This window comes from Aegilops tauschii, chromosome 6, assembly GCF_002575655.3.
Source record: "Aegilops tauschii subsp. strangulata cultivar AL8/78 chromosome 6, Aet v6.0, whole genome shotgun sequence".
Classification (NCBI taxonomy): domain Eukaryota; kingdom Viridiplantae; phylum Streptophyta; class Magnoliopsida; order Poales; family Poaceae; genus Aegilops; species Aegilops tauschii.
The window spans coordinates 350,346,133-350,417,378 of NC_053040.3; the positions used below are offsets into that span (position 1 = coordinate 350,346,133).

General features: G+C 47.5%; 3 protein-coding genes and 1 long non-coding RNA gene across 5 annotated transcripts; 2 read left to right on the forward strand and 2 right to left on the reverse strand.

Moving 5' to 3' along the window:
- Nucleotides 1-7,350: 7,350 nt before the first annotated feature.
- On the reverse strand, nt 7,351-11,210 carry LOC141026079 (uncharacterized). Its single transcript, XM_073502045.1, has 6 exons — nt 10,383-11,210; nt 8,791-9,101; nt 8,072-8,174; nt 7,756-7,954; nt 7,535-7,659; nt 7,351-7,389 (listed from the first exon to the last, which is right to left on the reverse strand). The coding sequence occupies exons 1-6, from the start codon at nt 11,208-11,210 to the stop codon at nt 7,351-7,353; spliced, it is 1,605 nt and encodes a 534-aa protein (XP_073358146.1).
- Nucleotides 11,211-15,402: 4,192 nt separating this feature from the next.
- LOC109772023 (uncharacterized) lies at nt 15,403-17,253 on the reverse strand. Its single transcript, XM_020330715.4, has one exon. It carries the CDS (start codon nt 17,158-17,160, stop codon nt 15,403-15,405), a length of 1,758 nt encoding a protein of 585 aa, XP_020186304.1. The 5' UTR covers nt 17,161-17,253.
- Nucleotides 17,254-17,604: 351 nt separating this feature from the next.
- Nucleotides 17,605-23,782, forward strand: LOC109772015 (uncharacterized). 2 transcript variants are annotated; one of them, XM_020330709.4, is made up of 8 exons: nt 17,605-18,120; nt 20,446-20,738; nt 20,814-20,883; nt 20,996-21,051; nt 22,432-22,507; nt 22,600-22,636; nt 22,901-23,015; nt 23,251-23,782. In XM_020330709.4, exons 2-8 carry the CDS (start codon nt 20,455-20,457, stop codon nt 23,447-23,449), a joined length of 837 nt encoding a protein of 278 aa, XP_020186298.1. In that variant the 5' UTR covers nt 17,605-18,120; nt 20,446-20,454; the 3' UTR covers nt 23,450-23,782. The 2 variants fall into 2 exon arrangements, with proteins under 2 accessions (XP_020186298.1, XP_020186297.1); XM_020330708.4 differs by having other exon boundaries at nt 17,633-18,120; nt 20,455-20,738.
- A 42,111-nt stretch (nt 23,783-65,893) lies between these two features.
- LOC120966512 (uncharacterized) lies at nt 65,894-67,862 on the forward strand. Its single transcript, XR_005760320.3, has 2 exons — nt 65,894-66,779; nt 66,845-67,862. It is a non-coding gene; the product is annotated as an uncharacterized lncRNA (long non-coding RNA).
- The last annotated feature ends 3,384 nt before the right edge of the window (nt 67,863-71,246 follow it).

The window sequence follows — 71,246 nt, forward strand, 5'->3', positions numbered from 1 at the left end:
CGGATTCGATGAAAAGGGTCCTTATGAAGGGTAAATAGAAATTGGCAAATCACGTTGTGGTCATACGTAGGTAAGAAAACGTTCTTGCTAGAAACCTACAAACCACGTAAAAACTTGCAACAACAATTAGAGGACGTCTAACTTGTTTTTGCAGCAAGTGCTATTTGATGTGATATGGCCAGAAGATGTGATGAATGATATATGTGATGTATGAGATTGATCATATTCTTGTAATAGGAATCACGACTTGCATGTCGATGAGTATGACAACCGGCAGGAGCCATAGGAGTTGTCTTTATTATTTTGCATGACCTGCGTGTCATTGAATAACGCCATGTAATTTACTTTACTTTGTTGCTAAACGCGTTAGCCATACAAGTAGAAGTAATCGTTGGCGTGACGACTTCATGAAGACACAATGATGGAGATCATGATGATGGAGATCATGGTGTCATGCCGGTGACGAAGATGATCATGGTGCCCCGAAGATGGAGATCAAAGGAGCATGATGATATTGGCCATATCATGTCACTATTTGATTGCATGTGATGTTTATCATGTTTTTGCATCTTATTTGCTTAGAACGACGGTAGTGAGTAAGATGATCCCTTATAATAATTTCAAGAAAGTGTTCACCCTAACTGTGCACCGTTGCGAAGGTTCGTTATTTCGAAGCACCACGTGATGATCGGGTGTGATAGATTCTAACGTTCGAATACAACGGGTGTTGACGAGCCTAGCATGTACAGACATGGCCTCGGAACACACGCAATACACTTAGGTTGACTTGACGAGCCTAGCATGTACAGACATGGCCTCGGAACACGGAGGACCGAAAGGTCGAGCATGAGTCGTATAGAAGATACGATCAACATGGAGATGTTCACCGATCTTGACTAGTCCGTCTCACGTGATGATCGGACACGGCCTAGTCGAATTCGGATCATGTTTCACTTAGATGACTAGAGGGATGTCTATCTGAGTGGGAGTTCATTAAATAATTTGATTAAATGAACTTAATTATCATGAACTTAGTCTAAAATCTTTACACTATGTATTGTAGATCAAATGGCCAACGTTGTCCTCAATTTCAACGCGTTCCTAGAGAAAACCAAGCTGAAAGATGATGGCAGCAACTATACGGACTGGGTCCGGAACCTGAGGCTCATCCTCATAGTAGCCAAGAAAGATTATGTCTTAGAAGCACCGCTAGGTGAAGCACCAATCCCAGAGAACCAAGACGTTATGAACGCTTGGCAGCAGCGTGCTGATGATTACTCCCTCGTTCAGTGCGGCATGCTTTAGAGCTTAGAACCGGGTCTCCAAAAGCGTTTTGAGAAACATGGAGCATACGAGATGTTCGAGGAGCTGAAACTGGTTTTTCAAGCTCATGCCCGGGTCGAGAGATATGAAGTCTCCGACAAGTTCTTCAGCTGTAAAATGGAGGAGAACAGTTCTGTTAGTGAGCACATACTCAGAATGTCTGGGTTGCACAACCGCTTGTCTCAGCTGGGAGTTAATCTCCCGGATGACGCGGTCATTGACAGAATCCTCCAGTCGCTTCCACCAAGCTACAAGAGCTTTGTGATGAACTACAATATGCAGGGGATGGAAAAGACCATTCCCGAGGTATATTCAATGCTGAAATCAGCGGAAGGGGAGATCAGAAAAGAACATCAAGTGTTGATGGTGAATAAAACCACTAAGTTCAAGAAGGGCAAGGGTAAGAAGAACTTCAAGAAGGACGGCAAGGGAGTTGCCGCGCCCGGTAAACCAGTTACTGGGAAGAAGTCAAAGAATGGACCCAAGCCCGAGACTGAGTGCTTCTATTGCAAGGGAAGTGGTCACTGGAAGCGGAACTGCCCCAAATATTTAGCGGACAAGAAGAAGGCCGGCAACACCCAAGGTATATGTGATATACAAGTAATTGATGTGTACCTTACCAGTACTCGTAGTAGCTCCTGGGTATTTGATACCGGTGCGGTTGCTCATATTTGTAACTCAAAGCAGGAACTACGGAATAAACGGAGACTGGCAAAGGACGAGGTGACGATGCGCGTCGGGAATGGTTCCAAGGTCGATGTGATCGCCGTTGGCACGCTACCTCTGCATCTACCCACGGGATTAGTTTTAAACCTCAATAATTGTTATTTAGTGCCAGCTTTGAGCATGAACATTGTATCTGGATCTCGTTTAATTCAAGATGGCTACTCATTTAAATCTGAGAATAATGGTTGTTCTATTTATTTGAGAGATATGTTTTATGGTCATGCCCCGCTGGTCAATGGTTTATTTTTGATGAATCTCGAACGTGATGTTACACATGTTCATAGTGTGAATACCAAAAGATGTAAAGTTGATAACGATAGTCCCACATACTTGTGGCACTGCCGCCTTGGTCACATTGGTGTGAAGCGCATGAAGAAGCTCCATGCAGATGGACTTTTGGAGTCTCTTGATTATGAATCATTTGACACATGCGAACCATGCCTCATGGGTAAGATGACCAAGACTCCGTTCTCCGGAACAATGGAGCGAGCAACCAACTTATTGGAAATCATACATACCGATGTGTGCGGTCCAATGAGTGTTGAGGCTCGCGGAGGATATCGCTATGTTCTCACTCTCACTGATGATTTAAGTAGATATGGGTATGTCTACCTAATGAAACACAAGTCTGAAACCTTTGAAAAGTTCAAGGAATTTCAGAGTGAAGTTGAGAATCAACGTGACAGGAAAATAAAATTCTTACGATCAGATCGTGGTGGAGAATATTTAAGTCACGAGTTTGGTGCACACTTAAGGAAATGTGGAATAGTTTCACAACTCACGCCGCCTGGAACACCTCAGAGAAATGGTGTGTCTGAACGTCGTAATCGCACTCTATTGGATATGATGCGATCTATGATGTCTCTTACCGATTTACCGCTCTCATTTTGGGGTTATGCTTTAGAGACTGCCGCATTCACTTTAAATAGGGCTCCGTCGAAATCCGTTGAGACGACACCGTATGAATTATGGTTTGGGAAGAAACCTAAGCTGTCGTTTCTAAAAGTTTAGGGATGCGATGCTTATGTCAAGAAACTTCAACCTGAAAAGCTCGAACCCAAGTCGGAAAAATGCGTCTTCATAGGATACCCTAAGGAAACTATTGGGTATACCTTCTACCTCAGATCCGAAGGCAAGATCTTCGTTGCCAAGAACGGGTCCTTTCTAGAGAAGGAGTTTCTCTCGAAAGAATTGAGTGGGAGGAAAGTGGAACTTGATGAGGTGATAGTCACCCCTTCCGAACCGGAAAGTAGCGCAGCGCGGGAAATTGTTCCTGTGGTGCCTACACCGACTGGAGAGGAAGTTAATGATGATGATCATGAAACTTCAGATCAAGTTACTGAACTTCGTAGGTCCACAAGGACACGTTCCGCACCAGAGTGGTACGGCAACCCTGTCCTGGAAATCATGTTGTTAGACAACGGTGAACCTTCGAACTATGAAGAAGCGATGGCGGGCCCGGATTCCGACAAATGGCTAGAAGCCATGAAATCCGAGATAGAATCCATGTATGAAAACAAAGTATGGACTTTGACTGACTTGCCCGATGAGCGGCGAGCCATAGAAAACAAATGGATCTTTAAGAAGAAGACGGACGCAGATGGTAATGTGACCATCTACAAAGCTCGACTTGTCGCTAAGGGTTATCGACAAGTTCAAGGGGTTGACTACGATGAGACTTTCTCACCCGTAGCGAAGCTGAAGTCCGTCCGAATCATGTTAGCAATTGCCGCATACTATGATTATGAGATATGGCAGATGGACGTCAAAACGGCATTCCTTAACGGCTTCCTTAAGGAAGAGTTGTATATGATGCAGCCGGAAGGTTTTGTCGATCCTAAGAATGCTAACAAAGTATGCAAGCTCCAGCGCTCAATCTATGGGCTGGTGCAAGCATCTCGGAGTTGGAACATTCGCTTTGATGAGATGATCAAAGCGTTTGGGTTTACACAGACTTATGGAGAAGCCTGTGTTTACAAGAAAGTGAGTGGGAGCTCTGTAGCATTTCTCATATTATATGTGGATGACATACTGTTGATGGGAAATGATAGAATTCTTGGAGAGTATAAAGGCCTATTTGAATAAGTGTTTTTCAATGAAGGACCTTGGAGAAGCTGCTTATATATTAGGCATCAAGATCTATAGAGATAGATCAAGACGCCTCATTGGTCTTTCACAGAGTACATACCTTGACAAGATATTGAAGAAGTTCAATATGGATCAGTCCAAGAAGGGGTTCTTGCCTGTATTGCAAGGTGTGCAGTTGAGCACGGCTCAATGCCCGACCACGGCAGAAGATAGAGAAAAGATGAGTGTCATCCCCTATGCCTCGGCCATAGGGTCTATTATGTATGCCATGCTGTGTACCAGACCTGATGTAAACCTTGCCGTAAGTTTGGTAGGAAGGTACCAAAGTAATCCCGGCATGGAACACTGGACAGCGGTCAAGAATATCCTGAAGTACCTGAAGAGGACTAAGGATATGTTTCTCGTTTATGGAGGTGACAAAGAGCTCGTCGTAAAGGGTTACGTCGATGCTAGCTTCGACACAGATCTGGATGACTCGAAGTCACAGACCGGATACGTGTATATATTGAATGGAGGAGCAGTAAGCTGGTGCAGTTGCAAGCAAAGCATCGTGGCGGGATCTACATGTGAAGCGGAGTACATGGCAGCCTCGGAGGCAGCACAGGAAGCAGTCTGGATGAAGGAGTTCATTACCGACCTAGGGGTGATTCCCAATGCGTCGGGCCCAATGACTCTCTTCTGTGACAACACTAGAGCTATTGCCCTTGCGAAGGAGCCCAGGTTTCACAGGAAGACCAGGCATATCAAGCGTCGCTTCAACTCCATTCGTGAAAGTGTTCAAAATGGAGACATAGATATTTGTAAAGTACATACGGACCTGAATGTAGCAGATCCGTTGACTAAACCTCTCCCTAGGGCAAAACATGATCAACACCAGGACGCAATGGGTGTTCGATTCATCACAATGTAACTAGATTATTGACTCTAGTGCAAGTGGGAGACTGTTGGAAATATGCCCTAGAGGCAATAATAAAAGGTTATTATTATATTTCTTTGTTCATGATAATCGTCTATTGTTCATGCTATAATTGTATTGTCCGGAAATCGTAATACATGTGTGAATACATAGACCACAACGTGTCCCTAGTAAGCCTCTAGTTGACTAGCTCGTTGATCAACAGATAGTCATGGTTTCTTGACTATGGACATTGGATGTCATTGATAACGGGATCACATCATTAGGAGAATGATGTGATGGACAAGACCCAATCCTAAGCATAGCATAAAAGATCGTGTAGTTTCATTTGCTAGAGCTTTTCCAATGTCAAGTATCTTTTCCTTAGACCATGAGATCGTGCAACTCCCGGATACCGTAGGAGTGCTTTGGGTGTGCCAAACGTCACAACGTAACTGGGTGACTATAAAGGTGCACTACGGGTATCTCCGAAAGTGTCTGTTGGGTTGGCACGGATCGAGACTGGGATTTGTCACTCCGTGTGACGGAGAGGTATCTCTGGGCCCACTCGGTGATGCATCATCATAATGAGCTCAATGTGACTAAGGCGTTAGTCACGGGATCATGCATTGCGGTACGAGTAAAGAGACTTGCCGGTAACGAGATTGAACAAGGTATTGGGATACCGACGATCGAATCTCGGGCAAGTAACATACCGATTGACAAAGGGAATTGCATACGGGATTGACTGAATCCTCGACACCGTGGTTCATACGATGAGATCATCGTGGAACATGTGGGAGCCAACATGGGTATCCAGATCCCGCTGTTGGTTATTGACCGGAGAGGCGTCTCGGTCATGTCTGCATGTCTCCCGAACCCGTAGGGTCTACACACTTAAGGTCCGGTGACGCTAGGGTTGTATAGATATATGTATGCGGAAACCCGAAAGTTGTTCGGAGTCCCGGATGAGATCCCGGACGTCACGAGAGGTTCCGAAATGGTCCAGAGGTGAAGAATTATATATAGGAAGTCCAGTTTCGGCCACCGGGAAAGTTTCGGGGGTTACCGGTATTGTACCGGGACCACCGGAAGGGTCCCGGGGGTCCACCGGGTGGGGCCACCTATCCCGGAGGGCCCCGTGGGCTGAAAGTGGAAGGGAACCAGCCCTTAGTGGGCTGGGGCGCCCCCCTTGGGCCTCCCCCCATGCGCCTAGGGTTGGGAACCCTAGGGGGAGTTCCCCCTTGCCTTGGGGGGCAAGGCACCCCTTCCCCCCCTTGTGGCCGCCGCCCCCCTTGAGATCCCATCTCTTGGGGCCGGCGCCCCCCCAGGGGGGCCTATATAAAGGGGGGGAGGGAGGGCAGCACACACAGCCTTGGGCGCCTCCCTCCTCCCCTGCAACACCTCTCTCTCTCTCTCTCTCTCTCTCTCTCTCTCTCTCTCTCTCTCTCTCTCTCTCTCTCTCTCTCTCGCAGAAGCTTGGCAAAGCCCTGCCGAGACCCGCTACATCCACCACCACGCCGTCGTGCTGCTGGATCTCCATCAACCTCTCCTTCCCCCTTGCTAGATCAAGAAGGAGGAGACGTCGCTGCACCGTACGTGTGTTGAACGCGGAGGTGCCGTCCGTTCGGCACTCGGTCATCGGTGATTTGGATCACGACGAGTACGACTCCGTCATCCACGTTCATTGGAACGCTTCCGCTCGCGATCTACAAGGGTATGTAGATGCACTCCCTTCCCCTCGTTGCTAGTATACTCCATAGATGCATCTTGGTGTACGTAGGAAAATTTTAAAATTATGCTACGATTACCAACAACAGGTTGTTACACGAGGATGGAGTTTGAAGTTGTTACGGGAGAGGAAAGGAGATAAACAGTTGAGATTACATCATATCTCTAATTCTAACACCCTCCCTTAATCTAAACTATCCTACATTAAGATTCTTCTTGAATTCTTTGAAATAGCTTGACTGGCAAAGCTTTGGTAAACCCGTCTGCAACTTGATCTCTGGAGGGAATGAATCGTGTGTCTAACTTCTTTTCTGCAACCCTTTCTCTTACAAAATGAAAGTCAATTTCTATGTGCTTGGTTCTGCCATGAAACACTGGGTTTGCTGAAAAATATGTGGCTCCCAAATTGTCACACCACAAACATGACACACGATGCTGTTTGATTCCCAATTCATTGAGCAATGATTCAACCCAAATGATTTCAACAGTAGCATTAGCTAGTGACTTGTATTCAGCTTCAGTACTTGACCTGGATACTGTGGCTTGTTTCCTGGCACTCCAAGAAATGAGATTAGAACCGAAAAATACTACAAATCCTCCAGTTGACTTCCTGTCATCACTGCATCCTGCCCAGTCAGCATCAGAGAATGCACTAACTAGAGTAGAGTTGGAGCGCTTAACTTGAAGACCCAAACTCACAGTATATTTTATATACCGTACAATTCTTTTGACAGCTGTCCAATGTACAGGTGCATGAAGACACTGACAAACCTTGTTAACAGCAAAAGAAATATCAGGCCTTGTCAGTGTCAAGTACTGTAGGGCTCCTACTGCACTTCTGTATTTTGTGATTTCTTCTTCCTTGAGCAGTTCACCTTCAAAAGCTGAAAGTTTTTCTGAAGAAAATAATGGTGTAGGTGAAGGCTTACAGTATTTCATCCCCATACGAGCTAGAAGTTCAGTGGCATATTTTTCCCGGTTTAATGTTATACCATCTTGAATCTTCTTAACTTCAATGCCCAAGAAGAAGTGTAGATCACCAAGATCTTTCAAAGCAAATTCTGAGCTTAAATCATGCAGAAGAGCATTAGTAGCACTTTGTGAGGAGCTTGCAACTATGATATCATCAACATATACTAGCAAGAATATAGTTATGCTTGCTTTGTTGTAGATGAACAATGAAGTGTCAGCCTTAGACGCAACAAAACCCAAACACCTTAACTGAGAGCTTAACCTTGAATACCATGCCCTTGGTGCTTGCTTCAAGCCATAAAGTGCCTTATCAAGCTTGCACACATGATGAGGTACCTGCTTATTTACATACCCAGGTGGTTGTCTTATGTAAACCTCCTCTTCCAGAACACCATGCAAAAACACGTTCTTGACATCTAGCTGTCTCAAGCTCCATCCCCTGGACACAGAAATAGCTAGCACAAGTCTAATAGTTGCAGCTTTGACAACAGGACTAAAAGTATCTTCATAGTCCATACCATAGCGTTGTTTAAAGCCTTTTGCAACCAAACTAGCTTTATACCTGTCAATGGAGCCGTCTGCCTTTCTTTTGATTCTATAAACCCACTTACAATCAATGATATTTTTACCTCTTTTCTCTGGTACAAGATGCCAAGTCTTGTTCCTCATAAGCGCTGAGTATTCTTCATCCATTGTGGTTTTCCACTTGGGATCGTCAAGTGCATCTTCTACTTTTGTTGGTTCTCCTGCAGTGCACAACATACCATATGGAACAGTACCATCAGTTCTGATTTTTGGATTTCTTATACCTTTCTACGACCTTGTCATGACACGTGAAGTTGTGACTTGTTGGGGCTGACTTTGACGTGTGTGTGACGGTCGTGCTACAGGAGATGGCACAGACGACCTCTGCACAGGGGATCCCGACGAATCATCTTTCCACAGCAGATCTCGAGCCAGACTGTCTAGCCTGATATGTGTCTGATCCACTAGAACAGGCAGCCGCAGAAGATCCGGCGCTGGCCGCTGCATGTGACGGAGATCCCGACGCAGACCCCACCGAATCTGCTGTCGCTATCGTCTGCCCGCGCGTGGGACGCGGTGCAGAGCGCGACTCGTCCGCATGCGGCGACGTGGCGCCCGCGGATTGGCGCGGCTGAGGGAATCCACCGGGCGCGCGGTTCGGCGCGTATCTGCACCCCAGATCCGAGGCGACCAGGCGAACAGGAGTTCCAGGTGACTCCAGATCCGCCTCGTGCTCCGTGCCGACTTCATTTTCTTCTGGTACATGAAATATTGGCTCGTTTTCAGCAAAATTCTGATCATTTTCTCCACCATTTTCTGCTCCGTTTTCTGCTGCATGACCCTGCACACATGGAGGCACAGTCCTACCGGTAGGATCATCAGTTGGATTAGTACAATCGTTGCCCCCATGATCAGAGTTTTGGAGATGTGGTGGAAGAAGAAGGATTTCTTGTTTGAGAAGTGCTCCGGCATTAGGATGAAGTGATTCAAAGGGAAATACTAACTCATCAAATACTACATCACGAGAGATGTAGACCCTGCCAGTAGAGACATCTAGACATTTGACTCCTTTGTGAATGGGACTATACCCGAGAAACACACACTTCTTTGAGCGAAAAGAAAGCTTGCGTGTATTATATGGGCGAAGGTTGGGCCAACAGGCAGAACCAAATACACGTAGCGACTTATAGTCAGGAGATATGCCAAAGAGGCGTGTGATGGGAGTTTCAAACTTTATGACCTTGCTAGGTAGCAAGTTGATGAGGTACGTGGCAGTTAAGAAGGCTTCATCCTAGAATTTCAGTGGCATGCATGAATTGGCTAGTAGAGCTAGTCCTACTTCAACAACATGGCGATGCTTCCTTTCAGCGGAGCCATTCTGTTGATGTGCATGAAGACATGCAACATGATGTGAAACGCCAAGTTCTTGAAAGAAGGAGTTTAATTTTCTGTATTCACCTCCCCAGTCGGTTTGCATGGCGATGATTTTAGTGTTTAATTTGCGCTCAACAAGATTTTGGAAGTTCTTGAAGACTTGAAAAACTTCAAAACGTTTCTTGAGGAGGTAGATCCATGTAAACTTGCTATAGTCGTCAATGAAACTAATATAATATGAGTGCCTACCAACGAAGACGGGAGCTGGTCCCCACACATCTGAAAACACAAGTTGCAATGGAGTAGTGGAAATACTAGTAGATATAGGATATGGCAACTGATGACTTTTAGCTTGTTGACATGGATCACAAATAGACTCAATGTTTGACTCATGAGAGTACGGAAGCTTATTCTTGCTAAGAACAAATTTAACAATAACCGACGAAGGATGACCTAGTCTACTATGCCACTTTGATGATGAAGGCTTGACTGCAACTAAAGCTTGTTTATTTGATGGTGTTAACGAAGATATGATTGGGTAGAGACCTCCCATGCACTTGCCCCTAAGAAGGATTCTCCTCGTGTCCAAGTCCTTTACCAAAAAGAAATATGGATAGAACTCAATGAGAACACGATTATCAAGAGTAAATCTATGAACAGAAAGAAGGTTCTTTGATGTTGTGGGCACATATAAAACTCTTTTAAGATGCAAGTTTTTCATGGGGTTTTTGACAATTTAACTACCAACATGAGTGATTTTCATACCAGAACCGCTTGCAGTATGGACTTGGTCATGTCCACGATACTTGTGTCTGATTGTCAGCTTGTCGAGCTCCCCTGTGATGTGATTTGTGGCACCAGTGTCTGCATACCAGTTCGTATCAACGCCGTAGGAGTCGGTGACCATGTTGGCCCCCTTTTCCTCATGTTCATCTTCATCATCATATCGATGCCAACAATCACGAGCACCTCCAGGGTGATGCTTGAAACAGATTTGGCACTCTGGGTAGTCCCGAACTTGCTGCTGGCGTTGTTGTTGTGGGCGACCGCGGCCACCTCCGCCGCCGCTGTTTCCACCAGATGGAGCTGGGGAGGAGCGCCTGCCTCGGCCGCGCCCCCTGCTGTTGCTGCGTCCGCGGCCTCTGTTGTAACCGCGTCCACGCCCCCTGTAGGCTAGGTTTGCTGACGTCTTGAAGCCTGCATCAGGGCTGTCGCCGAGTATCTCCACGCACTGATCAAAGTCTGCGATTTGAGCAAACAGATCATCTACTGAGATCTGGTTCTTCACTGCTCCGATGGCTGCCACAACGGGATCGTAGTCCCTGTCAAGGCCGGCAAGCACATAGTCAACCATCTCTGGATCCGAGACGGGACGGCCTGCCGCTGCGAGCTCATCCCCCAGGTTCTTCATCCAGGAGATATAGGCGCTGCTGGACATGGAGCCCTTCTTTGTGTTGGTGATGGCGATCCGGAGATTGGTGATGCGCGATTGGGATTGCGAGGCGAACAGAGTGGTGATGGCAGTCCAAAGCTCAAATGTCGTCTCCTTGCTCGCAACTTGGGCGAGAATCTCCATTGAAAGAGAATTCAGGAGGTGGCTTAAGACTTGCTGATCCTTCGATATCCACTGTGCGTATAGAGGATTGGGTACTGGGGCGGTAGTTTTGTCCGCCTGCTACTGCTGCACCGTCTTCGGTGGCGCTGCATCTGATCCATCCAGGAGGCCGGTGACCTGCACTCCTCGCAGGCCCGGCATGACCTGTACCTTCCACAAGATGAAGTTGGTCTTGGTGAGCTTCTCTGATGGGAGAGCACCAAGGTTGAGGGAGACGGTGGATGAGGACGACATGGCGACGATGGTCGAGGATGATGGCGATGGTGGCGAGGGTAAAACGAGGAAGGAGGCTGCTGGCTAGATCGATGAGAAGAGGATCAGCTTCTTTGCCATCTGCCATGGCGGACGGCAAAGACACGGACGGCGGACGGCAAAGAGCTTTGCCGTCAGCCGCGGACGGCAAACAGCTCGGCAAAGACAGGGTCGGCAAACACCTTATTTGTTGTCTGCTTTTTGCAGCGGACGGCAAAGAGGCCTTTGCCGTAAGTGGCGGACGACAAAGAAGGTGGACGGCAAATAGTAGGTGTTAGCCACGTTAGGTGCTAACGGAGGTAACAGAGGCTTTGCCGTCCGCCAAACTAATGTTTTGCCGTCTGCCAAACTAATGTTTTGCCGTCTGCCGATTAATAACAGACGGCAAAAAATGTCCATCTACACGTTTATTAAAATCAGAGACATCAAAGGATTTTGTTTATTAAAATATAGTGAACCAGCAGCCCAAGTGCACCACAGTATCCATATAAGCTTTGTTCCAACAATCGACGACAAATGAACAAATTTCACAATACCAAATTAGTCTATTTACACAGAATAGATTTGCATCTGCTCCATCTACACAAAATTACTCCATTTACATGAACAGCGTGGTGACCCGGAAGAACAAGTGCCTGGCGAACGTGAGCTCGCTCCTCATCCTCGCAACCGCCCCGGCCTCGACGTCCAGATCGATGGCGGTCCTTGCTCTTCCGGGGCGCCTCGACGACAAGCTAGAGGCTAGCGTGGCAGGAGTCGTCGTTGACGGCCACGAAGGCCATGGTGCCGCCGCACTGGACGCGGCCGGCCCGGACCCAGCCGCCCACGACCACACGCTCGCCGGCGAGGGCGTCCGTGGCGGCCTGGATTGCGCGGATGGGCGTGCGGGACGCGGCCTTCGGGGGCTACAGGTGGTCGGCGGCCATCGGGAGCTCAGCCGTCGGTGCTGCTGCTGCCATCGGGGGCGACGGGGCACGGATTCCGCTGGGGGTAACGGGCGACGGGGCACGGAGGCCGCCGAGGGGACGAGCGAGGGGGCCGGGCTGGGGCCGGCGGGCGAGATGGCGGTCAGCGAGGCTGGGGCCGGCGGGCGAGATGGCGGCCAGCGAGGCCGGGGCCGACTGGCGAGATGGCGGCCAGCGAGGTGGGGGGCGGCCGGTGAGGTGGTGGCGAGCGCCGGCGGGCCTACGGGGGCTACGGGGGAAGTGGTCGGGGGCGACGGAGCTGGGGGTGAAGGTGGAAGTGGCCGCGGCCGGCAGGCGATGTGGTGGCCGGCGAGGACGGGGCCGGGGCGGTGGCGGGTAGGTGAGATCGGGAGCAGGGAGGGAGATGAGAGAGAGACGTGGTGAGGTGGGTGAGATCGGGAGCAGGAAGAGAGATGAGAGAGAAGTGGTGGGTGGGTGAGACCGATGGATAAGGCAGGCAGTGGGGGCGTGGGGCGCGCGGGTGTTGCCGTGGGGGCGCGTGCATCGTGGGTGTGTGGGGTATGCGTCCGACAGAACGTGTGTCTGAGATCTTGCCAACTCATCGATCCAGGTGATTGATCCGCGAGCTGTGCTTTCTCTTTGCCGTGAGTGTTTATTTGCCGTCTGCCTTTGGAACCTTTGCCGTCCGCTTCAGCCAGCCCGTCTGGATTAACCAGCCGCAGGGTCCAGTGGGGCCCAGTTGGGCTCTTTGCCGTCTGCCTTCTGTAGCTTTGCCATCCGCTGGCCGACGGCAAAGAAATGGCAGATGGCAAACAATATATTTGCCATCAGTTAGTTTTTTGCCGTCTGCTTTTTGAAAGCAGACGGCAAAGACCCTCGGCAAAGAATAAGCTGATGGCAAATTCCCTGATTCGTCTTTGATCGGCCGATTTGTCTCTTATATCCGGCACTCGTATCGATTTGTCAGTTTCGTCAGTCAAAAATTCTGACAAATGGGCCCAATAGTTGCTGACTTTAAGACAAAGCGACTAGGTAGGACAAGATATAGCTCTAAATAAGGGCATCTCCAACGCTCCGCAAACTGGACACGCATCCGTTCGGGAATCGGAACCAGTCCGCAGACACTAATATGAGAGCCGGCCATCCAATCGTAGCCGCAAATGTCCGTAACAATCTTTTGCTAAACATGCTAAACAACAGTCAAATTAAAGAAAAAACTAAACAACACCTTCTGCCAAACAAGCAACATGCACACGCACCTTTGGCCAAATGCAACACAAAGCAATGCATTGCATGCAGCTTCTGCCAAAGACTTCAGCCAAACAATACATTCTGGAAAAAAAAAAGGAAAAGAGATTAACGTCGGTGCTTTTGAAGAAGGTGTTCCAACATTTGGCGGAAGCAATGCATTTAGTAATAATTACAGCTTTCCCCTAAGTAAATCAGCTAACTATGTGCCTTCCGTCAAATCAAGCTAGCTAGCTCGAAGTCTTCCGCCAAACATTATGCTAATCAATTACTCCTACTAATCATGTTTCCCGCCTACCGAATAGCATTAGCCTTCCATCATCCTACACGGACGAGGGCACATAGTAGCTTTTCACTGGCAAGATGGATGTCTGGATTCTGCAAAGCTCCCCATTATTTGGTTTCAATTTGCGGAAAAACGGATGTCCGAACCGCTTTGCGCACTGATCGGGTATCGCGTTGGATGGAATTATGTGTCCGCACAGTACAATTCGGACGGATGCGGACGATTTAAGGGTCGGCTTTGGAGATGCCCTAAAGTAAGTATTTATATTTCCTAATTTTCATATTTCTGGATGTGCAAAAAATCACTTGGTCTTATAGAAATTTAGTTTTAACCGTATTTGCTGGTTCATAATTGTGTTATTTCCTATAATCTTTTCGTGCCTAACATACTTCATGCAGGTATGATATTAGGATACATGGATGTCTAACTCCACATGTTTCGTGCTCATGGATACAAATATACAATCATCTGCCACGTAGCTCCTGTTTTGTGCAATTATTCTCTCGAAGTGGTCACATGTGTTGTACATTAAGATTTTTTACTATGGCATTTATCATCAAAGTTATATTTTGTATGCCCTAATTTTCTGAAAACTTCATTTTCTTTTGAGTGATTCAATTACTCTTCTCTTTATCAATTGACCGCTCTTTTAATACGAATCTTCTAAGACGCCTTTCGGATTTGTAGGTCATTGATTGAGCGAGAGATAGCTTGGGGTAATTTCAACTAGCTTTCCTTCATTTTTCTCGGTTAAATACCATGTTGTTGTCTTTGTTATTGTAGGCCACATTGTAGCCTCCTTCAAAATAGTTGTCATCATCACTGTAAGTCACAAATGTCATATTCTTTAGAAGCCCCCGAATAAGCTACATATATGTACTCTGCCGTTTCAAACTTTCAGTAGTATGGTGAGATTGGAATTGAGAATATGCATGAAATATACTGGTTTTCATTTTGAAATGTGTCACCCAGATAAATATCGCACACATGTTTTCATTTTGTTATATCTCTCTAAATTATTGTTGAGTTCCGCCGCAACACATGGGTATCTTCTAGTAATACTGGTTTAGAAACTCTTGCGGAGCAACATATTCAATTAATTAATTACAGTTACATGATAGAAAGAGAAGAAGAAAATAAATCCAAGGCTTTCTAAAAAACCGGAAGGAAACATGTTGGGAATAAGCCGACTTGCATAATTACAGTCGCCAACAGTAGTTCCCCGGAAGTTGGGATGGCGTATGCACACAGGGCATTCAGTTTCTAACTTAGCAATAATATTACATGCATATGCAGCATATATACACCGAGCATATACGCCATATGGCAATTAATATATGGTAAGTGCTTACTCTATATACGTACCCAACAAAGGTCAAAATGTAATTACTTGATCAGTAGATTAATTAATTGGTGTGACCTCGGCTGTGTGAGTACTCTTCTAGGCTCCCTCCTGAGTACTCTTCTCGTTTTTCTCCGACGAGGAAATGCCGATGCCAACCTGCAGCCACGACAGCGACTCTCCGGCCACCTTCATGTCCTTGAGGTCGCTGACCTTGGCCTTCTTCGCACTGGTGCTGTCAGCCTCGTCCTCCGTGGCCGCGCCGCCTGCGGCAGCCGCGTCGTTGCGGCTGCTCGTCCCGGTCTTGTTCACGTGGCTGGCGTTGCTGTGCCCCGTCCATGACTGCGCATACATGGACGCCGGCGCGTTGAGGCAGAGCGGGATGTCGTTGAGCTCGGCGGCCTGTCTGGTGGCGATCGCCTCAGCCGACGGATTTGTTGGCACGTTGAGGTCAAGGATTCGCTGGTCCGCCGTGTCGAACATCGGGCGGCCGAGGGTGAGGTGGTGGCACATGGCCGCCATGAGGTGATCGGGAACAACGGGCTGGAGCTTGGCGGGGTCCGTCGCGCTGGAGGTGAGCCAGTGGCACCGCTTGTGGCCCCCGAGCGCTTGCCCCGACGTGAACACGCGGTGGCAGATGGAGCATTCGTGCACCTTCCCCTTCTTCTTGAACGGAGAAAAGGCGGCTGCTACCGGTGCTGCATCAGCGATCGGCATAATGGCCATTTCCGTCGTTGCTGTGGGCACAACGACCTCGCCGGCGCCAACACTCGTCGCCTTGCCGGCATCGAGGTTGCCCGTCTTTCCTTCTGTGGTACTGGTATCTCCTACAGCCTCAGGGATGGCCCTGGTGTTGTCGTGTAGAGCAGCCGATGCCATAGCATGTTGGTGGGTAGTCTCATTGCGGCTGCTTTCAAGCTTGGCGGCGAAGCACCCTTTAACTTTCTTGTGGCTGGCACGGTGCCCACCGAGAGCCTGGTGTGAGGTGAACACCTTCTTGCACGCCTTGCATTCAAACAAGCCGCGTGGGACGGTTGGAACGTGCTGCGCCACTACCACCTGAGGCGCAGAAAACTTGAACTGCGCTGTCATGGGAGGGATGATCGAGAGCGGTTGTGGCACAAGGAGTCTATTCCTTTCTTCGTCCTTGCTCGCTGATGCGGACGACTCCTGGTCGGCATCCACATGCACGGTTGGTTGCGTGACACGAGACGAGGAGAGCATGACGAGGCAATTGGCAAGGTCCTCCTCCTCGCTCGATGGGGCCGGCTGCTGCACTTCCGATATGGCACCGCTCCCGGTGATCATCACCTTGGCGCGGCGTGAGCGTTTCCCCTTGGACCACCCAGAGGCCAACGCCAGGTCCCCTTCCTCCTCCTCGTCCTCATCCACGCCTTCGTCGGTGTTATTATGCAGTGGCGACGACGAACGAAGCGAGCCATCCAAATCATCGTCCTCGTCAAAGCTGCACCTTCCGTGATCCAGCAACGACTTCCACGACGTGAACTCCTTCCCGCAGTTCTCGCACACCCGGCAGTTCCGTAGCCGTCCAGGGTTGGCGCGGAGCCCGTACATGCGTTTGGCCGTCGTCGGCGACGGGCTCCCCGCCTCGGACGATTCGCCGACACCGCCGCCATCATCATCGAAGGCTTCCTCGGCGGCTAGCGCGTCGTCCGCGATCCCGTGCGCCCTCATGTGCCCGCCGAGCGCCCGTCCGCACATGAACCCCTTCTTGCACACCTTGCAGTGGTGCTTGTAGGCCTGGGGCGCCGGCGGCGGGGGAGGAGGCGGGCGCGGCGGCGCCGGGACCAGCTGCATCTGCGCCACCGGCTGCTGGTTCTCCATGACCATGGCCATGATCGGTCGGCGGGGGGTTCGTTCGGGCAATGGCGCGCATTAGGGGGGGAGCTAGGACCGGATATTGGTGGCGCGTGGCCCGTATATATCTGCATGCCACTACTAAAGATAGTGGTGCAGTGAACTAGAATAGACATGGGATTGCTTTAGCTTGTACGGCTGCAATGGCTCCGTACCGACTTGCCCCTGCATGCACGGGGACTTGAAAGATTCGTTCTCGTGTGTACGATTGACGCGCGCGCCAAGAAAAAGTACTACTCCGTACTCCGTAGTACTCGCTTGCATGCATCATCCACCCGCAAAAAAAGGAAAAAAAAACTATAAAAAAAGCTTGCATGCATCCGGGGCTGCGTTGGCCCATGGGCTAATCAACTAAGATTTTCTTTATTTTTTGAGTGGAGTGGGCTTGGTTGAAAACCAAGTCATTTGAGGCCCAAACCAACTAGCGATTGAGTGACTAGAGCGGATCCAGATTGTCTAAAAAAAAAAAAAAGACTAGAGCGGATCCAGATCGATCAGCCACCGGCGTACCTCGACGGACCACCGCACGCACCCCCCTCCTCTGCTCCGTTCGTGCTCCCTGCGCCGCGCACCGCCGCGGCCAGCGCACAGCCAATCTCCTCCCCTCCCCTCGACGGCTGGCGTACGCTGGGTTGAGTTACATCTCTCGTCTCCGGCGGTGGAAGCTGCGCGAACCGTACTCGCCTCCCTCTCCGCCCCAGCGCTCGCTCGCACCACGAAACGCACGGACCTGCCTCCGCGTCACTCCGTTCGCCACCCCGGCAGGCAACGCCAGCGGCCAGCGACGACGAAGGACGAATCCCTAGCGCCCGCTCTCCGTCGCGCCCCCGCCTCCACCTCACTCCGCGCGCCCTGCTGCGTCTGCACCACGCCGTCCGCGACCCTGCGTGCGCCGGTGAGCAGTCCCACCGAGAGGACGATCTCCGCAAAGGCCCCAAGGTGAGTTTTCTCTCCTATCACTTGTCTGGTTTATTTTTCCCGAGCACTTCTCCAGTTGGCAACCCTAGAACGGATGTCTCGGACTGAGGAGGGGTTTGTGGGATGTTAAAAACTTCATATTTGTGCTTCCTTTTGTGTGTAAGTAAAGACATGATTGTTACTCATTGCGCCAATCATTTCTGTCACTTCTTATTGAGTTTATTTGTGGGGAAATTCTGTCAAAATTTAGAAATCATGGCAGATTGGCCAAAATCTTGGCCAAATCTTCGAACTGCCCAGAAAACTTGAAAATTTTACATAAAAAGCGTGTTCTTCTGAGTGTATCGTGAATGAATAAAGGAAGTTTGAGGTGCTACAAGAAAAGAAAAGATCGTATTGTTCAAATTTCAGCTCACTCTATGTTAGTACAGTTGAAGAAAAACTTCAATCTGAAGTTCCTGTCCATTCAAATTTAGATTCCGATCAAAATTTCACACTGCCTAGGAAAAACTGTAAAAGTTACATACATTCAAATATATATTTATGTCAGTGTGCTGTTCAAATTTCGGCCAGTTTGGAGTTATGGTTGAAGAGAAACTATCTCAGCCGTGACAATGAATAAGAGGAGAGAGTGGAAGTGGGTCATTTCATCCATGTCAAAGTAAACAGGCCTTCTAGGCAACTGGCAAAGTAAGGTGGGTCATATTATCAAATATCCAGTACTTGTTCGCCCAGCACACTGTTTCTATTCAATAGGGAGCCTCTGCCGGGGCAGCTCTGACCTGCTACACCAAGCATTGTCTTGGGTCCTCTCCCCCTAAAATTCTAGCTTTATAGGTGGAGCTACGCTCACACTTTTAAGTCGTGATTTGTCTCCCACAACCAATGTGGAACTAAACCCAATAGCAGCCATTGCGCCAGATCTTGAATCCGCCACCTGCGAGGACAGTCTGAGTTGCCACCTCACCAAATCAGCGGCTGCTGCATCGAAGTCTTTTCTCCAGTGAGCTCCATGGTCGCCAGCAATACGGAACACCTCTGGGTATGGCTTCAGATCCAGAAACGTCCACCTACATCGTCAGTTTATAATCAGCTTGCATAGTCCATGGGATCAGCTCATCTGCTTCTCTCCTTTGTCTTTGGTCCTACCAGATGTGATTGGTTGTTTGTTCTGGGAGTCACGAGGTACTGGTTTCTTGTATTTGTTTCACAATTTGGTGAGTAGAGAGGATTGAGCGACCTCTAATCTAGGCAAAAGAAGATGAAGCATAAATTTCAAAGGTTGAAAATGTGAGTATATGACAACCCAACGTGATTTTGAATTGCGTTGTGGTTTCATTGCCTTGCAGAGATTTTGTTGGCAATCAAATGAAAGAAATTGCATCTTCTTGGTCCAACTTTTTATAGTTAATTCTGTTCCGAAGTTTGATGTTTACATTTAATTGTCATTTTCTTGTATTGCTACTTCATTGGTTGTTATTCTTTTATTGGGGTAATATATTAATATCAAGATGATACCAAATACACCCATGCACACAGCCAAATTATTAAAAAAGGAAAAAGACATAACCCCACCGAAGCAATTAACGGCTTGCAACAGCAAAAATATCAACATCAATCACGTTGTTAAAGCCACAGAAAGTTCAATCTAGGATACTTGATGGGATTGATTTTTCAAAAGGTGGGCAAACCATATCCATCATTTTCTGAAAGGTTTTTTTTGTAACAATATCCATCATTTTCTGAAATTACAATCATTCATCTAACCGATGTGCAAATGTTCACTTATGGTCTCTGCCTTCTTATGATAATTTTGTTTAGTTTGTTAGATGCGTGTTTGACTCTGATCCCCCCCCCCCCCCCCCCCCCCCCCACACACACACACACAACCTTGGGGGTTTGGTTTGGATTTTATGGAGACAGATTTGGTTTTGGATCAGGTAATGGCCCTTGTCTGAGTGCTGATGAGTTGGACCACCTAAATTGGAATTCGATAACCATCCGTCTGGAGCTCCACTGCTCCAGCCACTAGGTACTGCAGCTGGAGCAGCAGCTTTTGCTTAAACATTCTAGTTCAGATTAGGTTTGTGCTACCTGGGGCAGATACTCCTGCACTTCCCTCAGCTAAGCGTATGTTTGGACGGAAATCTCCTGTTGAGGCGGTAAAATTGATGACCAGCAGGATGTGAGCCAGCCCAGCGTAATTTCTTAGTTGGATTCACTGCTGGTTTGTCAGTTTGTTGAATTGAATGTTTCTTGTTTGATTCCGTTTTCATTACAAGTCTCGTCGTTAACCAGTTATTGATTAGTAGCAGCATGGTAAATTCGCTGAATTGATCTATTTAGATAATACAGATGGACGAGGTCACACAAGCCGTTGAAAACCTGAAAAAGGAATGGAGCCAAGCAGTTGAACAGCTTGAGGTGTGCATTGCTGCAATTGAATCCTGTGGGAAGATGGGGAAAGGGACAGAAGAAGCAATGTCTCTTCCTCGGTTGAACGGTTCTGCACAGGATGCACTGCAATTGCTCAATGCACTGCAGTGCAGGCTTGATCTTCTGGCAGAGCAGCTACCCACTTTTGAAGAAGTTCAGTCTGGACAGGCAACCTTAGGATCATGGAAGGAACAGTATCAGAGGTATTCTGTTCTTAAAGTTCTTTTTGTTTGTTTTGTTTCTCTAGGTTTTGTATACAACTGATTTTGTGTTTTCAGGCTGCGTGTGAACCTGAGGAGTGCTAACTTGCAAGCAAAAGCGAACATTGGAAAAGCTGCTCAAGAAGAGGTGTGATTTTTCTTCAGAGTATGCTCCATTAATTTGATAGTTTATTTACCCGAGCAATGCTAGCTTGCCTGTAATTCAAGGTGCTCTCACATTCTAATTTTGCTTTCTCTAGAGGGGGCTTCTTCTGGGAGGTGGAGAAGAGTCCACTGTCCGGAGGCGTAATCTCCAGTAAGTTGATTAAATGAGTTATTTGTATTGTTGGTATATTTTTGAAATATTTGAGACGTTAGTTGTAGAATGCGGTTGATGGTCTGTTCAGTTTCACGGGAATTTATTGCAAGTGTTAGAATTCGTGAAGGCCTCCAAAGGTTGTGAATTTTCAGCTCTACGGAACAAGTCCACTTTCGTCACTCGGACTATTGAGGAAGTCTATTTAACTCCTTGAAATATGGAACTGGTTATTTAACCCTCTCATATGGCCTTTAGTGGTTCGGATTAATGGTTCTGCTGACATGGAGGTGGTTTTGCCACACTCGCAGCTTATATCACATATGGCCTTTAGTGGTTCGGATTAATGGTTCTGCTGACATGGAGGTGGTTTTGCCACACTCGCAGCTTATATCACAGAATATTTTCCATGGTGACATCCAGTCAATTATCAGCAGCAAATAAAAGTGTACCTCTTCTCTTCTTGTCCTTCATCCTGTTATGTTCACTTGCCCGCGGCCCGCCCCATCACCGGCAGAATTCCCATGAATGTCATGCTCAGTTAAACTGCAGGGAGCAACTGTAACAGTATGAGAAAACGAGATTTAGGTACTCCCTCCGATCGATATTAATTGACGCTGCTTTAGTACAACTTGTACTGAAGTTGTACTAAACCAGCGTCAATTAATATGGATCGGAGGGAGTGGAATTTATGCAGTCCCAAGCACATTTCTTGCCTAGAGGTTAAAAAAAAATCTTGCCTGGAACAATGCAGATATGCTAATTCCATTTTATCGAGAATCTCTGTAACGGATGCCATGTTTTTTGAAGGTGGATACGTCAGTTACCCATGGTAAATGACAGAGAACCTGAAGTAACTAAATCCAAACAAGAATTGAAATAGGCACATGCCAAAAAAGAACATAAAATAGTAAGGAGAAGAGCTTGGCTGCTAAAGGGATCAAGCTTGTTTGCAAAGTAGGCGCTAGCAGAGAGGTGTGATGGAGTGTTGCATGGTTGAAAGTTGGAATCATTGAGACAGTCGGTGTGCATAGGGTGCGGCAGGCAGCTGGCATGTTGAGAATGTGGCGACATAGCAGCAGCAGCCACTGCCACGCATAGTTAATCAATCATGATCGCACCTCCTTTCGATGCAGACGGTGTGGTACTTACTGGGGATGCTTGCAGATTGGCAGTGGCTGAGTGATGGAGGGTTATGTCCCTATGGGTGACAGCCTGCCTTGCTTGAACTATGAAATGTGGTCAAGAAATTAAAATCGCTGTGTTGATGTAACTCTTTTGTAAGACCTTGAAATGAAATCGCATTGCACTAATTAAAGAATCGCCTGCTATATTTGTTATTTCATTGTATAATTAACACGAACCTGCTAAATGATGTAGGACAAAGGCTGGGATGACATCTGCTGCAGAAAGTATTACTGAGAGCCTCCGTAGGTCTCGGCAGTTGATGGTTCAGGTTAGCACTCCTGCATGTATAGTTGATATCTCATATGCTAATGGTTTTCTGGTCGTAAGTTCAGAAGTAATTTATTATAGATGTTTTGACAGGAAGTGGAAAGAAGTGCTAATACCTTGTCAACTTTTGGTAAGTTTTCCTGTGATTAAGCATGTGCCTATGATGCTCGCTTGTAAGGTTCTGTACATTTAAGCCTGGTCAGGCTTTCCTCACATGTACTGTTATTTGATTAGACTTCTTTTGGTTATTAGTTTGTTACTAAGAAACCATGGCACAGTCATGTGCTTCAAGTTTTCCATACGAATAAGTAATACTCTTTTTTCTGCGATTTTAACGCATTTGCAGACCTATCAAGCCTGACTTGGTAGCTAATTTTAATTTCTTTTTATGCAGATGAATCGACAAGTGTTCTGCGAAAGGCTGAAGGCGAGTATCAGGGGCACCGCTCTTTGCTGATGCGCACCCGTGGTTTGCTCTCCACGATGCAACGACAAGATGTTCTCGATAGGTATGTAGCATCAATCTTCTGTAGAACTCAGAACCAGCCTTGATACCAATCGTTTACGATGTGGTCGTGCAGTCTTCGTTCTAGCCTTAACAGTCAAACAAAAAGAAGTGGAACAAATGCGTTTAACTCCTGTTGCGATAAGCATTTGGTTTCCATCCGCAAGAGAAGTTTGTGCCTGTGTAAGAAGAACAATATTGTCTCGGTCGTGTCAGTTTCTAACTATTATCTGTTCCAGGATCATCCTGACCATTGGGTTCCTCGTGTTCTCCTTGGCGGTTCTGTATGTTGTCTCGAGACGTATTGGCCTGTTGACACTGCAAAGGAAGCTGGCTGATGCTATCAGATCAGGCTCAGTATCAGCTGGAGACATCTTGGCTAAAGTACAGGAGGGACCTGCCCCAACAGATGCTCCCCCAATCTATGATGAACTGTGATTTTACTTCCACCCATCGTTTATAGACGAGCTTACATCCAGAAGCAAGCTTACCTTTCAGAGTTCTTATTTCTTAGTACATGTTGTCTAAAGTAACGTTTGCCCAAAAAGGCTATACTGGTGCATTGACCTGCTGTTAGAGAGTTGAAATCGGAGTATGCTTTATGTTGCTTCCATCAAGCCTCAAAACTCTGTACAGTTAGAATGCATTTTCTCTTCTCACTCTACATTACCTGGGACATATACTACATTACTCCCTCCGATCCATATTACTTGTCGCTGCTTATATTATGCGAGTATTAATATTATGGGAAAAGCAATGTTCGTTCACATATATTATGAGTTTTTTTAGTACAGTACTAGAAACTATATTCAGGTCGATGAGGTGTACATTCTAAAATACATATATTATGAGTGTATATTTAGTACAGTACTAGAAACTATATTCAGGTCGATGAGGTGTACATTCTAAAATAGTAAGGGAAACGTTTAGAGCATCTCCAGCTGTTCGGTGCCCCCAGGGACTGAAATAGCGCCTCCTGGGGGCTAACCGGCGCTATTTTCGCCGGGGGCGCTCGGGATCCCAACTGTCGCCTCAAGTTGGCCCCAGATGCCGTTTCTTCAAATGCAAATTCAGCTAAATTTCGAAGAAAATGACACGAATTTGGACAAAATTCAGGTGGTTTTCATTCATATTTGTACAAATTTAAAGACATAATAAAAAAACTTAAAAAACTACGCCGCCGCCCCGAGCCTCCTACATGCCGAGGAGCTTGTAAAAGGCGGTGTAGTCGCCGTCGTCGCCGTCGTGCACAACGTCCTTGCTGCAGCCCTATCCTGGGGCGCTGCTGCCGGCGTCCTGATAACGGGGGTACCCAGACTTGTCTGCCTGCGGCTCATGGCGTGGCTCCGTCGGCGGCCTAGTACGGCCCAGTTTCGACAACAACAACCCAAGACCCTCGCCAGGGGCCAAGCCTTGCGAGGCGGACGACACCAAGACCTCCCTGGGGGCAGCCTCACTAGGCTGGCTTTCGAGGAGCGAAGATATCAATGCAGGGTGCACCTCGCGAGGTTCACATGACGCGAGCCGTGACGACCAAGGCCAGGCGGGCGCCAGCGGTCGCAGTGTACCAGTTTCCTCTTCGGTGCTAAGGAGGCAAGTGCAGGCGCGGGGTCCCGAGGAATCAAGCAAAGGTTTCCATATCGGTGCAACAAGACCAAGACCGCTAGGATGGCAGGATGGAGGTCATCGCGGAGCCCACTGCAGCATCACCACCAGAGGCTTTTGCAGGCGAAGACCACTTTTGTCAGGATAGCTTGTACTAGTTGTCTCCCTTTGAAATTGGTCGTTGTGGGATCCCTTCCTGCCTACATTTGGGAAGAGGACCAAGGCCGCTATAAATAGGACTTAGCCACCACCATAGAGGGGAACGGATCATCTTCTCATCCACCAGCTCATCGAGCCCAAGAACACTTCACCTCCCGAGGTTGTTCAACCACTGTACTAGTTCATCCTCAGCCCCTCGAGGCAATCCACCACAAAGCTGGAGTAGGGTATTACACCGCAAGGTGGCCCGAACCAGGATAAACTGTTGTGTCTCTTGTTCGTTGGGTTCGACTAGCTAGGCCGTGGATTCGGGGAGCGGGTAGCCTGGGGAGGACGAGTTCTTCGCACGCACCCCAGAGTTCGAACCTCTCAAGGGTCTGCGGAGCCCTGAATCCGACATTTGGCGCGCCAGGTAGGGGTGCGTCGTAGCTTCGCCGACCAGCTCCCATGGCGAGCACCGCTCCTCTGGCCGGACCGACGAGTGCGCACGGAGGCGTTGCGGGCCTCCAGGCTTTCACCCCCGCCTTGTGGCGGGTACAGTGGCCGCCCAAGTTCAGGCCAGAGATGCCGCTTCGCTACGACGGCGCGGCAGATCCGGCAGGTTTCCTCCGGGCCTACGAGGAGGCTGTTTGGGCGGCCGGCGGTGATGACAAGGTCATGGCCAACTGGTTTCCCATGGCCCTCACTGGCGTACCACGCGCCTGGCTACTCAACCTGCCAAGATCTTATGTGGCCTCCTGGGGGGAGCTGCGCGGCCTCTTCGTCGCGCGCTTCGCGGCACCGGCGCCCCACGCCGTCGCAACCCTCCTCGGCGATTCGCAGGCGCCGCCCTCGGACCGCCACGTTAAGCAGTTCTTCCGCCTAGTGGGTGCCGCCCGCGTGCAGCAGGGGGCTCCTCCGGGGTGGGCGGCGCCCAGAGCCGACCTCACCTTCGACTCGAGGGACCACCTCGCGACCACCGCGGGCGCAGGCGCGCTCCCGATGCTTTGCACCCCCACCATCTGCAACGTGGCGGTAACCAAGACCCTCATCGACGGCGGGGCCAGCCTCAACGTGCTCTTCGTGGAAGCTTTCGGCCTGCTTCATGTGCCACATGGCCGGGTCCGCCCCACCAAGCCATTTTCCGGGGTTGTCGGCGGCTCCACCAGCCCCCTGGGGCAGATCCGCCTCCCCGTCACCTTCGGCACCAGCGACAACTATCGCACCGAGCTCATCGACTTCGACATTGCCCGCATCGGCCTTCCGTACAACGCCATCCTCGGGTACCCGGCCCTGGCCAAGTTCATGGCAGCAACTCACCCCGCCTACAACCTCATGAAGATGCCCGGGAGCAGCGGCGTCCTCACCGGGGCTGGAGACACCAAGGAGGCCCTAACGGCCCTCAAGCTCGCCTTCAGAGCTGCGACGGCAGCACGCCCAGCAGATGAAGGGGCCTCCGAGGTCCCGAGGGCTGCGCCGGCAAAAAAGAAGCAACTGTTCTCTCAAGACCGGGCCGAGACGAAGTAGGTGCCGGTTGACGAAGATGGGGCATCGGGAGCCACCTTCACCATAGGTGCCAACCTCGCCCCGGACCAAGAAAAGGCACTGGTCGATTTCTTGCGCGCGACAAGGAGGTGTTCGCATGGGAGCCCAAGGACTTGGTTGGAGTCCCAAGGGAGGGTGATCGAGCATCACTTGAGGGTGTGCCCCAATGTGCGCCCAGTGAAGCAGAGGGCGCGGCGGCAGTCCACAGAGAAGCAGTCGTTCATCGTCCAAGAAACTCGCAAGCTGCAGGATGCTGGTGTCATTCGGGATGTGCGGTACCCAGAATGGTTGGCGAACCCCGTCATCGTCCCCAAGAAAGGCGGGAAGGAACACATGTGCGTCAATTTCACCAACCTCGACAAGGCTTGCCCTCAATACCCCTTTCCGTTGCCGCGCATCGACTAGATCGTCGACTCCACCGCCGAGTGCGACCTGCTGTGCTTCCTGGATGCATTCTCAGGGTATCACCAAATCAAGATGGCGGTGCACACTAGTAGAAAAAGGGCCATTTGTCCCGGTTCATAAGGCCCATTTGTCCCGGTTCGGGAACCGGGACTAAAGGGTCGGTACTAAATCCCTATACCTTTAGTCCCGGTTCTTATACCAACCGGGACAGATGGGGCTCCACGTGGCCGCTGCGGCTTGCCCTGGCAGGGGGGCCTTTTGTCCCGGTTGGTAGCACCAACCGGGACTAACAAGCATCCACGCGTCAGCAGTTCAGGGGCTGGGTTCTTTTTGAAAGGGGGGTGGGGGTTTGGGGGTTTTGGGGGGTTTTGTAGGGTTAATGTAGGGGTTTCATATATTGTGTTAGCTAGCTAATAGAGAGAAGTGTCCTCTCTTATCTCTGTGCTTAGTCGACGCTACGTGCTATACGTATAGAGAGGACTCGACATGCTAGCTAGTAAGCAAATGAAGGAAACCATTAAGTACAGAAGATCGTCATGAACATATACAGAGAGAAGTGATTGACCTCTCCTTCTCCGAGAGATTGGTCGAACAACAAGTTTTAGTATATCTATCCGACGCTACTGGCTACATATATATACAATATAAGATCTCTTACAATATAATCCCCTAACATATGAACTCAAGTTCCACATGGTATTATCCGTCTTTATTGATGACGTGGTCAAGAAAGAATCCCGCCAATTCCTCTTGAATTGCTCGTATGCGATCTTGTGCTAGGAGTTCATCCCGCATCTGAAACATCTAATTTGAAGAAGGGGGTCAATACATATATATGAATAAAACTTAACACAAATGATGGTAATAAAATAAAATTGTGAATATTATTGCTTACGCACTTCATATTGTTTTTTAGAGTAGCCCCGCTCACAGGTTGTGTGGCGGATGGACTCACAAACGTAGTATCCACAGTAATTATTCCCGGGTTCCTGCCACAACCACTTTACAAGAAATAGAGGTCAATCAAACTGATAAGCAAGCATGCTAAATGGTATTGATGAAACTAGCGCTAGAATCACTGGGAGATGCGCGGAACTAGCTAGTAGTACTTACTTTCGGCTGTGTAAATCACAGCTCCCCCGGCAGTCCCGGAGCTTGTGCGGTGAACTTTTCCAAACCCTGCCAGACAAAGAAAACAATTACTTGATATCAGGAAATGAACAAAGTTGCCAATATGGTGCGATAATGATCGATTGAACTTACTTCTGGAGCATTTTAGTCATGTCCGCATATTCCTCGGGATCTTTTTGTCTCGAGTCTAAGACGGTTACTAGTCCCTGCTCAAGCTTAATCTCTAGGAGAATATAGTGGAAGCTGCGCACGCATGCATAACTCATCAATTACATTACTATAACCTCGAGTAATAAGGAAAACCGAATATGCACAAGACAGTAACACTCACTTGAAGTTGTAAGGAAAGAGTATTATATCTTTGTTTTGATTTATTACCAACGATCGTAGCAAGTTGGCCTCGGTTTCTTTGGCATGAAATTTAACCGTAAATTCATCTATGAGATTTGTGTTGATGAACCCAATATCACCGATTTGTCTTTTCTTGCATTCGGCGATCTTCAATCAGCATATATAGTGAGGATAATTATATATACATGCAATGAAAGAGCTGAGCTATATATAGAGACTTAATGACAGAAGTATAGTACTTACAGACAGTAGCAAGTGACCGTTAATTTATCGAGGGCCTTTTGATTGAAAAACTGGAAGAACTCCTCAAATGGAACAGACAACAGATCAATTCCAACGAGGTCGTGCTCCTCTTTAACTTTCAGCGTCAAAGTATCCTTCCCAGACTCTCTGCAGGTTTTCATGTACCAATCATGGAATCGTCGCATCATCGTTGTTAGAGGAGGATGACCAGGTTTGACGAGAGGCTTCCCGTACTGGTATCTGAATTCGTCCACCTCCATTATATCAAAATGTGCATAGTCGTCGTGCATGTAATCTGCAGGATTGGTACCGGGCAAGATCCCCGGATGATTAGCGACGATATTGTTAGACACCTTGAGCGGGGGGGCACGATTGGTTCGCTTGTTCGCCGAGCTGGGGATTTTTTTCCCCACTTCTTCGTTCTTCTAACCTTCGATCACTGCAAGTACTTCCCGACCGGGACGCTTCCTTATATGTCCTTTCAATAATGTGCTCATAGTTGGTTTGCGGCGGAGACAGTGGTGGTCGCTTCAGGGCATCAAAAGTGCGCTTCGCTTTCACCGGATCTATCTTCTCCTCCGGAGGTGGATGTTTCTTAGCTCTTTGCGTTTCAAAGAAGTCCTTCACTTGGGCTTGACAGATCTCTGCGTTTTCCTGTTCGGTCATCTCATATGGTAACTTCTCTAGAGACTTGAGAGATGGACCGAATCTGTATTGCCTCCTACCTCTGGCTGAATTGCTAAACGCCGGAGCAGGCCGAGCGGCTGCGGCTGTCTTCTTTCGTTGCTTACAAGGCGGAGAAGGAGGCAGGGTGCTACGACGCACCGGAGCAGCCGGAGCAGCGGCGGCTCTCTTCTGCCCTTGCTGACGAGGCGGAGGAGGAGGCGGGCTGCTCGGACGCGCCGGCGCAGGCGGAGAAGGAGGCGGAGTGCCGCCACGCGCCTGAGAAGCCGAAGAAGGAGGCGAAGTGCCCTGATCACTCGCCGGAGGAGGAGACGGAGTGCCCTGACTCGCCAGAGGAGGAGGAGGAGGAGGAGGAGGCGGAGGCATCCAGTTAGGAAGGTTGATGAACTCCTTCCGCCATAGGCATGGAGTATTCAGAGCAGAACCCAGCCGAGTCTCCCCTTGACCGGTAGGGTGGTCAAGCTCGAGCTCCTGAAATCCCTCCGTTATTTCATCCACCATCACCCTAGCATATCCTTCTGGAATCGGCCGACAGTGAAAAGTTGCGCCGGGTTCAGGAGGTGCAACAGAGCCGACAACCGCCTTGACTTTGAATTGCTGCCATTGCGTCATAAGGTGGCAATGTTGAGACTCCGTGATAGCATCCACGGGGTAGCTAGCAGGAGCCGTGAAGACAGACTCCTGAAGCAGCTCGGTGGAAGCCACGCTGCTTCTCCGCTGAGATGGCGGGGTAGCTTCGGGGGTAGCTTCGGCAGGTCACTAGCTGTGAACTGCGTCTCGTTCCTCTAGCGCTTGTACCCTTTCGTGCAGCTTCTGCAGTTGGGTCAGCTCCACTTTCCTCTTCCTCTCCCGGCCTTTGTAACCGCCTGCGTCGGGAAACCCAGCCTTCCATGAAACGGAGCCTGGCGTGCCTCATGTCCGTCCCGGATGCTCAGGATTCTCGAGGGCCTGTGTGAGCTCGTCGTTCTCTCTGTCGGGAACGAACGTCCCTTCCTGCGCTGCGGCGATATACTCCTGAAGCCTCGTGACGGGTATTCTCGGTTGCTCATTCATCCAAACGCACTTCCCTATTTCAGGGTCCAACGATCCCCCAACCCCGAAGAACCAAGTCCTTGAACGGTTTGGCCAGTGCAATGTCTCTGGTTCGACCCCTTTATCAAGCAGGTCATTCTCAGCCTTGTCCCACAATGGCCGGGCTCCGAGGTAGCCACCTGACCCCGTGCGATGGTGATGCTCCTTCTTTGCAGCATTTTTCTTGTTTGTCGCTGACATCTTCTTACTCTTCTCCGATGTCTTGTGGGCGACAAATGCGTCCCGGTGATCTCTGATCTTCTCAAATCGGCCGGTGAATTCTGGAGTCTTGTCATTGTCGACAAACATTGATTTCAGCTCATTCTTCCACCTCCTGAATAGATCAGCCATCTTCTTAAGAGCATGAGCCTTGATCAATGGCTCTTTAACTAGCTTCTCCGGATCCTCCTCTGGCGGTAGGGTGAAATTTGCCTTCAGCGCGGCCCAAAGATCATCTTTCTGCCTATCGTTGACATAAGACACCTCAGGGTCTTCCTTCTTAGGCTTATACCATTGGTGGATGCTGATCGGGATCATGTCCCTAACAAGAACCCCGCACTGAGCAGAAAATGCTTCCTTGGTCCGGATGGGTGCAATCGGTTGGCCATCGCGCGCGATTTCTGTGATCGTGAACCTTTCATCCGAGCGCAACTGTTTCTTCGGGCCTCGTCTCGTTACCGAAGTTTGGCTTGATCCGGAGGGCTAGAAAGAAGAAAGAAGAGAGTTAATATGTGTACATACCAAAACAATTAATGCATCAATTATCTATAATCAGCACAGGCTTAATTAATATATATACCTAGCCGGACTCCGTTCGGTCACCGGAGCCGTCATCACGGTGTCCTTCTTCCACCGGCATTCAGTCACCGGAGCCATCATAATCATGTCCTTCCTCCTCCATTGTTCGATCACCGTAGCCTGCTTCTTCACCCTGTCCTTCTAGACCATCGGTGTCGTTGAGATACGACAAGATATCAGCTCCGGCTGTGATTATGCCCCCCAACACCTGTTCTGCTTCCTCGTCTCGGTCGTGCTCCGTAGTTTCTACAAATATTACAACATGGCAATTATTATACAAAACATGACAGATGGATATATTAGTGGCAAACGTTGACCTAGCTAGCTAATCACAACAAGGAATCATATTAGTGGCCTCGACGTTTCTCTAGGGTTTGGGGCGGCCTCGGCAACACTTCTAGGGTTAGGGGTGGCCTCGACGACAACGCTCTTTTAACTTTGTAAATTTGGGTGGCCTCGGCAGTGCTTCTAGGGTTTGGGCCGGACCGCCTCTCTCATGATTGTCCAACGTCCGGACCAACAAGGGATTTAACAAAATGGCACCATTCTGGATGTGCAGAAAATGGTCCATATTTTTCCTGATCTCATCTACCCTTCTATATGCCATGTTGTCTAGTGTCAAAGAATTCAAGAAAACCATGACTTCATCATTAGCCGGAAATGACAGGCGCATAATGGTACGAAGCTTTTCAAAGTTGTTTTGGAACGGAGTTCCCGGTACAATAATTTGCTTTTTGGTACAAAGTTCAGCAAGAGCCTTCCGAATATCGCTATTTGGAAGGCCTTTGCTGAAATTCATACCAAAAGGCGAATTATTCTATCAGGAACTCCGTTCCAAAACAACTTTGAAGAGCTTCCTAGCATCATACCCCTGTTACTTCCATCTAATGATGAAGCCGTGGATTTCTTCAATACTTTTACAGACAACGTGACATATAGAAGAATATATATATATATATACATATATATATATATATGAGATCAGAAAAAATTGGATCAACTTGTGCACATCCATAATGGGGGCATTCATGATAAATCTGGACCCTCGACCCCCTCATGTCATGTTTGTCTAGTGTCAAAGGATTCAACAAAACCATGTCTTCATCATTAGGCGAAAGTAACAGGCGCATGATAGTGCGAAGCTCTCCAAAGTTATTTTGGAACGGAGTCTCAGATAGGATAATTCACTTTTTGGTACAAAGTTCAGCAAGAGCCTTCCGAATATCGCTATTTGGAAGGCCTTTGCTGAAATTCGTACCAAAAGACAAATTATCCTATCCGGGACTCCCTTCCAAAATAACTTTGGAAAACTTCATACCATCATGCCCGGTTACTTCCAGCTAATGATGAAGCCATGGATTTCTTCAATACTGTGACACTAGGCAACCTCTCGACCCCTCGGCGATCCTCGACCCTCGACCCCTCGACGACCCTCGAACCCTCAACCCTCGACCCCTCGACCCTCGAACCCTTGGCGACCCTCGACCCCTCGGTGACCCTCGACCCTCTACCCTAGCTAGTTCCCGGCCCTCGCCCCTCGAACCCTCGGCGACCCCCTCCCCCCTCCTCATGTCGAAGTTATCGGGGAGGGGGTATATCGACCCCCCTCATGTCGAAGTTATCGGGGAGGTGGTATATCGACAACGACATACCCGATAAAAAATAAGAAGAGGAAGAAGAAGAAGAAGAAAAAAAAGAGGAGAAGAAGAAAGGGATAGAGGAGAAGATCGAAGAAAAAGAAGAAGAAAAAAAGGAGAAGAAGAAAAAATAGAATATTTCCTCTATTCCTTTCTTCTTCTCCTCTTGTTTTTTTTCTTTTTTCCTCTTCTTATTTATTTCTCCTCTTCTTCTCCTTTTTCTTTTCCTTCTTCCTAAACTAAACATAAACTAAAATAATCCTAAAACTAAACGAAACTTCTCCTCCTCCCTTTTTTTTCTTCTTCTTTTTTCATCCTAAAAATTTATGAACAAAATTATAACAGAAAAAAACCATAAAAATTCTATGAACAAAATTAGAACAAAAAATCATAAAAATTCTATGAAAAAATGACGTATTCTTTGCATATGAACATACAAACATTTGCATATTCTACAATAATATCACCAAAAAAATCTATGAACAGAAAAAAATCTAACTTTTGCATATTCTTTGCATATGAACATACATACATCATCATCATCATCTACTACTACAATATGAACAGAAAAAAATCTATATATGTGAACAGGGCCGTCGGCGGCGGCGTTGGGGCGGGCGCGCGGCGGCGTTGGGGCGCGGGGGGGGGGGGAGGGGGAGAGGAGGGGGAACGACGCGGTGAGGCTCATAGTGCAGGGGAGCGGCGGCGAGGTCAGGGCAGGGCTCGGCGCGCGCGACGACGAGGTCGGGGCAGGGCGCGGCGAGGTCGGGGTAGGGCGCGTCGAGGTCGGGGAAGGGTGCGGCGAGGCCGAGGTAGGGCGAGGCCGGGGCAGGGCGACGACGGAGACGGCGGACGGGGGCAGGGCAGCCTGGCGGTGTCTATGACCTCGGCATCGTCGGGCGGCAACTGGCGATGAAATCTGAAAAAATGCTAAGTGCTGGCTTATATAGCAAAGGCTTTAGTCCCGGTTCGTGGCACCAAGCGGGACCAATGCCACCCTTTAGTCCCGGTTGGTGCCACCAACCGGGACCAAAGGTCTCTTTTCAGTAGCCGAAAGGGCGGGAAGCAGAGGCCTTTGGTCTCGGTTGGTGGCACCAACCGGGACTAAAAGGGGGCATTGGTCCCGGTTGGTGCCACGAACCGGTACCAATGCACCCCTTTAGTCCGGTTGGTGCCACCAACCGGGACCAAAGGCCTTGTGCTGCCCGCGTCGCGGCCAAAAATTTAGTCCCACCTCGCTAGTTGAGAGAGCTCGAGAGTGGTTTATAAGCGCTGCTACGCCCACCCTCTCGAGCTCCTCTCAACTGCATGCTTTCGTGCCTAATCTGTCACTATGTGCCTGTGGGCCTACTGGGCCTACTTTGGGCCTGAATCCTGGTCCATGGTTGGGTTTCTAGTCGTATTCAGGCCATGGTGGCCCAGTAGGTGGCACTTTTATTTATTTATTTATTTTTTGTTGCTTTATTTATTTTATTTTATTTCTACTTACAACAAAATACTTACTGTTGCTATTTTTATTTATTTTATTAAATTTTATTTATTTTAATTTATTAAAGTTTATTTTGTTTCTACTTATTTATTTTATTAAGTTTATTTTATTTTGTTTCTACTTATTTATTTTGTTAAATTTTAATTTATTTTATTTTGTTTCTACTTATTTATTAAAGTTTATTTTGTTTCTACTTATTTATTAAAGTTTATTTTGTTTCTACTTATTTATTAAAGTTTATTTTGTTTCTACTTATTTATTAAAGTTTATTTTGTTTCTACTTATTTATTAAAGTTTATTTTGTTTCTACTTATTTATTTTATTTTATTTTTGCTTTGTTTATTTATTTTATGAAAACTCTTTTTGCTTTTAATGTTTTGAACATAAAATAGTTTGATAATTTTAGTTGCATAAATTTTATATAATTTTAGTTTCAATAATACTAGAGGTTTATAAAAGCTTTTTAGTTGATTCCTTTAGTACCGGTTCTAAGGCTGTTACAAAGGCATTTCATTTAGTACCGGTTCTAAGGCTCCCCACGAGCACCTTTAGTACCGGTTCATGGCGTGAACCGGTAATAGAGTTTTTTAGTTGATTCTTTCTGCAACTGTTTTTTAGTCCCACCTCGCCAAGCAAGAGGCACTCGCAGTGGTTTATAAGCCCTGAGTGCAGAGACGATGAAGGAGAGGCGCAATGCTCACCTGTAGGTTGCTTAGCTTCAGGCCTTGAGGAAGTGGTGTAGACTGCACGGAGCTATCAGGGTTTCGAACAAAAACTACACATAGCTCCGTGCAGTCTACACTATTTCCTCAAGGCCTGAAGCTAAGCAACGTGCAGGTGAAGATTGCGCCTCTCTTTTATTTTTAATAACTTATTACAACTCCGGACTTCTTGTATGTTCAAAATGCACCATTCAAAGCCACATCATCAATTTTCAATCATTTTTGACTTCATTTGTTATTTTTCATGCATTTACTGATTTTTTTTTAGCTATAAGACCCTGAAATTGAAAAGCATTTCAAATGAACTCTGAAAAGGTTGAAAGTTGGCATGGTATCATTATTTCACCCACATAGCATGTGCAAAAAAGTTGAGAGGGTTACGGCAAAAACTGGATGCACTTCGTGTACAAAACGGACAATCTCTTTCGAAGTATCAAGGTTTCGGACGAAAACTCATCTGTTACAAAGGGATTTCATTTTTTTGAACTTATTTGAACTCCAGACTTCTTGTGTTCAAAATGCACCATTCAAAGCCACATCATCAATTTTCAACCCTTTCTGACTTCATTTGTAATTTTTCATGCATTTACTGATTTTTCGAGCTATAAGACCCTGAAATTGAAAAGCATTTCAAATGAAATCTGAAAAGGTTGAAACCTGGCATGGTATCATCATTTCACCCACATAACATGTGCAAAAAAGTAGAGAGCGTTACGACAAAAACTGGATGCACTTCATGTACAAAACGGACAATCTCTTTCGAAGTATCAGGGTTTCATACGGAAACTCGTCTGTTAGAACAGGCATTTCATTTCTTCACATGTAACTGGAGTGATATTCTAGATCAAAGGCATCATCATAATAGTTGTGGAGAGAAAGTCTTCACTTTTTCTTCGCTTGTGTCCTTTGCTTATTGCGCCATAACCATGGATAATCTTCATCATTTATCAGGGTGCTTGGGTCAGCCTTGACTTTGAAGGGAGGAATTTGATGGAACTTTTCATAATCTTCGGACATGTCTGTCTTGCCCTCCACTCCCATGATGTCTCTTTTTCCTGAAAGAACTATGTGGCGCTTTGGCTCATCGTATGATGTGTTCGCTTCCTTATCTTTTCTTTTTCTCGGTTTGGTAGACATGTCCTTCACATAGAAAACCTGTGCCACATCATTGGCTAGGATGAACGGTTCGTCTGTGTACCCAAGATTGTTCGGATCCACTGTTGTCATTCCGTACTGTGGGTCTACGTGTACCCCGCCTCCTGACAGATTGACCCATTTGCACTTAAACAAAGGGACCTTAAAATCATGTTCGTAGTCAAGTTCCCATATGTCCACTATGTAACCGTAATATGTGTCGTTTCCCCTCTTGGTTGCTGCATCAAAGCGGACACCGCTATTTTGGTTGGTGATCTTCTGATCTTGGGCGATCGTGTAAAATGTATTCCCATTTATCTCGTATCCTTTGTAAGTCAATGCAGCCGAAGATGGTCCCCTGGACAATGAGTACAACTCATCACAAACAGTGTTGTCACCTTTGAGACGTGTTTCCAACCAACTGCCGAAAGTCCTGATGTGTTCACATGTAATCCAGTCGTCACACTGCTCCGGGTGTTTGGAGCGCAGACTGTTCTTGTGTTCATCGACATACGGAGTCACCAAGGTAGAGTTCTGTAGAACTGTGTAGTGTGCTTGAGACCAAGAATGCCCGTCCCTGCATATTATTGAGTCCCCTCCAAGCGTGCCTTTTCCAGTCAGTCTCCCCTCATACCGTGATTTAGGGAGACCAATCTTCTTAAGGCCAGGAATGAAGTCAACACAAAACCCAATGACATCCTCTGTTTGATGGCCCATGGAGATGCTTCCTTCTGGCCTAGCGCGGTTACGGACATATTTCTTTAGGACTCCCATGAACCTCTCAAAGGGGAACATATTGTGTAGAAATACGGGGCCCAGAATGACAATCTCGTCGACTAGATGAACTAGGACGCGCGTCATGATATTGAAGAAGGATGGTGGGAACACCAGCTCGAAACTGACAAGACATTGCGCCACATCACTCCTTTGCCTTGGTATGATTTTTGGATCGATCACCTTCTGAGAGATTGCATTGAGGAATGCACATAGCTTCACAATGGCTAATCGGACGTTTTCCGGTAGAAGCCCCCTCAATGCAACCGGAAGCAGTTGCGTCATAATCACGTGGCAGTCATGAGACTTTAGGTTCTGGAACTTTTTCTCTGGCATATTTATTATTCCCTTTATATTCGACGAGAAGCCAGACGGGACCTTCATACTGAGCAGACATGCAAAGAAGATTTCCTTCTCTTCTTTGGTAAGAGCATAGCTGGCAGAACCTTCATACTGCTTTGGAGGCATGTCGTCTTTTTCGTGCAAACGTTGCAGGTCCTCCCGTGCCTCCGGTGTATCTTTTGTCTTCCCATACACGCCCAAGAAGCCTAGCAGGTTCACGCAAAGGTTCTTCGTCACGTGCATCACGTCGATTGAAGAGCGGACCTCTAGGTCTTTCCAGTAGGGTAGGTCCCAAAATATAGATTTATTCTTCCACATGGGTGCGCGTCCCTCAGCGTCATTCGGAACAGATAGTCCGCCGGGACGCTTTCCAAAGATTACGTGTAAATCATTGACCATAGCAAGTACGTGATCACCGGCACGCATGGCGGGCTTCTTCCGGTGATTTGCCTCGCCTTTGAAATGCTTGCCTTTCTTTCGACATTGATGGTTGGTCGGAAGAATCGACGATGCCCCAGGTACACATTCTTCCTGCATTTGTCCAGGTATATACTTTCGATGTCAACTAAACAGTGCATGCATGCGTGGTATCCCTTGTTTGTCTGTCCTGAAAGGTTACTGAGAGCAGGCCAATAATTGATGGTTACAAACAGCAACGCATGTAGGTTAAATTCCTCCTGTTTGTGCTCATCCCACACACATACACCGTTTCCATTCCACAGCTGTAAAAGTTCTTCAACTAATGGCCTTAGGTACACATCAATGTCGTTGCCGGGTTGCTTAGGGCCTTGGATGAGAACTGGCATCATAATGAACTTCCGCTTCATGCACATCCAAGGAGGAAGGCTATACATACATAGAGTCACGGGCCAGGTGTTGTGATTGCTGCTCTGCTCCCCGAAAGGATTAATGCCATTCGCGCTTAAACCAAACCATACATTCCTTGGGTCACCTGCAAACTCAGCCCTGTACTTTCTCTCGATTTTTCTCCACTGCGACCTGTCAGCGGGTGCTCTCAACTTCCCGTCTTTCTTACGGTTCTCTCTGTGCCATCGCATCAACTTGGCATGCTCTTCGTTTCTGAACAAACGTTTCAACCGTGGTATTATATGATCATACCACATCACCTTGGCAGGAACCCTCTTCCTGGGGGGCTCGCCGTCAACATCACCAGGGTCATCTCGTCTGATCTTATACCGCAATGCACCGCATACCGGGCATGTGTTCAAATCCTCGTACGCACTGCGGTAGAGGATGCAGTCATTAGGGCATGCATGTATCTTCTGCACCTTCAATCCTAGAGGGCACATGACCTTCTTTGTTGCGTACTTACTGTCGGGCAATTCGTTATCCTTTGGAAGCTTCTTCTTCAATATTTTCAGTAGCTTCTCAAATCCTTTGTCAGCCACAGCATTCTCTGCCTTCCACTGCAGCAATTCCAGTATGGTACCGAGCTTTGTGTTGCCATCTTCGCAATTGGGGTACAACCCTTTTTTGTGATCCTCTAACATGCGATCGAACTTCAGCTTCTCCTTTTGACTTTCGCACTGTCTCCTTGCATCAACAATGACCCGGCGGAGATCATCATCGGGCACAATATCGCCTGGTTCCTCTTGATCTTCAGCAGCTTCCCCCGTTGCAGCATCACCGTATTCCGGGGGCACATAGTTGTCATCTTCCTCTTCTTCTTCGCTGTCTTCCATCATAACCCCTATTTCTCCGTGCCTGGTCCAAACATTATAGTGTGGCATGAAACCCTTATAAAGCAGGTGGTTGTGAAGGATTTTCCGGTCAGAGTAAGACTTCGTATTCCCACATATAGGGCATGGACAACACATAAAACCATTCTGCTTGTTTGCCTCAGCCACTTCGAGAAAATTATGCACGCCCTTAACGTACTTGGAGGTGTGTCTGTCACCGTACATCCATTGCCGGTTCATCTGCGTGCAGTATATATAATTAAGTGTGTCAAAAACCATTACAGAACATCATGGATAGATAAGTGACCAAACTAATAGAAGTTCATCATCACATTAAAACCAAAGTACATACATTGAACAACATATAGCTCTCCAGAGCATCTAATTAAACCATGTGTTGAAACTATGTAAAACATTTCAATGCAACAACAAATGCGATCATAATCGCAACCAAGGTAACAATTGATCCAACGGCATAATGATACCAAGCCTCGGTATGAATGGCATATTTTCTAATCTTTATAATCTTCAAACGCATTGCTTCCATCTTGATCTTGTGATCATCGACGACATCCGCAACATGCAACTCCAATATCATCTTCTCCTCCTCATTTTTTTTATTTTTTCCTTCAAGTAATTGTTTTCTTCTTCAACTAAATTTAACCTCTCGACAATAGGGTCGGTTGGAATTTCCGGTTCACATACCTCCTAGATAAATAAAATCTATGTCACGTTGGTCGGCATAATTGTCATAAACAATAAATGAACCAAATAGTTATAAAAGATAATGTATACCACATCCGAATCATAGATAGGACGAGGGTCGACGGGGGCGGATACCAAAACCATCGCACTATATAATAACAAGCAATAATAAAAGTAAGAAATTAGACAAGTATCTATCTAAAGTAAGAATGTTTTTCTTTCAGAAATAAGATAAGAGCAAGAGGCTCACCACGGTGGTGCCGGCGACGAGATCGGCGCGGGCGATCGACGGCGGTGAAGACGGGGATGGGATGTGACGGACCGCTAAACCTAGACAAATCTCGGGGAAAATGGAGCTTGGAGGTCGAGCTTCAAGAGGAGAAAGCTTAACTAGTGTGGCTCGGGCATTTCATCGAACACCTCATGTGCATAGGAGGTGAGCTAGAGCACCACAAAGCTCTCCCCTCGCAAGCCAGAAAAAATAGAGCACTGTGAAGTGCTCTGCTGTGGCGATGGGGTATATATAGGTAACTCATTGGTCCCGGTACGTGGCTGGAACTGGGACTAAAGGCCCCTCTTCTGTCCTGGTTCTAGGCACGAACCGGGACCAATGGCTGTGGGCCAGGAGCAAGGACCATTGGTCCCGGTTCGTGCCTAGAACCGGGACAAATGGGTCCACATGAACCGGGACAAATGCCTCCCGAGGCCCGGCCGGCCCCGTGGGCGCACGAACCGGGACGTATGCCCCCATGGGTCCCGGTTCATGACAGAACCGGGACTAATGGGCTGGCCAGGCCCCAACCAAAGCCTTGTTTTCTACTAGTGGCAGGATGTCGAGAAGACGGCCTTCTTGACCCTGTGCGGGGTGTACTGCTACACCTGCATGCCCTTTGGGCTGCGTAACGCCGGAGCAACCTTCCAGCGGCTGATGCACATCGCTCTGGGCCAACAGCTCGGGAGGAACGCTGAGGCCTACGTCAACGACATAGTGGTGAAGTCCCGGGAGGCAAGGACCCTCATCGAGGACCTGGAAGAGACGTTCGCCAGCCTGCGCAAGGTGGACCTGCGGCTCAACCCGGAGAACATGTGTGTTTGGCGTCCCCTCCGGCAATCTGTTGGGCTTTCTGGTGTCACACAGGGGAATCGAGGCAAACCCGGAGAAGGTCAAGGCAATAGAAAGGATGAGTCCGCCACAGACTCTTAAGGAAATGCAAAAGTTGGCGGGCTGTGTGACCTCGCTAGGGCGCTTCATCTCCAAGCTGGGGAAGCGTGCTCTCCTGTTCTTCAAGCTGATGAAGAAAAAGGGGACGTTCGAGAGGACTCTGGAGGCTGACGCGGCGTTTCAAGACCTCAAGAGATACCTCACCAGCCCACCAGTAATGGTGGCGCCGCGTCCTCTCGAGCCCCTGGTGCTTTACCTGGCCGCCATGCCTCACTCAGCCAGCGCAGCGCTGGTAGCCGTCTGGGAGGAGCGCCAGGCCAAGGGCCTGCCGCACGACGCCGCGTGCTCCGTCGAGATAATGCAGCCCCAAGACGGCGTCCCTAAAGCCTCGACGGCGCCAACGGATAACCAGGCTCCACAAGACGGCGCTCCTGAGGTTGCAGTTGCCCCAACAGACGACCAAGCTCCTGAGACCCCCCAGCCTCAGGAGGTCTCGGACTCCGCCAACACTCCCGCCCTCGTCGAGCACTCAGTGTACTTCGTCAACACGGTACTACGTTACGTGCGGGCATGCTACCCCATGCCGCAGAAGCTCTTGCTTGCGCTCCTCGTCGCCTCACGTAAGCTGCGCCACTACTTCCAAGGCCACCCCATTAAGCTCATCTCAGCTTACCCACTGGAGAGGGTGCTCCGGAGCCCCAATGTTGCGGGGAGGGTCGCCGAGTGGAACATCGAATTGCAGGCATTCCAGCTGGAGTTCAGCACCACCAAGGTCATCAAGGGTGCCGCGCTCACCGACTTCGTGGCGGAGTGGACCGACGCTCCGGTGCCCGAAGCAGGCGAGGACCGGTCCCTCTTGCCAGGAAGTGAAGCTCCAGATGGTTGGGTCATGTACTTTGACGGCGCCTTCGCACGTCAAGGCGCGGGGGCTGGAGCCGTGCTCATCTCACCCACTCAGGACAAGCTCTACTACGCCGTGCAACTTTGTTTCCAACGTGGCGAAAAGGTCTCCAACAACATCGCGGAGTACGAAGGCATGATTGCCGGCCTCAAGGCCGCGGCTGCTTTGGGCGTGTAGCACCTCACCATCAAGGGCGACTCCCAGCTCCTCGTCAACTTCTCCAACAAGGTGTACGAGTCGAATGATGAACACATGGAGGCATACCTGGTGGAGTATGCAAAATTGAGAAACAATTCTTGGGCCTGGAGCTGCAGCACGTGCCTCGCGGCACGAACAAGGAAGCCGACGATATCGCCAAGAAAGCATCCAAGCGCCAGCCTCAGGAGCCCGACGTCTTCTAGGAGCGGCTCTTCAAGCCTTCAGCAGCCCCTCCGGCTGCGTAGGCAACACTGCCTCGGGAGGAGCTCCCCCAGCATCGACCTCGGGAGCCCCCGCCTGCGGCCCGACCTCGGGAGCACGCCTGCTCCTCGCGCTCGAGCCTCGGGGAATTCAAGGCGTACCTGCTTCAGGGAACCCTGCCGGATAAGGAGGAAGACGCAGAGCGCGTGGCTCGGCAAGCCACAACCTACTGCATTCAGGACGGTGAGCTCTACCGAAAACGACCAAACGATGTTTCCTTGCGATGCATCTCCAGGGAACAGGCGTGCGAGCTGTTAGCCAACATACACGGGGGAGACTGTGGGCATCACTCGTCTTCGCGCACCTTGGTGGGCAAGGCGTTCCGCAGCAGGTTCTACTGGCCCACGGTGCTCAACGACGCGACCGAGCTGGTGAGATCCTGTGAAGCCTGCCAGTTTCATGCCAAGAAAATCCACCAGCCTGCTCAGGGCCTCCAGACCATCCCGCTCTCGTGGCCGTTTGCGGTCTGGGGGCTAGACATCTTGGGTCCGTTCCCTCGAGCGCCCGGGGGCTACCGCTACCTCTACGTCGCCATCGACAGGTTCACCAAATGGTCGGAGGTGGAAGCTTTCCGCACCATCCCAGCCGCCTCGGCAGTCAAGTTCATCAAGGCCTCGTGAGCCGGTTCGGGGTCCCGAATCGCATCATCACTGACAACGGCTCGCAGTTCACTAGTAACCTTTTCAAAACATAATGTGCTAACCTTGGAACGCAGATATGCTATGCCTCAGTGGCACACCCCAGGAGCAACGGCCAAGGCGAGCGCGCAAACGCTGAGGTCCTGAGGGGCCTCAAGACGAGAACTTTCAAGAAGAAGCTCGAGGCCTGCGGCAGGGGCTAGCTGGACGAGCTCCAGTCCGTGTTGTGGTCCATCCGCACCACCGCGACCAAGCCAACCGGCGAAACTCCATTCTTCCTCGTCTACGGAGCCGAAGCGGCTCTCCCGCACGAGGTCAAGCATCGCTCCACGTGGGTCTTGGCGTTTGACGAGGCACGCCAGGATTCCATGCGGGGGATGGACCTCGTGCTGGGGGAGGAATGCCGCCGTCAAGCTTCGCTCCGGGCGGCGAGGTACTAGCAGGCGCTGCGGCGGTACCGCTGCCGCAGCGTCCGCTCCAGGACGCTCGAGGTGGGCGATCTCGTCCTGAGGCGGGTGCTCTCCAGGGAGGGGCTACATAAGCTCTCTCCCATGTGGGAGGGCCCGTTTAGGATTGTCCGCGCCTCCAGGCCTGGCGCCGCCCGCCTAGAGACGCAGGACGGGATCCCCATCCAGAACACCTGGAACATCCAGCACCTCCGGAAGTTCTACCCATGAAGCAAGGCCCAGTGCCTGTGAAGGTCTCCGCTCGTGACACTCTCACGTAATAATGAGTGGGGCTGTACACGCCCCGGAGTCTCCGGAGAGCCGCCCTTCGGCCTCGGGGGGTCCCTCCCACGTCCTAGTGGCAGCACTTAGCTCCGCGCTGGTGAAAAGACTAGACTAGGTGCCGGACGCGGCTGTTCATTTGCTTGCTTTCTGTAGTTGGTTTGCAATCGTTCAATGGAATTTGGAGTTCTATCTTTTCTCGATCGCGTAGTTGGGTTTTTTCTCCTCTCGCTTGCTCGCCTCTTTGTCTTGGTTAGGGAAAGCGGCAGTTGCCCGTCGCTCTTCCTCTCTCGCCTCGCGCGGGGGCTAGGCAGGTGTGCGTGTGCGTGTTGGGCTCGCCCACACTGCGAACACACCTCGCCAAAGCCTTGTCGCCCCAGAGCTTCGGCTTCCTTGATCCTTCGCGAGGCATCTCGAATAAGCTCGTGATTTATGCACCCTCTTCAAGTCCATGCCCCCCGGGTACTGCGACGCGGTGCACTGAGACACGATTAGCCCATGCCTGAGGGCTCGTGCAAGGAGGAACAAGGCACCCGACAGATCTTCTAACAAATCCTGCAGCTTTGTGATGCCTCCCGAGGCTAGCGGCTCCTGAGTCGGCAGCAAGGAGGCCTCACCAGATGCTAAAAGGCGCGCCCTCGCGAGGCTGGAAACTACCCCGAGTGTATCAAACTAAGTTATCCCTCTGCACCTACATGGAGCACGGACATCACAGCATAACACAAGAACAATAAACATAGCATAGTAGCATAAGTACCATGGTTCATTACACGCCCCAGCAGGGCCCTCTACTTTTTTTCAAAATGCAGGAGAAAGGAAAGGTTAAACAGAAGCGGCCCGCGCAACCGCAGCAGCTCCCGAGGCCTGGCTCCGGAGGCCCTTCGGGCTCAGCCTGAGCCCTCCTCCCGCTTCACCGAGGCGTGGCGACGAGAAGGTCCGCCACCTCCCTCGAAGCGAGCCCGGCGGCTGGTCGTAACCGCCGCTGCTGGAGCTCTCGCCGGAGGAAGAGCCGTCGCCGCTGAACGAGCCGCGGCCGTGGCCAAGGGCAAGCTCACCCTCAGCACCACCACGGCTGTCATCAAGGCCAAGCTCATCGTCGCCACCGTCGTCTTCGGGGCAACACCCTGCGCGGCGGCCGTCTTCCCCAAACACCCTCACGTAGAGGGTCGCGACGCCGTCGTACTTGAAGTGGAGGGTGCACCTCCCGATCAGGCCACGCGCGTGGGCAAACGTCTGCCATGCGTGGGTCAAGGCCACGTTGCCCGCGGCAGAGACCTCGGCCGTGGCCCACGAGGCCTTACTGCAGCAGCCATCAGCCTGCAACCAGAGGCCGTCAAGACCCACGACCGGCAGCTCGCCGGTGAAGAAGCGCGGAAGCTGGAGCCAGGTGCCGGCCGGCCTCTCCGACCACACGACAAACTCCGGGAGCACCTCCTCCGAGTGGAAGCGTGGCTGAGGAGGCCGGGCAACCACTGCGCGCCTCCCTTCGTCGCAGGGGCTGCCTTGCCCTAGGCAGCTCCCACCACGAGAAGAAGCACCACCACGGCCGCCCAGGGCGACGCCGGCCCCCGAAGGAGCGCTCCCACGCCCCCCAGGAGCTACAGCAGGGGTCGTGGCGTGCTTACGGGGGCGGACCCGCCCTCTCTTGGGCGGCGGCGAGCCGGGTCCCTCCTGGCGAGCCTTTCCCTTCTCGGCGGCGGAGAACCTTCTTGTCGGCGCCATGAGAATTGCAGAAAGTGAAGGAAATATGACCTAGAGGCAATAATAAAGTTATTATTTATTTCCTCATATCATGATAAATGCTTATTATTCATGCTAGAATTGTATTAACCGGAAACATAATACATGTGTGAATACATAGACAAACATAGTGTCACTAGTATGCCTCTACTTGACTAGCTCGTTGATCAAAGATGGTTGAGTTTCCTAGCCATAGACATGAGTTGTCATTTGATTAACGGGATCACATCATTAGGAGAATGAAGTGATTGACTTGACCCATTCCATTAGCTTAGCACTTAATCGTTTAGTTTACTGCTATTGCTTTCTTCATGACTTATACATGTTCCTATGACTATGAGATTATGCAACTCCCGAATACCGGAGGAACACTTTGTGTGCTACCAAACGTCACAACGTAACTGGGTGATCATAAAGGTGCTCTACAGGTGTCTCCGATGGCATTTGTTGAGTTGGCATAGATCGAGATTAGGATTTGTCACTCCGGTTGTCGGAGAGGTATCTCTGGGCCCTCTCGGTAATGCACATCACTATAAGCCTTGCAAGCAATGTGACTAATGAGTTAGTTGCGGGATGATGCATTACGGAATGAGTAAAGAGACTTACCGGTAACGAGATTGAGCTAGGTATTGAGATACCGACGATCGAATCTCGGGCAAGTAACATACCGATGACAAAGGGAATAACGTATGTTGTTATGCGGTTTGACCGATAAAGATCTTCGTAGAATATGTAGGAACCAATATGAGCATCCAGGTTCCGCTATTGGTTATTGACCGGAGACGTGTCTCGGTCATGTCTACATAGTTCTCGAACCCGTAGGGTCCGCACGCTTAAAGTTCTGTGACGATCGGTATTATGAGTTTATATGTTTTGATGTACCGAAGGTAGTTCAGAATCCCGATATGATCACGAACATGACGAGGAGTCTCGAAATGGTCGAGACGTAAAGATCGATATATTGGATGACTATGTTCGGACACCGGAAGTGTTTTGGGAGGTTTCAGGCATATACCGGAGTACTGGGGGGTTACCGGAACCCCCCGGGGAGTATATTGGGCCTAATGGGCCTTAGTGGAGAAGAGGAGGGACGGCCAGGGCAGGCCGCGCCCCCTCCCCCTCTAGTCCGAATTGGACAAGGAGGGGGGGCGGCGCCCCCCTTTCCTTCCCCTCTCTCTCCTCCTTCCCCCTTCTCCTACTCCTACTAGGAAAAGAGGAGTCCTACTCCCTGTGAGAGTAGGACTCCCCCCTTGGCGCGCCCTCCTCCTTGGCCGGACGCCTCCCCCTAGCTCCTTTATATACGGGGGCAGGGGGCACCCTAGAACACACAAGTTGATCATTGATCTCTCCCAGCCGTGTGCGGTGCCCCCCTCCACCATAATCTACCTCGGTCATATTGCAGCGGTGCTTAGGCGAAGCCCTGCGATGGTAGCTTCATCAACATCGTCACCACACCGTCGTGCTGACGAAACTCTCCCTCGAGCTCTACTGGATCGTGAGTTCGCGAGACGGCACCGAGCTGAACGTGTGCTGAACGCGGAGGTGCCGTACGTTCGGTACTGAGGATCGGTCGATCGTGAAGACGTACGACTACATCAACCGCGTTGTCATAATGCTTCCGCTTAACGGTCTAAGAGGGTACATGGACGACACTCTCCCCTCTCGTTGCTATGCATCACCATGATCTTGCGTGTGCGTAGGAATTTTTTTGAAATTACTACGTTCCCCAACAGTGGCATCCGAGCCAGGTTTATGCGTAGATGTTATATGCACGAGTAGAACACAAGTGAGTTGTGGGCGATACAAGTCATACTGCTTACCAGTATGTCATACTTTGGTTCGGCGGTATTGTTGGATGAAGCGGCCCGGACCGACATTACACGTACGCTTACGCGAGACTGGTTCTACCGACGTGCTTTGCACACAGGTGGCTGGCGGGTGTTAGTTTCTCCAACTTTAGTTGAACCGAGTGTGGCTACGCCCGGTCCTTGAGAAGGTTAAAACAACACTAACTTGACAAACTATCGTTGTCAGTTTGATGCGTAGGTAAGAGCAGTTCTTGCTCAGCCCATAGCAGCCACGTAAAACTTGCAACAACAAAGTAGAGGACGTCTAACTTGTTTTTGCAGGGCATGTTGTGATGTGATATGGTCAAGACATGATGCTATATTTTATTGTATGAGATGATCATGTTTTGTAACGGAGTTATCGGCAACTGGCAGGAGCCATATGGTTGTCGCTTTATTGTATGCAATGCAATCGCCATGTAATTGCTTTACTTTATCACTAAGCGGTAGCGATAGTCGTAGAAGCAATAGTTGGCGAGATGACAACGATGCTACGATGGAGATCAAGGTGTCGTGCCGGTGACGATGGTGATCATGATGGTGCTTTGGAGATGGAGATCAAAGGCACAAGATGATGATGGCCATATCATATAACTTATATTGATTGCATGTGATGTTTATCCTTTATGCATCTTATTCTGCTTTGTTTGACGGTAGCATTATAAGATGATCTCTCACTAAATTTCAAGGTATAAGTGTTCTCCCTGAGTATGCACCATTGCGAAAGTTCGTCGTGCCGAGACACCACGTGATGATCGGGTGTGATAAGATCTACGTTCAAATACAACGGGTGTAAGCCAGTTTTGCACACGCAGAATACTCGGGTTAAACTTGACGAGCCTAGCATATGCAGATATGGCCTCGGAACACTGAGACCGAAAGGCCGAGCGTGAATCATATAGTAGATATGATCAACATAGTGATGTTCACCATTGAAAACTACTCCATCTCACGTGATGATCGGACATGGTTTAGTTGAGATGGATCACGTGATCACTTAGATGATTCGAGGGATGTCTATCTAAGTGGGAGTTCTTAAGTAATATGATTAATTGAACTTTAATTTATCATGAACTTAGTACCTGATAGTATTTTGCTTGTCTATGTTGTTGTAGGTAGATGGCCCGTGTTGTTGTTCCATTGAATTTTAATGTGTTCCTTGAGAAAGCAAAGTTGAAAGATGATGGTAGCAATTACACGGACTGGGTCCGTAACTTGAGGATTATCCTCATTGCTGCACAGAAGAATTACGTCCTGGAAGCACCGCTGGGTGCCCGGCCTGCTGCAGATGCAACTGATGATGTTAAGAACGTCTGGCAGAGCAAAGCTGATGATTACTCGATAGTTCAGTGTGCCATGCTTTATGGCTTAGAACCGGGACTTGAACGACGTTTTGAACATCATGGAGCATATGAGATGTTCCAGGAGTTGAAGTTAATATTTCAAGCAAATGCCCGGACTAAGAGATATGAAGTCTCCAATAAGTTCTACAGCTGCAAGATGGAGGAGAATAGTTCTGTCAGTGAACATATACTCAGAATGTCTGGGTATAATAATCACTTGATTCAACTGGGAGTTAATCTTCCGGATGATAGTGTCATTGACAGAATTCTTCAATCACTGCCACCAAGCTACAAGAGCTTTGTGATGAACTATAATATGCAAGGGATGGATAAGACAATTCCCGAGCTCTTCGCAATGCCAAAGGCTGCGGAGGTAGAAATCAAGAAGGAGCATCAAGTGTTGATGGTCAACAAGACCACCAGTTTCAAGAAAAAGGGTAAAGGGAAGAAGAAGGGCAATTTCAAGAAGAACAGCAAACAAGTTGTTGCTCAGGAGAAGAAACCCAATTCTGGAGCTAAGCCTGAGACTGAGTGCTTCTACTACAAACATACTGGTCACTGGAAGCGGAACTGCCCCAAGTATTTGGCGGATAAGAAGGATGACAAGGTGAACAAAGGTATATGTGATATACATGTTATTGATGTGTACCTTACTAATGCTCGCAGTATCACCTGGGTATTTGATACTGGTTCTGTTGCTAATATTTGCAACTCGAAACAGGGACTACGGATTAAGCGAAGATTGGCTAAGGACGAGGTGACGATGCGCGTGGGAAATGGTTCCAAAGTCGATGTGATCGCGGTCGGCACGCTACCTCTACATCTACCTTGGGATTAGTTTTAGACCTGAATAATTGTTATTTGGTGCCAGCGTTGAGCATGAACATTATATCTGGATCTTATTTGATGCGAGACGATTATTCATTTAAATCAGAGAATAATGGTTGTTCTATTTATATGAGTAATATCTTTTATGGTCATGCACCCTTGAAGAGTGGTCTATTTATATTAAATCTCGATAGTAGTGATACACATATTCATAATATTGAAGCCAAAAGATGTAGAGTTGATAATGATAGTGCAACTTATTTGTGGCACTGCCGTTTAGGTCATATTGGTGTAAAGCGCATGAAGAAACTCCATACTGATGGACTTTTGGAATCACTTGATTATGAATCACTTGGTACTTGCGAACCATGCCTCATGGGCAAGATGACTAAAACGCCATTCTCCAGAACAATGGAGCGAGCAACATGTTTGTTGGAGTTCATACATACTGATGTATGTGGTCCAATGAATGTTGAGGCTCGCGGCGGGTATCGTTATTTTCTCACCTTCACAGATGATTTGAGCAGATATGGGTATATCTACTTAATGAAACATAAGTCTGAAACATTTGAAAAGTTCAAAGAATTTCAGAGTGAAGTGGAAAATCATCGTAACAAGAAAATAAAGTTTCTACAATCTGATCGTGGAGGAGAATATTTGAGTTACGATTTTGGTCTACATTTGAAACAATGTGGAATAGTTTTGCAACTCAGGCCACCCGGAACACCACAGCGTAATGGTGTGTCCGAACGTCGTAATCGTACTTTACTAGATATGGTGCGATCTATGATGTCGCTTACTGATTTACCGCTATCATTTTGGGGTTATGCTTTAGAGACGGCTGCATTCACGTTAAATAGGGCACCATCAAAATCCGTTGAGACGCCGCCTTATGAACTGTGGTTTGGCAAGAAACCAAAGTTGTCGTTTCTTAAAGTTTGGGGCTGCAATGCTTATGTGAAAAAGCTTCAACCTGATAAGCTCGAACCCAAATCGGAGAAATGTGTCTTCATAGGATACCCAAAGGAATCTGTTGGGTACACCTTCTATCACAGATCCGAAGGCAAGACATTTGTTGCTAAGAATGGATCCTTTCTAGAGAAGGAGTTTCTCTCGAAAGAAGTGAGTGGGAGGAAAGTAGAACTTGATGAGGTAACTGTACCTGCTCCCTTATTGGAAATTAGTTCATCACAGAAACCGGTCTCTATGACACCTACACCAATCAGTGAAGAAGCTAATGATATTGATCATGAAACTTCAGATCAAGTTACTACCAAACCTCGTAGGTCAACCAGAGTGAGGTCCGCACCAGAGTGGTACGGTAATCCTATTCTGGAGGTCATGTTACTTGACCAAGGCGAACCTACGAACTATGAAGAAGCGATGGTGAGCCCAGATTCTGCAAAATGGCTTGAGGCCATGAAATCTGAGATGGGATCCATGTATGAAAACAAAGTGTGGACTTTGGTTGACTTGCCCGATGATCGGCAAGCCATAGAGAATAAATGGATCTTCAAGAAGAAGCCTGACACTGACGGTAATATTACTGTCTACAAAGCTCAACTTGTTGCGAAAGGTTTTCGACAAGTTCAAGGAGTTGACTACGATGAGACTTTCTCACCCGTACAAATGCTTAAGTCTGTCCGAATCATGTTAGCAATTGCCGCATTTTATGAAATTTGGCAAATGGATGTCAAAACTGCATTCCTGAATGGATTTCTGGAAGAAGAGTTGTATATGATGCAACCTGGAGGTTTTGTCGATCCAAAGGGAGCTAACAAAGTATGCAAGCTCCAGTGATCCATTTATGGACTGGTGCAAGCCTCTCGGAGTTGGAATAAACGTTTTGATAGTGTGATCAAAGCATATGGTTTTATACAGACTTTTGGAGAAGCCTGTATTTACAATAAAGTGAGTGGGAGCTCTGTAGCATTTCTAATATTATATGTGGATGACATATTGCTAATTGGAAATGATATAGAATTTCTGGATAGCATAAAAGGATACTTGAATAAGAGTTTTTCAATGAAAGACCTCGGTGAAGCTGCTTACATATTGGGCATCAAGATCTATAGAGATAGATCAAGACACTTAATTGGACTTTCACAAAGCACATACCTTGACAAAGTTTTGAAAAAGTTCAAAATGGATCAAGCAAAGAAAGGGTTCTTGCCTGTGTTACAAGGTGCGAAGTTGAGTCAGACTCAATGCTCGACCACTACAGAAGATAGAGAGAAAATGAAAAGTGTTCCCTATGCTTCAGCCATAGGCTTTATCATGTATGCAATGTTGTGTACCAGACCTGATGTGTGCCTTGCTATTAGCTTAGCAGGGAGGTACCAAAGTAATCCAGGAATGGATCACTGGACAGTGGTCAAGAACATCCTGAAATACCTGAAAAGGACTAAGGATATGTTTCTCGTTTATGGAGGTGACAAAGAGCTCGTCGTAAATGGTTACGTCGATGAAAGCTTTGACACTGATCCAGACGATTCTAAATCGCAAACCGGATACATGTTTACATTGAACGGTGGAGTTGTCAGTTGGTGCAGTTCTAAACAAAGCATCATGGCGGGATCTACGTGTGAAGCGGAGTACATAGCTGCTTCGGAAGCAGAAAATGAAGGAGTCTGGATGAAGGAGTTCAGATCCGATCTAGGTGTCATACCTAGTGCATCAGGTCCAATGAAAAATCTTTTGTGACAATACTGGTGCAATTGCTTTGGCAAAGGAATCCAGATTTCACAAGAGAACCAAGCACATCAAGAGACGCTTCAATTCCATCCGGGAGCAAGTCCAGGTGGGAGACATAGAGATTTGCAAAATACATACGGATCTAAATGTTGCAGACCCGTTGACTAAGCCTCTTCCACGAGCAAAACATGATCAGCACCAAGACTCCATGGGTGTTAGAATCATTACTGTATAATCTAGATTATTGACTCTAGTGCAAGTGGGAGAGTGAAGCAAATATGCCCTAGAAGCAATAATAAAGTTATTATTTATTTCCTCATATCATGATAAATATTTATTATTCATGCTAGAATTGTATTAACCGGAAACATAATACATGTGTGAATACATAGACAAACATAGTGTCACTAGTATGCCTCTACTTGACTAGCTCGTTGATCAAACATGGTTGAGTTTCCTAGCCATAGACATGAGTTGTCATTTGGTTAACGGGATCACATCACTAGGAGAATGATGTGATTGACTTGACCGTTTAGTTTACTGCTATTGCTTTCTTCATGACTTATACATGTTCCTGTGACTATGAGATTATGCAACTCCTGAGTATCGGAGGAACACTTTGTGTGCTACCAAACGTCACAACGTAACTGGGTGATCATAAAGGTGCTCTACAGGTGTCTCCGATGGCATATGTTGAGTTGGCATAGATCGAGATTAGGATTTGTCACTCCGATTGTCGGAGAGGTATCTCTGGGCCCTCTCGGTAATGCACATCACTATAAGCCTTGCAAGCAATGTGACTAATGAGTTAGTTGCGGGATGATGCATTACGGAACGAGTAAAGAGACTTACCGGTAACAAGATTGAGCTAGGTATTGAGATACCGACGATCGAATCTCGGGCAAGTAACATACCGATGACAAAGGGAATAATGTATGTTGTTATGCGGTTTGACCGATAAAGATCTTCGTAGAATATGTAGGAACCAATATGAGCATCCAGGTTCCGCTATTGGTTATTGACCAGAGACGTGTCTCGGTCATGTCTACATAGTTCTCGAACCCGTAGGGTCCCCATGCTTAAAGTTCTGTGACGATCGGTATTATGAGTTTATATGTTTTGATGTACTGAAGGTAGTTCGGAGTCCCGGATATGATCACGGACATGACGAGGAGTCTCGAAATGGTCGAGACGTAAAGATCAATATATTGGATGACTATGTTCGGACACCGGAAGTGTTTCGGGAGGTTTCGGGCATATACCGGAGTGCCGGGGGTTACCGGAACCCCTCGGGGAGTATATTGGGCCTAATGGGCCTTAGTGGAGAAGAGGAGGGGCGGCCAGGGCAGGCCACGCGCCCCTCCCCCTCTAGTCCAAATTGGACAAGGAGGGGGGCGGCGCCCCCCTTTCCTTCCCCTCTCTCTCCTCCTTCACCCTTCTCCTACTCCTACTAGGAAAAGAGGAGTCCTACTCCCGGTGAGAGTAGGACTTCCCCCTTGGCGCGCCCTCCTCCTTGGCTGGCCGCCTCCCCCTAGCTCCTTTATATACGGGGGCAGGGGGCACCCTAGAACACAAAAGTTGATCATTGATCTCTCCCAGCCGTGTGCGGTGCCCCCCTCCACCATAATCCACCTCGGTCATATCGTACCGGTGCTTAGGCGAAGCCCTGCGATGGTAGTTTCATCAACATCATCACCACGCCGTCGTGCTGACGAAACTCCCCCTCAAGCTCTACTGGATCGTGAGTTCGCGGGACGTCACCGAGCTGAACGTGTGTTGAACGCGGAGGTGTCGTACGTTCGGTACTGAGGATCGGTCGATCGTGAAGACGTACGACTACATCAACCGCGTTGTCATAACGCTTCCGCTTAACAGTCTACGAGGGTACATGGACGACACTCTCCCCTCTCGTTGCTATGCATCACCATGATCTTGTGTGTGCGTAGGAATTTTTTTGAAATTACTACGTTCCCCAACAGCAAGATGATACGTCTCCAACGTATCTATAATTTATCAAGTATTCATGCCATGTTTACAATAGTTTTATATAATTTTGGTATGATTTGATTAGAACTAACCCGGACTGACGCTGTTTTCAGCAGAACTACTGTGGTGTTGTTTTTGTACAGAAATAAAAGTTCTCGGAACGCGATGAAAATCAACGGGGAATTTTTCTGAAAAATATAAAAAATACTGGAACAAAAATCTACCATAGGGGAGTCCAGTGGGCCCCAAGATGGTGGGGGGGCGCCCACGCCCCTGGGCGCGCCCCTGTGCCTCGTGGACTCCCCGAGGGCCCCCCTGACGTGAAATCAACGCCAACTCCTCCTATAAATACAGAAACCTTCGGGAAATAACCTAGATCGGAAGTTTCGCCGACGCAAGCCTCTGTAGCCACGAGAAATCAATCTAGGCCCTCTCCGGCACTCTGCCGGAGGGGGCCATCATCACCGTAGGCCATGGAGGAGGATCCCGGAGGGGCCATCATCGCCATGAAGGCCAGGACTAGAGAGAGAACCTCTCCCCATCTAGGGGGGAGGCCATGGAGGAGGAAGCACAAAGGGGGAGAACCTCTCCTCCTCTCTCTCGGTGGCGCCGGAGTGCCATCGGGAGGGGAATCATCGCCGCGGTGATCGTCTTCATCAACATCACCACCATCATCACTATCCTCATCTCTTTTACGTGGTCCACTCTCCCGCACCCCGTTGTAATCCCTACTTGAACATGGTGCTTTATGCCACATATTATGATCCAATGATGTGTTGACATCCTATGATGTTTTGAGTAGATATCCTTTGTCTTTGGGGTGATTGATGATCTAGATTGGTATGAGTTGTATGCTTTATTTTGGTGCTGTCCTATGGTGCCCTCCGTGTCGCGCAAGCGTGAGGGATTCCCGTTGTAGGGTGTTGCAATATGTCCATGGTTTGCTTATTGTCTGCGTTGCGTGAGTGACTGAAACACAAACACGGATAAGCGGGACATGGCGTATGGGAATAAAGAGGACTTGATACTTTAATGCTATGGTTGGGTTTTACCTTAATGATCTTTAGTAGTTGCGGATGCTTGCTAGAGTTCCAATCATAAGTGCATATGATCCAAGACGAGAAAGTATGTTAGCTTATGCCTCTCCCTCATATGAAATTGCAATAGTGATTACCAGTCTTGTTAACGATTGCCTAGGACAATTCCGCACACCGACCCATCATTATTCCACACTCGCTATTTATAATATTTAGTAATATATTATAACTTTATGATAACAGCACCTACTTTTATATTTTAGCTCTCCGATAACATGCAAAGTTATCCTCTTCATACCCACAACGTAGTTTCATTTCTCGTAGGAAGCAAACGTTCGGTGTACGTAGAGTCGTATCAGTGGCAGATAGGGCTTGAGAGAATATTGATCTTACCTTTAGCTCCTTGTGGGTTCGACACTCTTATCACTTCCACCTTTGGAAATTGCTACGATGATTCGCTGCACTTGGGGATTATCACAAGATGGCATGGCAAAGGGGAAGAAGAGGGAGCGGGCGATGAGAAGAAGGAGATGAGCAAGGGGGGCTTCACCCCTCTCCTCATTTATAGCCGGAAGGAGGCCAACCGCCAGCCCCCACGATCGCACGCAATTATGGTTTTCTCTGCATGCAACAGGGTCTCGTCAAGTCAAACGGTTGCCAAGGCAGTGCATGGGGAAGTGTAGACGCCCACGTCCCATCAATCTCCATGCGTCAATCGAGGCCGCAGGCGGTTGGGGCCCGCGGCGCTCCGCACTTGCCTTTTGGCTTCACCTCGAAGCCAAGTTCGAGCGTGCCTTGGGCCCGGGGGCTACTGTCGGCGTCCTGGGAACGGGGGTACCCAGACTTGCCTGCCTGCAGCCCATGGCGTGGCTCCGTCGGTGACCTAGTACAGCCCAACTTCGACAACAACAACCCAAGACCCTCGCGAGGGGCCAAGCCTCGCGAGGCGGGTGACACCAAGACCTCCCTGGGGGGCGGCCTCACTAGGCTGGCTCCAGAGGAGCAGAGATATCAATGCAGGCTGCACCTCGCGAGATTCACATGACATGAGCCGTGACGACCAAGGCCAGGCGGGCGCCAGCGGGCGCAGTGTACCAGTTTCCTCTTCGGTGCTAAGGAGGCAAGCGCATGCGCGGGGTCCCGAGGAATCAAGCAAAGGTTTCCATATCGGTGCAACAAGACCAAGACCGCCAGGACGGCAGGACAAAGGCCATCGTGGAGCCCACTGCAGCGTCACCACCAGAGGCTTTTGCAGGCGAAGACCACTTTTGTCAGGATAGCTTGTACTACCTGTCTCCCTTCGAAATTGGCCGTTGTGGGATCCCTTCCCGCCTACATTTGGGAAGAGGACCAAGGCCGCTATAAATAGGACTTAGCCACCACCATAGAGGGGGACGGATCATCTTCTCATCCACCAGCTCATCGAGCCCAAGAACACCTCACCTCCCGAGGCTGTTCAACCACTGTACTAGTTCATCCTCAGCCCCTCGAGGCAATCCACCACAAAGCTGGAGTAGGGTATTACACCGCAAGGTGGCCCGAACCAGGATAAACTGCTGTGTCTCTTGTTCGTTGGGTTCGACTAGCTAGGCCGTGGATTCAGGGAGCGGGCAGCCTGGGGAGGACGAGTTCTTCGCACGCACCCCTGAGTTCGAATCTCTCAAGGGTCTGCGGAGACCTGAATCCGACAGCCGCTGCGGACGGGGTTGGTCGGCGCCGGCGCCTCCTCTTCGCTGTCGTCGAGGACAATGACGCCCCCCTCGTCGTGGCCGCGTCACCGCGCGATGATCTCCTCCAGAGTGCGGCGCTAGCGCTCCATCTCCTCCCGCACGTAGTCGTCCCGCGCCCATTTCAGGCCGGGTTCGAGGTCGGCGCCCATATCGACATGCTCCTGCTTGATGACCACAGGCGGCGGCGCCCGCTCCTTCTTCGGCCTGACCAGGCGAAGATGGCCGCGGGGAGGTGAAGGTTGGCGGTGGCCCTCGTTTATGACGAGGTTGCCGCCGCGGCTGCGCTGGCGCTCCGGCATCTCTTGGGGCTCGGGCTTGACGGCGACGAGCGGCGTCGTGCCGGAGGAGTGGGACCCGGAGGAAGAGAAGGACGCCCCCGCCATGCGCCTCGGCAGCCACGAGCTACCGCTCCGGCGTGAGAACGACGGTGCCGGGTACTCCAACGGCGGCGAGTTGCCGCCCTCGATGTGCTCGAGGACGGCGTGGATCGTGCGCCCGGGGACGCCCTACCACTGACGACGGCCGTCGGAGTTGTGGTGCCCCTTTGGTGCCGGCGCGCCGTTGGTGGACGCATACTGGTCGGCGTGGTGGCGCTGGAAGTACGCTGTCCACAGATTGTGGTTGTCGAGGGCGTATTTCGGCTGCCACCACGCTTCCTCCGGCAAGGCCGCCCAGATCTGCACGATCTTGCTGCGACGTTCACCGTCGGAGAGCGGCGGGGGCACGGGGACGCCTCCTGCGCTGAGCCTCCAAGAGCCCGACACACGCATGTCGGGCGTCGCCGAGTAGTTGGCCTCGTAGAGTAGGCGTGCCTCCCACTCGTGCAGATGGCGGCGGCCGAAGCTGTTGGCCGCCGCTCCGTCACCAGGGAATCTCTCGGCCATCTGTCTGGAGTGAAGGAGAGAGGGCGAGAACAAGGGCGGCGAGGGAAAGAAGATGGTCGGCGGAGAGAGAGAGAGAGAGAGAGAGAGAGAGAGAGAGAGAGAGAGAGAGAGAGAGGGGTTGTGAAGGCGACTGTGCGGCCAGCGACGACGAGGCGGCTTTTATAGTGGCCAGGGGGCGGCAGCAGTGCGGACGCGTGGCGGGAAGGGGCCGGATGCGCAGCGGCTCGCCTTCACTATGCCGCCCGTGGTCAATGGAAGCCTGACCGGCCGCAGCCCTGGCACTGATTCGCGCGGGAGCCGGGGCGATGATATGAGGACGATGATGCAGTCGCTGACTCTGCGGGCCCACGGGGTGGGAATCCGGTGCGGGAAGTTTTGGTGTGTTCTTTCTTTCCCCCGGCGCCCCCGGTCGGCCCCCAGCGCGCTGGGTTCGGCTGGGTCCGCCGGCGCCAATTTCGGCCCTAACCGACAAAATTTGGGCTCATCGGGGCGCGACTAGGCCGTTTTTTTTGAGCCGGCGGTAAAAAAGGGCCTGGAGGGGTTGTTGGGGGTTGGAGAGTGGAGATGCTCTTAGCCTCACCCGGCTGATAGCTGGTCGCTCGTCAACCGCCTCTGTGACCGACCGATCAGATTTTTCATCGAGGGGTACACAACAATCCTACCACATAAATTGGTTTTGCAACATTATCGTTGCAAGACACGCAAGAGCAACTGTAGGGTCTTCCTCCAGCCTCCTCCCGTTCCCATCCTTCTCCATTGGCTGACGTGAGTCCGGGTGCTCCTCTGGCCGCCACCCCTTCCCACAACGCCCACCAATGTCGCATGCACACGTCACCGCCCTGTGTAGTTCCGCATCATCCAGTTTGGCCCCATTCTGTCTCAGATTCCGTTCAGGAGGTTGCTTCGTCCCGTATCAGGCTGACGCTACCTCGTCTCCCAAGCAGGCCATGCCCCCTCGTCGCAAACTGGGCCACACTGCTTTGTCTCCGAATCAAGTCGCACCACCCCACCTCAATTGAATGACGATGTTGCAAATGGCGGCAGCGTTTCTACAACATCACCTATGTTGTGAAGTTTCTGCAACATCATCAATTTTGCAAGGATTTCTATATCCCCACTAACCTTAAGGGGAGTGCTACGCGTCGACCGGATGATAATCCTAGAAGATCGACCGTCCGGGCTATCGTTCGGTGGAGCCGTGGACAACCATCCGATCTCTCCTCGTGAGTTATTGAGCTTTTGCAACAAGCCCCGTGTTGCGCTTTGCGCTTTGCAACACAGCCTTGTTGCAATCCTCCCGGACAATTTTTTTGTTGCTTTTTCTGCCCAACAACCATCCAATCTACTCGCAGGATCTTTGCAACAAGCATCATGTTGCCTCGCGTTTTGCAACATGAGCCTTTGTTGCAATCCTCGAGCTTTTTTTTGTTTTTTCTCAGCACGCTGAGCTTTTGCAACAACCCTCCTGTTGCACTCAGCACTTTGCAACATGAGCCTTGTTGTAATACTAAACATTTTCTTTTGTGTGTCTGATCTACTCGCCAAATTTTGCAACAAGTCTTGTGTTGCGCTCACCTCTTTGCAACACGATCTGTATTGCAAATCCCTTGAAAAGTTTTTTTTCTTTTTTTTTCTGCGCGGTCTTCAATGTAGTTCACATTGCGCTGCGCGTCTTGCAATAAGGGCCATTTCACGTCACGGTCTGCAATGTAGCCAGGAGCATGACACAGTGAACATTTCGCGTCAGATCATCCGATTGATGGGAAGCGTTTCTGCTAACTATCTGTATTTTACATTTAACTAGCAAAAGGGCCTGTGCATTGCAACGGGTGAAAAAAAAATCATAATCTCCAATGGCCATGATCACGTTTTGCTGCATCACCGAGATACACTATCACTCACAATTTCGTGAAATCATGAACATTTTTTAAACTCGTGAACATAATGGAATCGTGAACATTTTCAAATTCATGAACACTTCTACAAATTTTCGAACATTTTCTAAAATCAAGAACATTGTTTGAATCCATGAACATTTCTACTATTTGCAAACATTTTTTCAAAATTGTGAACATTTTTTTTTAATCTTGAATTGGCGAACATTTCTAGAATGAAAGAATATTGTTTTGGAAATTGGTGGAACAATTTTTGAATTTCACGAATATTTTTTTGATTTACAAACATTTTTTGAAATGCATGATCATTTTTTGTATCATCAAACATTTTATGAATAAATAAACTATTTAGTAAGTCAAGATTTTTTTAAATTTTTAGGATATTTTTTCATTCATGAACATTTTTTAAATTGGCGAAATTTTGTTCAATTTCATTAATATTTTTTAATACGTGAAGTTTTTAAAAATCTTAAATATTTTCTGATTTTCCAAACATTGTTTTAATAAGCTAACTTTTTTATAAAATTGCGAACATTTTTTTAATACACAATTTTTTTATGATTAATTAAATATTTTATTTTGAAATTATCATTGTATAGGTGGCATCATTGGGTAATATTTTACAACTATGGGGACAATTTTCATGACGTACCGCAAGAAGCAATAGCCCCTTTATTATCTCTCCCTAATCTTTCCCTAATAATAAAGCACGGATTGACTTTGTCGGGTTCACCGTCACAATACGCTTTCTTCTCATGTCATAATACGCTGTTACGATCTGTATAAACAAAATCGTAATATATACGAGGTGGTACTAATTTGGGGTCCGCACGTAAACAAAAGCTTCCTCTGTTTGTTCCCTGCCGTGTTTGATGTGTATTAGGCCTGCCCTACGCACTTTTGGGCCTCAGCCACGGCCAGTCTAGCACTCTTCCGATCCCAAAAAGACCAACACGTCAAGCTGCACAATACACATAGGTTCGGCAAGGGCCGAGTGGGCTTCTAATCAGCCTTTTCATGTTAGTTTACTCATTAAAAAGATAGCCCCACGTCGCTTTGTAACAATGAGTCCCACCAGTTTAAATATGTGAGCAAGTTGCCTAAGGACAAGCCTTCTTGGGAATTAAATAATTGGAGGATGAGGCATGGATCTATTGAAAAACAAAAGAGAGGGACGAGCTCAGGCAGTGCTAATTAACGAGGGAAAAAGGAAGGCGTATTAACGAGGGAGGGAGTAGGAAGGGCTGAGGAGGAAATCACGCATGCCAATTAACGAGGGAAAAAGGATGCAGGCCTATGTGTCTAAGAACTTGCTCGTGAATGAGAAAAAAAGAGGATTCAGGCCTAATGGCGAGTCGCCTAGGTCCGCTACCCAGGGAACTCCAGCGAACGAAGTCTTGTGCCCACCTCCCCGACCGGGGCGCCCGATGACCAACACTCCGCGCCGCCGTCCTCCACTCTCGATCGAGTCATCTAGGAGTACGTGCATGCCCTTCTCCGGCTGACATCCAGGTTCATCGGCTCACCGCGTGCTCTGCGTGCGTTTGCCTGCCGCTGCGTGCATGCATGCCTGGCTCGCGTGTGTGTGGTGCGCGTGCATGCTGTTGCCGCTGACTGCTACACCTCCGGCTGGCTGCTGGAGTTGCTAGATAGAATATGATCCGTATTTTAAAGTTCTTACAAATTGAACTGGCTACTTGTTATTTCTCCTGTACAATAGGAGAGATATCGATATGTTTTTCTAAAAAAGGAGAGTATGAATTCAAGGGTCGTGCTTCATCTATTATGTGATACGCCGTCGTACAACACAAGTACTTTTTTTCGAAACGGTGGCAAAAGATTTACCTCATCGATTAATTACAACATGAGTACTATATTCTATGCGATCAGATTATGAATAACTTTGAAGTAGCATGCTCTGTTGTAACTCTCAACATGGACTTTTGCCATTGTACTTTTTGTTCAAGTGCAGTGTGCTAGCAGCGTCACTGTTATGATTTTTATGTGACTTGTGCATCCATGGCCACTTCTTTCAATGTTCTTCAGTTCTTTCATGGTTTTCTTTTGGAAGTCTGGGATTTAGGACAACTTATTTCAGGAGCACTAAACCGTTGTTTGGACATCATTCATGGCCCTTGATACTTTTGAGTGCTTTTAATATTCTTTTGCTTCTCGCGAAATTGTTTGAATGATAAATTATTTTTCAGGTTACTCAACATATTATTTTTTTCATTGTAATGCACAGATATGTTTGTTTTTTTTAATAATAAATGGAGCCGAGTTTCTTTTTTTTTCATCTGTCATGGTATTTACCCGACACAAATGAATTAATGTCCAGTGAAGTGAGAGAGGGGCTAAAACACATTATTTAACCCAACCCTTTTAGCTAGATTTTTTCAGACTCGGTGCACCATCCGGAAAAAAAATTGCTGCTCGGTGCGAATTTCGAAATTTTTTTCACAGCGTAGTGCAAACACCAAAGAGTACTCCAACTTTCCAAAATAGTACCTTATATGGAAGATTTGAATCCTTTAATATCAGAACCGTCATACAAAATTCATACCAAAAGTATTGTATGTGTAGCGTGGTTTTTTATGCATGACTTATATGCATTTTTGCTAGCTTTCGCCATGCGCCTCCGTGTAGCCACCAGATGACACTGTTTAGTTATTGTTGCGTTATGCTTATTCTATGGACACGTCAAGTATCTCTCCCGTTGCAAAGCACGGGCATTTGTGCTAGTCTTTCCCTAATAATAAAACACGGATTGACTTTGTCGGGTTCACCGTCACAATACGCTTCTTCCCGTGATTTTACGCTTTCAGTTTGAATTTAAAACATATTCGAGGTGGTACTAAATTTTCGCTCTATCTATTTCGCCGCGTCTGATTTTTTCCGTAAGTGGCTGATTCGCTAAACTGGGCCTGCATCCATGCTCAATTGTGTCCATCGTAGTTCACCGTCGTTTTCCATATCTGGCTGTATGTGCGTGTGCTTGAATTAAAGGAAATTAGAGAAAAAATATGGTTGACGCCGCTGGGATTTGATCCATGGTCTGCCATGTATAGATTGCAGCGCAGCAGACCACTAAAGCTAGGCTCCTAAGCTTGCTAATTTGGGCGTCTGGAACCTTAAGAATAAAGGACAGGCGTACTCGGGCCGAGATCAACAGGAGGCACGGTCGTGATGGGCATGTACGAGTGCCGCGGCCCACTGGACGGACAAGGGACCAGGCTGGAAGTTGTTTTTCATATTTGTTTACTTGTCAAATAGTCCCACCTTGCTATTTTACATTAATTTTTACCAGTTTATATACAATTTTTAGGTTGTCAGGCATCAAGAAGCTGCTTTGGAAATTAAGCAAAGAAATAAAGAAAGGAAATAGACATTCTTTGCATGAGAAATAAAGAAGGAAGATGGTAATTATGTGGAGCTGGCAAGAAAGGTAATATGTATTGAATAAGAAATAAAGAAGGAAGAAAATCGATGGTAATTATGTGGGTGCCATATTAATCGCATGAGTAATTAGCAGGCCTAGCAAAAACGGAAAAAATAATTGCATGAGAAATAAAGAAGGAAGGAGAAAGAGAGAGGAAGGAAATGGACGGTAATTATGTGGGCATCATGATATAAGGAAAGAAAGAGAAAGAAAAACTAATTAACAGGAGGTGCGGGAATCAATGGCAGGTTGCCATGCCATCTTATGAGTAAAAATAATGTGGCATTTTTTAATCCTCACTAAATTCATGTCATTTTTTTCTTCCATTATGTTTTCCTTGCTCTTATAATCTTTACTAAATTTGCGCCAAATTTGTAGCACACATTGAACATTATGTTTGCACATACAATCCTCACTAAATTTATGTCAAATGTTTCAACCGTTCTAACCCACAGGCATATATAGTATTTTTAATATATAAATGGAGGTATAATATTATTGGTCCTCCCATTTCGTATGTCCATGGTGTTTCCTCATATTGAGCTAGGCTATTCTACTAATCGTCTGTCTTGGGCCACTTGGCCTCTGCCACGTTCGCCCGTGTAATGTTCCACCAGTAAAAAGAACCGGTGCCCTCCCAACATGTCCGTGCGACCTGGCCCAACAAATCAAACCCACCACCCCTTTTAGGAAATGAGGCAAAAAATAGTTGACCGTTACTGGAATAAAACTCACAACCTCCAGTGTGTTTTGGCGTTGATCGTGTTACCCTACAGAAAAGTGTTGATCATTTTAAAATTAAATTAAATTTAGTTTTTGTTTGTGTCCTTCACGGATTGGTACTAAACTAATATGATGTAAAACCAGATAACTACACAAGGCACAAGTATTTCATTGTGTAGATGTGGGTCATGTGGCCGGGATCTCAAACGCGAGCGTTCGCTGGTCCGTCCATGCAGGTGATGCAATTCTTTATTGGTTCCAAGCTTACGTGGAATGTTCACCGTGTAGTGGACATCGTTACCGACAATGATGACAAAGAAAAGAAGTGGTAACAGGGATGTGGGCGCTAGGGGTGATAATTTATTTCTCCCGTTGCAACGCACGGGCACTTTTGCTAGTATATATATATATATATAATAATAATAATAATAATAAAGCACGGATTGACTTTGTTGGGTTCACCGTCACAATACGCTTTTTTCTCATGTCATAATACGCTTTTACAATTTGTAGAGACAAAATCGTAATATAAACGAGGTGGTACTGTAAGTTGCTAATGGAAACAATCAACGTGTCCGGCAGCTAAATCAGTATGGGCCACGTAAATCCACCTGGGCCAGAGAAATACTCTTGTGGGCCGCGAGCCCTGGGTTTCCAAAAAGACAGAAAAAAGTAATGTATGCGTATGGATCGAACTCACGACCTAACCTCAAGTCATCAAACCTGCCACCAGGTATGCTAGCTGAAGCCTCTCATGAGTTGTAGGATTGTTTGTTCATTAGTAATCCCACATCGCTCTTGTCGACCAAATCTCATCAACTTATATATGTACGACTGCGATATTAACAGACGGCGAGGTGACAGAGATTTGAGAAAAAGAGAACCTAACTAAGAAGAGAACGGAATAGACAACGAACGTCTGAGTACTCCGTACACAGACGGGACAACAACGGAGGAGGAGCCATGGACGGCAATAGACCGGCTAAGCACAGATGGACGGACAAGAGCAGACGAGGAGCGGATTAGTAGGTACGAATGACGGTGGAATTGCTTCAGAGCATTAATTTGTGGCGCAGCACTTGGACGGGCAACAGCGGAGGGGAGCGTAGATACGCGACGGCGTTCATGGCATGGCCTCTACTGTCTACGTGGGCTAGCTGCTACTGCTATCGTTAACGCTGGGCTTAGGCCGTACAAAAGCTTCTCTATTTTCTTCATAATCCAGAAAACTTTTGGATTGTTTTAACGTCCAAAAATTTACTCAAAAGCCTTTTAAATTTTCAATGGCCTTATATGGATAATTAGAGAACTAAATAAAATATTTACATATTACACATAGTTAATATTTTCTATATTCTTTATAATTCAAAAAACTTATTGATTGTTTAAAGGTCCAAACTTTATTCAAAAGCCTTTTAAATTTTTAGTAGGCTTATATGGATCACTAAAGACCCAAACAAAATATTTACATATTACATGTAGTTAATATTTTCCCTTTGAAAATACAAAGTGAGTTTAAATTAAAGTACATTCAAACTACCAAAATGTTATTTTATTTTCGACGACCGTTGCGGCGCCAAAGCCGAACGTTGACGAGCGCGGAGGAGCTACACGGGAAGCCAGCTAGGCTGACCTAGGCACCGTCATTCTCAACGCTATCTCCAGCTACGAGCGGGAGCCGCTTCCTACTACTCTTCGGAGAGATCCACAGTAAAGGAATTTCCTCATTTTGCCTTATTTATTTGGGTGTTTATCGATCCGAGTGCCGGGTGTTCATTTTCTTCCAACATTCTCCCTCTGTTCCTTTATATAAGATGTATTTATTTTTTAAAAAGTCAAACGAGTGCAAGTTTGACTAAGGTTTTAAAAATATATATTAATATTCACAATACGAAGTTTATATCATTTGATCCGTCATGAAAAGTAGTTTCGTATTTTACTCCTAGGTATTGCAGATATTGTTATTTTATTCTATAATCTTGACCAAACATTCAAATCGTTGATTTGCACGAAAACCAATACACCTTAAATTCTTGAAGGGAGCATGGCACATCAGTGGTGCCTGACCCCTCGAGGACATGATTGAGTAAATGATGCCATCCAGGCTACACACATTAGTTGGGCTCCCGTTGCATGGTATCCGTTAAAGCCCGTGCCATAGGCCAGAAGCCATCCTCGACCAGCTGGCACCCATACGGCACAGAGGATGGTATTTATTACTCCCGTCACTTTCCATTAATAAAGTTGTAAATAATTACCCACCATTGCCATCCATAAGTGGAAAAAACGTTTCGCTAAAGATCTGAAAAAAGACATTAGAAAAAAGATCGAAAAGAGAAAGAGCTACCCGACCCAACCCTTCACGACCCTGCCTCCCAAATCCCAATCCCATCTCGACTCCAGCGCGCCGCCACCTCTTGCCCCGCCCCGCCCCGCTGGCGCTCCGCCTCCCGTCGCCGCACGCCGTCGCCCCTCCCTCGCCGCGCCGCCGGACCGCCTACCATCGTCGCACGCTGCCATGGCCTACCCTGCGGCCGCGCCTACCCCTACCCCAAGTGCCCCCACACCCGCGCCCATCACCGACGTCCATGCGCGCGACCTGTTTCTTCGTTGCCGGGCGGCTGCAGGAGGTGGCCGGCGTCGCCCCGTCATCAAATCCCCTAGCCGCTCGATCTCATCCGCCGCATGCTGGCTTCACGTACAGGATTGACACGCCGGCCCTATATCCGGCGACCCGCGGCTACTCCTCCCAGCCCCGGATCTGCTCTCCCGCCACCTGCTACCCACTGCTTCAATGATCCACGACAAGGGATGATGACCAACTCGGCTGCCCCCTTCCCCGTGCAGCTGCCTCTGAGCCTGCAGCAGCCTTCGCACGAGGCCACTACGGCACCACCTATGCTGTCCTGAAGTTCCGTCAGATTCGTCAATTTCAGTTTCATCAGTTTTTGTCAGATTAAGTTTCATCAGATTCATAAAATTCAGTTTCGTCAAAGTTTCAGTTGTCAGTTAATTTCTCGTGCACGTTGGCGCTCGGCGCTCGACGTCGTCCACTTCCTCACATCACTCGAGCCCAAGTGCGTGCAGGTTACACCAGCCTTGATTTATATATCTACCGTCCATTGATCAGTGACATGAAAAGGTTGGGCGCTCTGAGCTAGAACATAAGCTGATTGATGAGATGAATTAAAATGCTTCTGATTGGTTAGACCCTCAATATTCCAAACTGAAGTCCAAGGAGGAAGGATCAGGAATAGCAGGTAAGAAGCCCATTACTTATTTGTCTTACAGGCACGCACGTGAACAAGGTGCTACATCGTTCCAGATTTCCAATGGACGCTGGTGTTGTTGGCTGACATCTCCGGGGCTGTACATCATGATGGTTACCAAGACACGACAACGATCTAAATGCTACAGACCTGAATGAGATAACATGACTGCAGGCCGTTGCTGATTTGCGTTCGAAGAGGTGCAACAACCAGATAGAAGCAACTGAGGTAATTGCCGATTGAAAAAAAATACATGATGCACTGATGGATTATCATGTATATAATGCCTGTTATTGGAAAGAGTGATGTTTTGCTCTGAACTTGTTGGTGTAAATTTTTGGCATTTTCCATTGCTCTTCAGTGCACTAAAGAATAGTGAAATCTTGGCATCCGATTCCTTTTGCAGGCTATGCTTTTAACTCAACCAAATCTGCATTGTTAGTTGCTCTTATAGTCTGTTTGTAGCTAATTGGGGGACAAACATGGGCAATGAGCAGCTTATTTTGATGACAGTGCAATCAAGGACTCACATGTTCACTGATGAATCTACCTCTATTTGGTACTGTGTATATACATGAAAATAGTAGCATCGTCTTTGCATGGTTCTTTTCCGAATCAGCAACACTTTATGAGGGTCTTCATCGGCAATGTACATAGTGATGCATAACTGCTGGTTTGAATTATTTGGATGTTTCAGTTGTCAGACATGTATGTGCAGAGAGTTGAGGCTTTGAAATTAGATAATATATCTAATGAATATGCATGTTTATTCATGGAACTATGCTCCATCTGTTTGATCAATTTGTTCGATGCATGCTCATTCATGTGTTGTCATAGTGACTTGCCTGCGCTCATTGTTGATCGCAAAGAAGTGAGTTGGTCCAGAAATTGCAGCTTAGATGGAGCTCGGCAGGATGGCTAGACAGGCCCAGCTTGGTATTAGTCTTCTCTAAAATTTTATGTAGAAGTTTTTTCCTAGATCCAAGTACATTGTATCATTATTTTGCAGGTGTGATCCACAGAATAGATCACATTTTCTATGATTATAATTTATTTACTCATGTTCATACTAAATGTTTTTTTAGCAAAGTTCATACTAAATGTTAAAAGGGTCAATCCACAAGCTTGTTTGATCCCCGGTTCATTTTTGAACTATGTCCACGTGTTCTATCAAGGATCATTTTGTCGCATATGGAAATGACAAACAATTTTCTTACCAGATTTATCATATTTGTAAGGTCGATCACCCATGGGTTCTGCACTTCACTAGAAATAATTTGTAGCCTTGACCTGATAAGTTAGTGTTGTTGTATTATGAATTATTCATAGTACAAGACCAAATTTATAGTTTTAGTTTCATACAATTTTTTGTTCTTTGATAAATGAAGATTGTCATTGTCTTCTGTTTGCATGCCAGAATTTGGCGGTCCATTGTAACAATTTTTTGGCTTGATATTTATCTGTGTAGATGCGTGGGTTCAAGGATATTCTTTCTCCCGTTGCAACGCCTCCCGGCAACGTTTCGATGTTGTCGTGCCGTGCAGTCGGGTGTTTTGGGTTCGTTGTTTCGGTCGACAGGGCGTCTAGCACTTTCTTCGTAGCAAAACATGGGGGTTGTGCTTGCACATACAGTTCTTAGAAAAATTGAGTGCATGCTAAACTTTTTCTCTCCCGTTGCAACGCACGGGCATATATATGTGCTAGTTTTATATATATATATATATATATATATATATATATATATATATATAGGGATACTATTCATCACCCAGGGTGCAGAATAAGTTATTCTTCACCCGAGGTAATTTTACGATCATTTCATAATTAAATTACGTTTGGAATTCAAATAGTTACATTTTTATTGATCCACTACGTAAAATTTGGCATGAGAAAATAAAAATATAGGCCATAAGACAAGAAAAATTGCAGTTTATGTGTATTTTACACTATGTTTTTACGTTTGTAATTTTACATAACACAGAATATTTTTTACTATGATCATATATTTTTTTACGGTATCTTTTTACGTCGGAAATAAGACAAAACTTACGGAACGTAAAATTATGGTGTATTGATGGTAAAATAGAGGGGGGTGAAGAATAACTATTCCTCACCCAGGGTGACGAATAGTCAATCCCTATATATATATATATATATATATATATAGGAAAAATCCATCCTACCACCTGGGGGTAGTTACCCCACATGTCATGTCTCATATACTACCATGTGATACCTTATGTACTACTTTATCATTCTAAATATGTTCATATACTATATATAAGATATTTCAAAGCAAGTTACATGAAAAAATTGCATATGAGCCCATAGTTTTTGTTATATTTATGAAATACGTACATATTTGTACGTATAAAAGAGTATGCTTAAAATATGGTACATACTACCTAAAAAGTAGTATATATACTACCTAAACATCGTTATATACTACATACTATACGTACATACTCGCGGTTTTGACAGATACTAAATACAATATACAAAACTCAAGTGGTGGTAACTACCACTGGTGGTACATAAAATTTGTCATATATATATATATATATTGACTATTCGTCACCCTGGGTGAGGAATAATTATTCTTCACCCCTCTCTATTTTACCATCAATGTACTGTAATTTTACGTTCCGTAAGTTTTGTCTTATTTCTGACGTAAAAAGAGACCGTCAAAAAATATATAATTGCCATAAAAAATATTTTATGTTATGTAAAATTACAAACGTAAAAACATAGTGTAAAATATATATAAACTCCAAATTTTCTTGTCTTATGACCTATATTTTTATTTTTTATATCAAATTTTACGTAGTGAATCAATAGGAATGTAACTATTTGAATTTTAAATGTAATTTATTTTTTATACCAAATTTTACGTAGTGAATCAATAGGAATGTAACTGTTTGTGAATATTGATATATACACACGTATTAGGTATAGAATAGCTAACCTTCATTAAACTATTTCTCCTAATATGCAAGCATGTCACCTCACTATTAAACTATTTCTCCTAACATGCAAGCATGCTAACTCACCAGGTAACATAGACGAAAACGGATCCATCTCAATATGGAACCATTCATAGAAAAAGTCGCAACTCAACATGCAAACATGTATAAGAATTTCTATTCTCTTATGTTATTCATACTTCATAATTTTTTACAACTATATAATAATTACACCCAATAAATCATATGTACTTTTATATTCAGTTCTCGTATTATTGCTTTAAATAATTATTTTTAAAATATCATTTCAAATATTCATGTTTCATACAATCAAATATCATTAAAACATATTACAAACATATTTTCACAATAACGTGGTATCACCTACCACCTCTGACTTAATATAAGATGTTTTTTTGGCACTGTGGTTGTGTAAAAAAACCCTCTTATATTGTTATTGAGGCAGTAGTTAATTAAGTACACGCAGACGGCACATCCCGGACGGTGAATACCCTATTTCGAATCGCATCCATCCATTGACTCAAATCTCCTTTTGATTCTAGCATACAGTTGAGTAATCAACATTAAGAAAGTTCGTGGTTGCTCTTCTTTATCGAAAATAAGGCTCGTGGTTGCCCTTGCTCCAATTTCAAATTGAAAGAACCCAGTGTGGTAGTATTCTAATCCCATGCCGATGCATGCATGTCTATCCTTCCGACCGAAAATAATTCTGAAATAATTCCAAAGCAGACAGTCGCATCGCTTCTATTTTTTCTTTTCAAAAAGAAGGTTTTAACCCTGGCCTCCGCATTATTATGATTCACACAACTATTAATATCAACTTCTCCCTTGTTTCGAAATAAGTATCTCAACCTTAATATAACGTTGTACTAAAATTAGTACAAAGTAGAGATACTTATTTTAGAATGAATGAAGTATTAAAGAGAGTACAAAATAGAGACAACATCGGTAGAACCACTACAAGAAAATATAAATAAACACCTACAACTAAGTTCTTCCGCAGCGGCACTTTCAATAAGGGGTAACACATCGGTATTACTCTACACAAGCCCATCCTCTTAGAAACTGATTGTTCTTTTGTGGCTTCCTTTCTAGGAAACGGTTATTTGGACAGGTCTTCCCTAGTTGATCTGAAGATGGAAGCATTGAGCATTTCGAGGTTGATGACAAGTTTCAAGATTTCCAAGATTAACAGAAGGGCCAATAGGGTGGCGCATGAAATTGCTAAATTCAGTTTTGTTAATAGGTCTGATAGTGTGTCTTAATAGTGTTTCGCCCTGCGTGGCTGAAGTTGTAATAGACGATTGTATGAACATTTTTAATTAATTAATATATGGGAGGGGTTTTAAAAAAAAAGGGGCAACACATGCTCGCACCGTTGTTGTCACATTCGACCAATGAGTAAGGATTTTCATCCTGATTGTCAAAATCAACCACTTAAGGTTGGTACATTAAACTACAAGGTAATACATTC

What these genes read in the sequence shown, in the direction of transcription:
- LOC109772015 (XM_020330709.4), top strand. Translation starts at nt 20,455, where the DNA reads ATGGACGAGGTCACACAAGCCGTTGAAAACCTGAAAAAGGAATGGAGC. An exon ending in GAAAAGCTGCTCAAGAAGAG is followed by an intron (nt 20,884 to 20,995) that starts GTGTGATTTTTC and finishes TGCTTTCTCTAG; the next exon opens with AGGGGGCTTCTTCTGGGAGG. An exon ending in CTCGGCAGTTGATGGTTCAG is followed by an intron (nt 22,508 to 22,599) that starts GTTAGCACTCCT and finishes ATGTTTTGACAG; the next exon opens with GAAGTGGAAAGAAGTGCTAA.
- LOC141026079 (XM_073502045.1), bottom strand. Translation starts at nt 11,210, where the DNA reads ATGGAGATTCTCGCCCAAGTTGCGAGCAAGGAGACGACATTTGAGCTT. An exon ending in AGTTAAGAAGATTCAAGATG is followed by an intron (nt 7,660 to 7,755) that starts GTATAACATTAA and finishes TATTTTCTTCAG; the next exon opens with AAAAACTTTCAGCTTTTGAA. An exon ending in TTTCTTTTGCTGTTAACAAG is followed by an intron (nt 7,390 to 7,534) that starts GTTTGTCAGTGT and finishes CTGACTGGGCAG; the next exon opens with GATGCAGTGATGACAGGAAG.
- LOC109772023 (XM_020330715.4), bottom strand. Translation starts at nt 17,160, where the DNA reads ATGGCCATGGTCATGGAGAACCAGCAGCCGGTGGCGCAGATGCAGCTG.